Source organism: Ipomoea nil, unplaced genomic scaffold (genome assembly GCF_001879475.1).
Source record: "Ipomoea nil cultivar Tokyo-kokei standard unplaced genomic scaffold, Asagao_1.1 scaffold1421, whole genome shotgun sequence".
Classification (NCBI taxonomy): Eukaryota; Viridiplantae; Streptophyta; class Magnoliopsida; order Solanales; family Convolvulaceae; genus Ipomoea; species Ipomoea nil.
The window spans coordinates 1,491,371-1,555,448 of NW_017617849.1; the positions used below are offsets into that span (position 1 = coordinate 1,491,371).

The following is a 64,078-nucleotide window of genomic DNA, read 5'->3' on the forward strand; positions in this document are numbered from 1 at the left end:
TTCAAATGCTTCCATTAATAAATTCCATGTGAGCAATATTTTTTTAATTAAATTTCCATATCAACTTAATATGAACGGACAACTTGATGAAAAATAACTCTTATTTTAAACTATAATGAGTTAATTGAACACTTATGAGTAATAGATAGACTTATTTGACCTTCTGCATTCTAAATTTTATATATACTCAATCTCTTCTTCATTCTCTTGACATTTTATTAATGCATCCACACTTATACTTCCAAAATGTATTAGAGCATCTTCGTCACTTAGAGTTTTTTTTTTTTTCCCCCAATTTTCAAAATGTCAATTATGAAAGAGGTATAGGGAAAAAGAACACAAAAAGAAGAGCAATTGTGACTGTTGGATGCAAGAGGTGCGCCTAACGCGCACTTGCTGCAACTATTTTATTATTATTATTATTATTATTATTATTGATAGGTTTCACAAAACATCATTATTTGTTGAATGTGTTTTTCTCTTCTCTTTCCTTTCACCTATTTCCTCCACCTAGAAAACACCTTGTAAAAGCCACTCTTGAAGTTGCTTTTAGTCTCCATTCATACTATCATTTGTTGGAGCCATTCTGCAAAATTATAGAGAACAAGAAATCCACCACTAGTGTACTCAAGATAGATACATAAGTGCTTGCATAGGCTTAACTCACTTATTCAATAGGTAATATTTGGAAGAATATACTAAGATTCGAAACTCGATAGCGGTCTGTAGATTCAACTTTCTAGGAGAAAATAGATACATAAATTATATAGTATACATACATCCACATATATAAAAGAAATATAATCATATGAATTGACATCTATAAGAAATAATTAAATAAATAAGGAAAAATATCATACTATATAATATATACCTAATACTAAAAATCTATTAAACAACACTTTTTTAAGTATGTCTGCGTGAGAAATAATTTATTTACATGCATGAAAAGTGAAAGTCTATTTCAACAACAATATTGGGTGTTTGGTTGAATGAATTATTCGCGAAAAGAATTACAAATTTATGTGTAATGAATAATGTTGGAATATAGTAGAAATTTAATTCTTATTCTTTGGTTGGTGAAAATATAACTATTAGGAATTTTTATTATAACGTTTTGTTTACATAAAAATTCAAAATGAAATAAGTAGTATAAAGATTAAAATATCCATGAAATCATATATAATTTCTAGGAGAAGATGCATGATTATTAGAGAGGGGTCATTTAGTCCTCACTCCTCACACTCTAATTAATATCATGAAATTGCAAATCTTAAAGGGATGTGAGATTTGCAATTCCTCAAATTTGACAAATTGTAATTTTATAGAATTATTATAATTCATTTCCATTGAACTATAAAATTTGTCACTTCTAAGTGAGAAAGGAACTGTAATTCCTCTCTATCAAACATATTATAAGAGTGGAAATAAGTTTAGATAAACATTTATTTTAACCTACTTATTTATAATATAAATAAATTATAAGTTCTAAAAGAGTTAATGCATGCCACGTGAGGTTCTCCGAGTATAATAATTTTGTCACGTTTAGTCCTAAATTTTTAAATTGAGTACTGTGATCCTTCAACTTTCAAATTGTTACCATTCATGGTCCAAGTTAACCACTCATGGTTCTTCAACTTTCAAATTTTAACTAGTTGTGATTTTCCTGGAAGGACCATATGGAAAGTTAAAATTTGATAGTTGAAGGACTATGAATGGTAAACTTGGACCATAAATGATAATAATTTGAAAGTCGAATGATCACCAATTTAAAAGTTTAAGACTAAGCATATCAAAATCAGTATATTCGGAGGATCTCATATGACATTTGCTCGTTCTAAAACGATAGTGGCTGTGGAGTAGTTTTTTTAGTTTTTTTTTTTTTAAATGAAAATTGATTTTCAAAAAGAAATGTGTGAAAATATAATAATTGCAGTAAATAAAATCACGCAAAATTTGGGCATGGAGCATGAGTACATGAGATTTGTGTTAATTGTAGGACTGTAAAAAACATTATCAGTAGAGACGTGTGAATTGTGATTCTCATTCAATTCAAAACTATATTCAATTCAAATGAGGTATGTGTCAGACTCATTTCAATTCACCGTGTAACTGTTAACCGGGCATTCACTCACACCCAATCTCATCTCTTAGCTGCTATACTATACAGGCTTGCTTGTCTTCTTCCTCACAGCCCTACTGAAACCAGAAAAGATTCTACTTTTTCTTCAGTTTCAATATCTTCGTCCTTTTTCGTACTTCGGGCCTCTAAATCTTCTATCCATAACTCCATTTTTCTCTCATGCTTGATTCCACAGAATGATTATAAAATCATAGGTTAACAGAGAGTTGTTGAAGAATGAAGTCTCCTTGGTTTTGATGCTTCATGGTGGAAAGGAGAGGTAATGGGTGATGAGGTTTTGCAGGAAAGGTGTTTGAGGAAAAGCGGTAAAGTAAAGTAGTGTATCTTTTTGGAGGATAATGAAGGTCTGAAAGAAAGAAATAGTGTTATCTAGTGTTGTGTTGGTGAATGGGGGAGAAGAAGAATATGCCTGCAGTTTGGTTTTCTTTGAAGAGATCTCTGCATTGTAAGACAGAGCCATCAGAAGTGCATGAACCAAAGACCAAGAAACAGTTGGGCACAATTTTGACTAGGAAAGCAGCAGGGAGGAGGTCTGGGTGTTCAAGGTCAATAGCAAATCTCAGAGATGTGATCCATGGGAGCAAGAGACACTTGGAAAAGCCCCCAACTTGTAGCCCAAGATCCATAGGAAGCAGTGACTTTCTCAACCCAATTACCCATGAAGTCATTCTTAGCAATTCTACCTGTGAGCTCAAAATCACCAGCTTTGGTGGCCTCCACGACGGTCTTGGTGGCGGAGGAGACGGCGGTGGCTCATTCCTTGGTACACTCAGGCCTGGCACACCTGGGCCTGGTGGACACCCTACAATGCATTACTTTAACTCTTCCTATAGGAACCCAGTACCAGCAAGTCCTCCAAGGAGAACCTCTGCACTTCTGGGAGAAAAAGAGATGTCTGGATTTGCTTCAAAACCTTGTAGGGCAGATAGCAATGGGTGTTCAGTAGTCACATGTCACAAGTGTGGTGAGCAATTTGGGAAGTGGGAAGCTCTTGAAGCACACCATCTCTCCAAGCATGCAGGCAATGTTTGCTTTCCCATTTTCCATCTTCCGTTTATCTTTAATGCTTCCTTCTTTTTTTGCCAATCTGAATCTATTTGCTTTCTGCTTTTACTGCTCCACAATGTTTGCATCTAAGTTGTCTAGCTTTTACCTTTTTACATGAAAGAGAGTGCCTTTTGGTTCTGCACAGTAATATCATCATTTTTGCTCTTTTCTCTTTTATGTGGTTCTCATTTTCTCTAGGCTGCATTCCATAGTCTTGAGGTACTTCCTCATCATAGCTATTCATTTGATTTGAATCCTTCCTTAATCTTGCCCACCAAAGGCGAAATGTGCTTGGTGCCCACAAGCCGGGACTCGATCTTGTAGCCTTGCTCACAATCTGCTACTCAGGAACCAACTGAACTACCAGTGCAGACGAATCCTTCCTTAATCTTTTTCTTTAATATCCTGTATCAAGAGTTCTCTTCCTTTATCAATACCTATTCAAACTTAAGAAATGTGTAAAGAATTTTGGTGAATTGTGAGATACTTACATTGTTATCAAACCATTTACAGTGACTGAACTTTTGGAGGGCGACTCGTCGAGGAAAATTGTTGAGATAATCTGTAGGTCGAGCTGGGTAAAATCAGAGAGCCAATGCGGTCGAATTGAAAGAGTGTTGAAAGTTCACAATACACAGAAGACTCTTGCTAGGTTTGAAGAATACAGGGAGACGGTAAAGATGAAGGCCAGTAAACTCCCGAAGAAACACCCTCGGTGCCTCGCGGATGGCAATGAGCTACTGAGGTTCTATGGCACAACAGTGGCATGCTGTCTGGGCATGGATGGATGTTGCAGTCTGTGTGCATCGGATAAATGCTGTGTGTGTCGAATTATAAGAAGTGGATTCTCGACGAAGAAGGAACTCAAAGGTGGGATTGGGGTTTTCACAACTTCCACAAGTGGGAGAGCCTTTGAATGTATAGAGATGCATGGAGATGATCTGTCCCAAAGCCAAAGCCAAAGCCAAAGGAAAGCCATGATAGTGTGCAGAGTGATAGCAGGTCGAGTGCATAGGCCTCTGGAGAACATACAAGAAATGGCTGGCCAGACTGGTTTTGATTCACTGGCTGGGAAAGTAGGCCTCTATTCAAATATAGAGGAACTTTATTCGCTTAATCCTAGAGCCCTCCTTCCTTGTTTTGTGGTGATCTGCAAGTCTTGAAGAGAATTAGTCTCATAATGATGGAGATACCGGATGTAACATGCAAAAAAAACAAAGAACTTCTATTGCAATATTGAAATCTGGCAAGGTTGATATATGGTTTTTGCCTTGATCATTCATAAGCTTTAACTTACTCTTATATATATTGATTTTGCTGCCCATCTGTTTCTTGGAACTCCATTACAACATGTAATTCAAAAATTTCAGATATGGGATAGATTCTGTTATTTTTTAATTTTTAATTATTTATTTATCGTTTTCACTGAGTTGCATTTTCAAGGTGTATACTTTATTTGAATCATAAACATTCGCATGGTGCATTGAACTTGTATGAACAGTTAATATATCTAAGGCTCTGAGCCCTGTATTCGAACCTGTCAGGGAGGGCATTGTGTAATCTTCGTATATTGAAAAATGAAAAATAAAATAAAAAGTTAGAAAAATGGCACTTTTTCTCTTAAATTATATGTTTATAACTCACGATTTTCTTTCTTAAATTATATGTTTATAACTCACATTATCTCCTTAATTATTTTGAAAGAGACAATTTTCTCCTTTCTATGTTAGATGACCGTTTAGCCGGTTAAAACTAAGGACAAAATAGGTACTCCGTATTTCATTTATTTTTCTTCCCTAACAAATTATTTTTTATATGTGAGAACCAGAATACATGCGAGAAATAACAAAAATCATTTGTAAATATTATAATTATAAGTTAATGCTGGCAACAGAATTAAAACAAACACAAATAATTCATTATTGCTAAATTTGTGTTTAAGTCTTAATTATTTTACTAGCATATCTTAAAATCATAATTTTAGTATTTACAAATAATGTCTATTCTTTTTTACATTTATTCTAATTTCACGTACAAGCAATAATTTGTTGAATATTTAATTTTAGTGGAGGTCCTTTGTCTTTGATATCAATTCTAAATTTAATCTCAGACTATATATCGTTTTGTCTTTTTAACACCCTAGATTATCATATTTGGAACACTTTTGGTCCTTCTGATGAAATCCTATTTTAGATAAGGCTATTTTCGTCGATTCAATTTTTTTCCTAATGAGTTAATTCCAATAGAGGTTCCTTATTTTTTGTAGGAATTTCAAATTTAGTCCCAACAAATTAATTTTGCCATTTAACAACCCCTACTATCATATTTTGGAAATTTTTAGTTCACTTTCCATGTGAAACCCTATTTTAGACACATTTTTGTCTCTTCAATATTTTTTTAAAAATTTTCCAGTTTTATACGCAAATTTTATTTTTTTAAATTTTCGTCTCTTCAACCGTGGATTACACCATCTCCTTCATTAGGCTCTTGTCTTCATCTCCTTCAACCCGACACCAAATTGTCCTTCGTCAATGGCGAAACCGAGTACGTAAGGACCTCCGAGATTACCGAGAATCATTTTGCAACACAATTGAAAAGCTCAGGATGTCACCATCCGGTCGACATCAGTCTAACCAATATGGTTTTAGTCCATGATTTTGTGAATCATTTACTATAGTTGTAGAGCAAATAAAATAAAATAAATAAAATAAATAAATAAATAACTAAAAGAAGTCTCTTATACCAAAACTATGTGGTCTAATGGTATCCGAATTGGACTTACCTTTAGAAGGTTGTGAGTTCGAGCATCAGTGGAGACGTTATTGGTTCTTCTTTGTGTTTCAGTAGGTTGAGAATGTAATAGAGCCAGTAGCATTCAAAACAAAAAGTTTCTTCAGAAAATATTTTTTTTTAAAAAAACTGAAGAGACAAAAATACTCTTGCTTAAAATAGGGTTTCACCGAATGACCAAAAGTGTCCAAAATATGATAGTCTGGGGTGTTAAATGACATAAATGATAGTTTGGAACTAAATTTGAAATTGTTATCAAAGACAAGACCTCTGCTGGAATTAACTCTTTGTTGGAGAAGGAAAGTGATTTGAAAAACCTATTTTATCCTTATTGAGGAAAATAATGTGGATGCATGAATAATTAAAGAAAAAAATGACTATAAACATATAATTCAGATGAAAAGAGTGTCATTTTCCAATGAAAACTTTAAAACTAAATGTACTATTATATTTAAGTATAGTTAATATTTAATGTATGTTGTCTGGTTTATCAGTTTATGGCAAGGCATCATCTTGTCAGACTTGGTTCTCTTTCTGGCCACTAAAATTCCAAGGCAATAGTAATGCTAGGGTTCAAAGTTTGAACTTTGAAAGGTAGCTGTTCTGAAACCTTTGAATTTGAAACAGATTAGGTGTGGGGTTTGGACTGTTGGACCATGTGAAATCACAGAGTATCTCTTCTCAAAACCCATCTAGGAAGTGCTGAAAGTTCTTAGTACAAGTGATGGTGACAATTTTGACTCAGACAGTGAAGACATTTCACAGTGAGAGAATACGGTATATTTTTCAAACTACAAGATGTCCTGAGCAAATCCTAATTATAGGAGGTACATTTAAGCCCATACCATATTCAGACTAATCACGTTCACACTGAGCCGCCCCAATTAAAGGGCAAAGTGCTGCCCAAATTGATTTTTTCACATGAGAGGAGGTTCAAACTCCTGATCTATCTTAATGGACAAGAGTATACAGCCACGTGAACCAAGCTGGTTAGAGAATACAGTATATTGCACAAGGTAAGACTTACAGTCAATCAAGTATTTTGAACAGCGGTCAACTTCTACAGTGGAAAACCATAGCCTGAACCAAGATCAAACATGTTGAACAATGGTCAACTTCTACAGTGGAAAACCATAACCTGAACCAAGATCAAACATCAAAAGAAATCCCTAAACCATAACAAATTTTAAGTTTGCTTGACAAACTGGGAGGAACTATCAAGTTCCATTATGGCCTTATGGGTTTGAAGTCATGTAGCAGTTGTGAACTGCAGCCTGTTAAATGTTCCAACAAGATGCTGACAGAAGATTCCCTGAAATCTCACTGCCCAAATCGCTGACATCTTACATATTTTGATTCTTTCAGACACTGAGACACACACAAAGGCTGTTCTTTATAATACATCTTACATATTTTGATTCTTTCAGACACTGAGGCACACACAAAGGCTGTTCTTTAGTTGTTCATTATAATTCATCCTCGGACTGATTAATTGAAAGTAGAAAAACAACTTTTTTTATATCAGAAACGAAGCACTTCTTTTGTACTCTTCTCTTTTTTTTTGCATTTTCACCACCTATGCAAGCAGTCATCAGAGCTTTATTTAAATGAGCTGTCTAATTGTTTCTAGTATAATGCAAGAGGTAATACTTACTATTGAGTGTGAGATAAAAACCCTTGCTGTTTGCAGCTCTGAAGAGTGTCGTGTATTATGTCTTGGACACTATACTTGAAAGAATACCCCAGATCCCTTAATTTCTTTGATGAAATCACTGGGGGTTGTGAATCATGCTTTTCCATCATGAGGCTGAAACACGAGGGAAAATCAGTTGGTCACTAGTGAGTTGTTCCGAAAACAATGAACAAGGAAGAGATCGGAACCTGTGTGTAGTGGGAACTGGATATTCTTGGCTTAGTTGAGCAATCAGTTCAGATATTGAACAATTATGAGTGCAACACATATATCGTCCTTCTGCTCTAGCATTCTCCATGAGGAATATGTGGGCAGAGCATATGTCTTCTATGTGAACTAATGCAATTGATCCCATTCTTGAGTTCACGGCAGCTAGTATTGGTAACAGCTTCACATCCCCTAGATCAGTCCAAATATAATGTGAAAAACAGAAACCTTATTTGTGGTCACATAAACATGCAATCAAATGTGTTAGATTTAGAAAACATGGAGTACCTGTTATTAGGGATAAGAGCATTCGAATGCTTGATGGAACTGTGGGAGTGAGGAAGGGACCAGCCACTGTTGGCGTAATTATTGACACCAAATCAATACCATTTTCATTCGCAAACCTGATTGCAGCCTTTTCGGTGAATACCTTTGAGAGTGCATATACCTAAACAGAAGTGACTTGTTATCTCAGGTATGATACAACATTTGGAGGATATAAGTTTTACAAAAAGAGCATTACATACTACATAGTACATACCCAGCCACTTGGCTTAGTATGCCAGACATGTTCTGTTGGTATGTTGCAAGATTCATCCACTACAGGTCTCCATTTCCCTGAACTATCTTTGGCAGTCATTGTACTGATTGATGATGTGAAGATAACTCTTTTCACCGAGTTCGCTTTCAGGCAAGATTTAAGAACGTTTATCGTCCCTTTCGCTGCCGGATCTATCACATTCTCTTGCACATAACTATCTTCAAGATGAAACAAGTAAAAATTCACTTTAGCATATATCATTTGGTTTGCTTCTACATAATGGGAACTACTGCGGTACCAGTACATTGTGCATTGTGCTTATTCGCGTTATGCATCTCCATTTTCTAGAGGTGCTGTGGATTTGCAAGCAGACACAGTAGAATTTCCCACTACGTATGTAGTTGTTCATATGCATTAACAATTCAAACAAGTTACCAATATTGTGATTTGGTTCTACACCAAACTCCATTGAGGCAGCTACATGGAACACTCCATCACAGCTTCTTATTGCCTCGTCGAAGCTCCCCTCTTCCTGTAAATCAGCTTTAAACAGTTTCAACCGCTCCGATAATTTCAACAAATGCAATGCCTTCTCTGATCAAATTTGAGTGCAAAATAAGAAGCTGATAATTGATTAAGAACACCTAGACAGATAGACATCATACCTAGCTAAACGCACATTTAAGAGACAGAAATCAATTAATTACAGACATTCACACACTAAACATAGTTCGAAGCATCAATTTCATCTAATCATATGATCTAGAGTCCAATTGCTTCGGCAGATCAGAAATAAGGGCGGCAAATAGGCGATTTATGTCGTTCTCAAGGCGATAAAAAGAGGTTGAAGAAGAGAATCAAGTAAGAGAGAAGCACCGGGATGGCGAACGGTAGCATGCACGCCGTAGCCCCGGCGGAGGAGAGATTTAATCAGCCACGATCCTATGAAGCCTGAACCTCCCGTCACACAATATGTTTTACTATCACGCATCGCTGTTCCGTCGCCACCGCTGTCTTCCATTGCTGCAGACGATCCAACACCTGTAAGTAATAATACAGTAATACTTAATAAGCAAAGCAGAAAGCCAGGAAGGGATGAGGAAGAGAGATGGAGTAACAGTAACAGTAAACAAATGATAAGATAAAAATATACTCCGTATTATATTCAGTTAATTACAAGTGGCCACGTTATTATATACATAATTAATGCTCCATAGACCATAATAAGGATCAAATAGGCTATCCAACTTCACACTAATATGCAATTAGGTCATTCAATTCAAAAAAGTTACAATTAAGTTCAGGGACTACACAAATTCATGTAATTTTATCAAAAATAACTTTTATCTTGATACGCTGACGTGTCGGTTACCAAATTAAAAAATAATTTTTTAATTTTTATTTTAATAATTTTAAATAAAAATTTATTTAAAAAAAAAACAAAAAAAAAAACAATCCGCTGGAGACGAAGGGGGCCCTTCGTCTCCGGCCAACCATAGAGAACCCTTCGTCTCCTGGCTGGCCGGAGACGAAGGGGTCCCCTTCGTTTCCGTCCAGCCACGGAGACGAAGCGGACCCCTTCGTCTCCGGCCAGCCAGGAGACGAAGGGCCAGCTATGGAGACGAAGGGTTCTCCATAGCTGGCCGGAGACGAAGTGTCCCCTTCGTCTCCGGCGGATTTTTTTTTTTTAATTTTAAAATAATTTATTATTTAAATTAGGCCATTCAACTCAAAAAAGTTACAATTAAGTTTAGGGACAACACAAATTCATGTAATTTTATCAAAAATAACTTTTATCTGTTGATACGCTGACGTGTCGATTATCAAATTAAAAATAATTTTTTAATTTTTATTTTAATAATTTTAAATAAAAATTTATTTAAAAAAAAAAAAAAAACAATCCGCTGGAGACGAAGGGCCAGCCATGGAGACGAAGGGTTCTCCATAGCTGGCCGGAGACGAAGTGTCCCCTTCGTCTCCGGCGGATTTTTTTTTTTAATTTTAAAATAATTTATTATTTAAAATTATTAAAATAAAAATTTAAAAATTATTTTTAATTCTGAAACCGACACAACAGGTAAACAAGTCTTTTTGGTGAAATTGCATTAATTTGCGTAGTTCAGGGACCTAATTGTATTGTTTGAGTTCGATGGTCTAATTGCATTTTTTTGTGTAATTGTATGGCATATTTGACCGTTATTCCTATAATATATAATTATTGGGAGAAGAAGAATATATAATAAGAGTTAAATCTATTTTTTATTCTAGATTTATAGGTGGCAGTCCATTTTTATTAGAATATCATATTTTGGTCTTAGTATTATTGTGACATGACCAATTTTGGTCCTTTATCAAAAAATTGTTGAAATTTCGTTAAATTTAATGACATTATGTTCTTCAATTATGAATTTTTTCAAAAAAATAAACATAAAAAATATAACGGGGCAACGCACTTTGTATCAAAAAGATCAAAATGTTCATCTATTTAACGAAATTTCAATGTTTTTGTTGATAGAAAACTAAAATTGGTCATGTTACAGTAATACTATGACCAAAATAGGATGCTCTAATAAAAAGGGACTAAAAATGACTGTCACATATAAATCTAGGATAAAAATGGAATTAACTCATATAATAATTATTTATTATAAGTGACAGGGATTGTGTTTTGCTAATGTATTAAACTAATGAATAATATTATTTTCAATTCTTGATTTTATCACTTAATATTCACTTTATTAGTGTAATAATAATATTCATTTTATTTATTAGTGATCATAAATTGGTAAGAGTTACCGGCATGGGCAACTCAAGTGACCATATAGGTGAAATTTTGAAAGAATAAATTGACAGAGTTACTTAATATTTAAAAATAACACACACACACACACACACACACACACACACACACACACACACACACACACACACACACACACACACACACATATATATATATATCCCGTGCGGTGAATGCTTCCCGTGCGGATGTGCGGTGGATTAATGTGCGTGAGATTTGTACTCAATGTGCGTGAGTGTTGTGCTTAATGTGCCTGTGATTTGTACTTAATGTGCGTGAATGTGTAAAATGCAGCAGAAAATATTGATGTCAGCTTCTTCCCCATCCCAGTAGCCATTTGCCCCCTCCCTGATGATGATGATGCAGATGCGAGCTATGGTGGTTAAACATTCAACTGCACTGAAGGTAGCTGATAATCCAGAATCCATGGTCAAATTGAAGGAAGAAGTAACAAGAAGCTTGAGCGTTAATGTGCGTAAGTTTCTGTTCTGCTTCCTTCTGAGCTCGTAATTTTGAAATACACACGCACATTAAGCACAAATCTCACGCACATTAAACACAATACTCCGGCACATTAAGTACAAAACTCACGTATATTAACATGACACACATTAAGTACAAATCTCACGCACATTAAGTATAAACCTCACGCACATTAATTCACCGCACATCCGCACGGGAAGCAACAAATGCACCTGATCCCTTCCCTATATATATATATATATATATATATATATATATATATATATATAAACTCTTTTTTGTTTTTTGAAAAATAGAAAAGTAGAGAAAAAAAAAGGTTTATTGCACATCATTTGGTTTAAGTTTGAACATCAAACTTAAGCTCCCTCTGGCCCTATCCTAAGTTATGTGGGTAAAGGTTTGCCTCGGTGAGACAACGAGAGTCTGTTCGATAGAGCTTATTTAGGAGCTTATAACTTATTTTAAGCTATAAGTTATGTTCGGTAATGTTACCAAAATAAGCTCGTAGCTTAAAATAAGAGGCTTCTTAACTTTTTTTCCGCAACTTTCACCGCAATTATTATTATTATTATTATTATTATTATTATTATTATTATTATTATTATTATTATTATTATATTAAGGAGATTCGCAACAATATTGTTACTTCATTATAGGATGCTAGATCATGATTATGCTAATAATTTTATTTCAAAATATTTTTTTTAGACAAAATGTTTTTTTAATATGTAAACAAACTAATTTAAATTGTATGAATATGCCATTTTTTGTCTTTTTAAATTCATCAGCTTATCAAAAAACTAATTTTACCAAATACTTTCAAGCATAACAACTAGCTTAACAACTCTTCAGTTTTCAGCTCCTAGCTTGCTTTTCAACCCCTTTTAAGCTTTCAGTTACCTTTTCAGCTATGTTTGTCAAACATAGCCAATGATTTGTGTGTTGCGTTTTCCCAGGAGTCCTACCTCTTGCATGATTCAACCTTGGGTATATGCTTGGGCATTACACCACACCCAGACTTTCGACCATTGAGTTATCTCTGGAGGTTACATTCTTCCATTTGAAAACAAAATGTAAAGAATGGAAACTAGAAAAATAAAAATTTAGCAAATTTGGGTAGAAGTGATTTTATTTTTTTTATTATTATTATTATTATTATTTTTGTTGTTGTTTAAAAGATCTAACGGATATAGATATGACAATTTCTTACCTTTGATTGTCATTGCTTGCTCTTTGTTTATTATGATTCCATTTTAATTTAGAGATTATAATTATAAATTTATTTTATACTCCATCTCTCACATTTTATATGACCTACTTACTATTCATTGGTCAAACTGACTATTTTTTATTTACTTATTTCTATTAGCATTTTCTTATAATTTTGTAATTTGATTTTGTTACGTTTAATAGTACTTTTAATGTAGTTTATAATTATATAAAATTTACATACTAATTTTAAACTTAATATTATGAAAAATTAAATTGTAAATAACTTCAGTCAAGCATCACTAATCGAATCCAACACATAAAATGGGACGAAGGGAATAATATTTGTTTTTTTTTTTTTTTTGTATTTGATTACTGAATAAATTATTTGTAACTTAGGTGTCGTCAACTCATGTACAATTAATAAATACAAGAAATTTTATTGTCACATTTAGAGGTAAACATGTTGAGATAAATTTAAAAGATGGAAAAATGGTATTTAAAAAAATTTACATGTAATCATAAATGTTTTATTAAGATTTGAAAGTTTAAAGGGTTATTGGTTAACAAAAATTTGTGGTCCGAAAAGAGAATATTGAAGGATCAGGTTGGATTTGACAATCACGAGCAGTATATGCAGATATGCAATGCTGACAACCTTTCACAGGTAGTACATGTTTGTTTGGTAGCTATTTTAGTACATCACCTCAAATAATAATTATAATTAACGGTGATAGAATGATAAAATATGTGAATTCATCACCTTTCTCTCAAAGCACACATCAAATAAGTGAAAAATAAATTTTAGAGTAAATACTCAAAATGGTCCTTCGACTATAGCTAAATTCACAAATTGGTCATTGACTTTCAATTTCAACCAATTAAGTCCTTAACTTTGATATTTTAACACGATTTAGTCCTCCGTCTATTTAACCGTTTGTTGATCGTGATCTTTGAGAATATATATGTAATTTCATGGTCCATGGAGTCAGTCGAAAAATCTTCAATCCCAAATGGAAACTCTACATTCCAGACTTCAAACAAGCCTTCGAACACTTCTGCATCAACGCATGTGGCCGCGTCGTCATCGACAATTTCCATAAGAACCTGCAACTCTTTTCGGAGCACGTGGACTTGGCAGATTGTGGTTCGAAAACACGTCATCTTCTTCGGTCTGGTACGAACTTAACTACATTGAATCCAAAGGGAGGATGAAGAAAGGCGACATGATTTGGCATATTGCTTTCGGCAATGGATTCAAATGTAACAGTGCAGTATGGAAATATAACCGGAACCTTAAAAAATCGACGATGAACCATGAAATTACATATATATCTTCAGAGATCACGGTCAACAAACGGTCAAATAGACAGAGGATCAAATCGTGTTAAAATTACAAAGTTAAGGACTTAATTGGTTGAAATTAAAAGTCGAAGACCAATTTGTGAATTTAGCTATAGTTGAGGGACCATTTTGGATATTTACTCTAAATTTTAAGTTAAAAGTATTGGACACTAACTTTGTTTTATTTGTAAATTCATTTAAATACTCCTTAATGAACAAAAATAACTCTTATAAGCTAAAGGGGGTGTATTCAATCATGACTTTTGTAGACTTTTAAAATGATAGATTTTAATAAACTTTTGATTGACTTTCATAGAGTCGTTCAAAACTTTTTTAAAACTTTATAAGACTCTATAAAAGTCTACATAAAAAACATTCATAGACTTTTATCAACTTTTTATTTTAAAAAGTCTACAAAAGTCATTGAAATTCTAAATTGAATACATCCTTACAAACTTTCAATGATTTTGATGCTTATCATTTATATATAATTTTCTTACAAAACATTTATAATATATCATAAAATTTTCTTATTATATAGTTCTTCACCCACATCAACATTCTCAACATTATTATTTATCTCCATAGTATGTAGGTTGAGACTTATATGCTATTACATATACATATATATATATATATATATATATATATATATATATATATTATTAATAAACATAAAAAAAAATTATATATATATATTTGATCAATTCTTTTATTATAAATTTTATTATTCAATATTGTTATGAATTTCTAATTAAATAATTTTTTTTATGTTTATTAATAATATATATATATATATATATATATATATATAAAATTATACTTGATATATTGTTAGGCATCACGCAAAGAACTATTATTTGCAATAAGAGACTCCGAACAACAAGAAGGTGCTACTGTTTGCAACCCCAAATTGTTATTGCGAACAGTAGTTCGCTATTCGTAGTAACTTGTTAAAAATAGGAAAAATATATATTACGAATATAAACATATATATATATATATATATATATATATATAAGTATTTATATGAATATTATGAAACATATACTAAAATTTGATGATTAAAAATTTGCTTTGTTCATGTATTTGGGAAGAATTAAAGAAAGTTAGAGATAAAAAATTCTTTGAAAAAATAAAAATCAATATAAACAAGCAATAATGAAGTAAAAATAATATTATTTCGAATTTTTAGAGGAAGATTGTAACGTTTAGGAGAGAGAAAAAAAAAATTGGTAGAGTTTTAGGTATGAGTAAAATATGGGATAATGAAGAAAAAATTAATTTTATTAAATTTAGATAGGTTTATAAAGTTTAAATAGGGAGAAAAATAGAGTTTAACTAGAGATAGAAAACATTCAAAGTTGTTAGAAAGAAAATTTTGAAATCTTGGGGTTGATGGTTGGATTTCAACTATTTATATTTGAGAAGGAAAAGTCTACAAAAGTCTTAAAATTAAAAAGTCTACAAAAAGTTCATAACTTTTTCAATACCACATGACTTTTAAAGACTCTCTAAAAGTCTTAATCGAATACCACACGACTTTTAAAACTCTTTAAAAATCTTGATTGAATACCGCCTGACTTTTAAAGACTCTCTAAAAGTTTGAATTGAATACCACAGACTTTTAAAGTTCATAAAAGTCTTTAAAACTCTATAAAAGTCATGATTGAATACACCCCCCTAAATGTTTTCAAAATAATTAAGATAATCCAAGAAAAGACTAGTAATAAAGTGAAAAAAATGCAATACTTTTAAGTCAAATAAATTTTAATTCCCCTCAACCAAATGTGAATTTGACTCATATTTTGTATCAAGTATATAAAAAATTTGAATAGAAGCACAATTTTCGTTCATAAACTAATCCTTTATTATTGCACACTACATTATATGATTGCTAACATTTTAGCGGTTAATGATGATGTTTACAGCTTTGGTGTATAACCTGAGCGTAGATCTAAGCTCAAAGTTTGTCATCTTACAATGCATTGCATTTGATGGATACCCAACCCCAAATAACTACCCCTTATTACCCAATTTTGTACCCCATTATCCTCCAATTCATTACCATAATAAATCTCATAAAAAACCCATTCCCACCCTTTTGTTTCCTAAACAAATTTCAACCTCCATCTCATCAATTACCCATAAATGCCCCAATAAATTAACTATTATTTACCCATTATTAACCTATTAACTACTTGTCAATACCCACCCCACTCACCATCTACCATGCTTCTACTATAAAAGAGGCCAAGAAAAGAGAAGAAAGGGGGTGGACATTCACGAGATGGCTCCAGCATTGGAGAGAAAGAGAGACAGCTTCATTCTTATACAAAACATGGATGAGAGCTAATATAGTTGTCTATTGAATGAAATAATACAATGTACAGATTACAGGTATATATAAGAAGGAAGTCTTAGAGAGACTGGGATAGGAAATCATAATCAAACTCAAATACATAGAGTCCTAATACTCCCCCTCAAGTACAAAGTACACTAGTGACTTGTAGCTTGTCCCTAAGAAAGGAGAACCGAGGACCGGGTAGAGCCTTTGTAAAGATATCTGCCAACCGATCCTTGGTTGAAATAAAGCTAACATGTATATTACCATTTGCAACTCTGTCTCTAACAAAATGGTAGTCAAATTCTATATGATTGGTTCTAACATGAAAAATAGGGGTTGCACCAGTCGGTCGTCCGTCGTGTGCCAGGGCCCGAACACATGCTCTTTGGTCTGTCGGGGGATATGCAGGAACCTCCCGTCGCGTGGCGGCTTACCACTCAGCCCCAGTAGCGGTCGGTGCATGTTCGCCACGTGTTGGCCATGCGGGGCTGCCGGAATCTGTCCCCTGGACCACCTATAAATACGACATTTAATGCAGCTGGAGGGAGACTTTTGGCAGTTGATTGAACCGGAGCCTCCCGATCCACTATTGGGACCCCGAGCTTCAGTACTCAGCATATACTCGTATTTATTGTATCAATTATCAATAAATTAATTAAGAGAAATAATTTTATTAGTTATATTATCTTTATATTTCTCCAATGTAAAAATTCTTTACATTCAAATTCATCAATTGATTATATTCACTACATTGTCTATTATCTTTTTTTTGTGCACTATTTTTTTTAATTAAATATCAAAGTTATAATACAAAATAATGCTATATATTTATTTATCAAGTATTTTATTAATACAATGAAAAAAATTAAAAAAATATAATTAATAAAGCCAATCATATTAACTACTTGAGGGATACCAGGACTATATGGTCTAATAGTACCCGGGTTTGACTTCTATTTGGAAGGTTATAAGTTCGAGCCTTAGTTGATGCGTTATTGGTTCTTTGTGTTTCTACTTGAGGGTTGAGGATTTGTTGACAAAGAGAGTATTCAAATCACACAACAAATTATTATATCAATGATGGATAAAAGGCTTGGAGAAATTCAAACAAAAATAATATTTATATAGAGACATGTAAATACATAATAATAATAATAATAATAATAACGGATAATATTTATATAGAGACATGTAAATACATAATAATAATAATAATAACGGATAATATTTATATAGAGACATGTAAATACATAATAATAATAATAACGGAAGATGAAGACACTGACAATGCTACCTAAAAAAGAATTAAGAAGGCTGGGAGAAATTCAAACAAAAATAATATTTATATAGAGAATTAAGAAGGCTTGGAGAAATTCAAATAAAAATAATATTTTATATAGAGACACTGACAATGCTACCTAAAAAATAATTAAGAAGGCTTGGAGAAATTCAAACAAAAATAATATTTATATAGACTAAATATTGAGATTAGCGTTTTTACAAAGTTGCAAACATTTATTTTAGTAACAATTATAATCAATCTCTCTTATATTATTTCACATTTTTACTTATTTTAAAAATAAACATTAGAGATTATTTCATTCGCCCAATGCGCTTGAAAGACTAGTATGTTGAAATAAAGGATAAATAACAAATTAAAGGAACTTTTTTCTCTTACTTTCTCTGTTTACTTATATTATTTATAGTTTATATGGTGTTATCAATTGTATTCTAGATAAGAACTATATAATAATTCACACTAGGAAACATCTCAATTCACAACAAATATTTCTTAATCACCATATTAATGTGCAATTAATTATTCACTAATTAGGCATCATAATAACTTATATGGATGGGTTGTTACATATTTCCTTTTTGGCATATCATAATATTTCAAATTCATAAAATCTACATCTATAAAATGAAATATAAATAATAATTTTAATACGACACATATAGTATATGATTTAATATACCATATATAGTGTTGAGACTACTAAATTTTTACAATAATTTAGCATATATTGTTTCTATATAACTTGTGTTTTCCCTCCCAATATCTTAAGGTTGTTGTAGGATAGAGCAAGCGAGGTGATAGATGTGGCCGAATCATTTGATGGGTTCTCATCATCACCACCTTGTGTATTCAACAAACCCCCTTTCAATGGTAATTTATGGGAAGAGCACGCTATTGCGGCGGACACAACTAGGACACTCGGGTGTTATATATGGCCACTACGAACTTATATTTGTCGCTTTTGCAGGAGAGAGTTCATGTCCCCGCAAGCCCTCGGGGGACACACAAACGTGCACTGGAGGGACAAGGCTAGGTTGATGGAGTATGCTCTATCTAATGGTCGAGGTGGTGTTCATAATGGTAATAATCCCACTGCACCTATAGAGGCTCAAGGAAATAGAAGGACAATAGAAATAAATTTTCTATCTGGTTTGTTGTCAAACCCGAGTATTGAAATTCTCCCCAACCCTATAGAGGATTTGGATCTGGAGTTAAGGCTTGGTCCTCCAAAGGTTGAATAAGAAAATTTCATGTATTGTCCGCATGGGTAGCTCAACTGGTCACAATTATTGATCAGTTGAGTCACCATGGTTTACCTCGCCACAAACTGTCAGGGCGAGATGTGAGAGCACATGGGGTGGGCGATTCCACCTTTTTTCATAATAAAATTTAATGTCTCATTATTTACTTTAGTATGTTTGATTGTTTTCTCTCTTTTTCTTGAAAAATCATTTAAAAAGTTGTGAACCACCTCTAGCATTTTAGTTACCATTTTATCATGTTACATACATGTTTTTACTATAGACAATGCCTTTGAATTCATTGGTTGTTATTGTTCGAGACATGTTACAATACAATATAATCAATTATATTCGTGCTAAAACAAGAGTTTTGTTTAAACAATGCTGAGAGTTTTCTTAAAAATATTATATTTTAATCTAATTAATTTAAAAAAAACATTTAATTTAGTGATCGATACCTGATTTACAACTATATAAATAAATAAATAAATAAATAAATAAATAAATAAATAAATAAATATATATATATATATATATATATATATATATCCGATTATGCAAGTGCACCTATCATTTTTTTTTTTTTTAGTATAGAAGGTTAAGTAATGAGTTTCATATCTCATAGGGACTACTAGTAATAGTATTAGCCGTGGTTTTATTATATAGCCTAAATATTTGTTGATGACTCAATTAAAATGAAAAACTAATCAATGCCTAAGACATACGGATAAAACCAAGCAAAATTTATAAAAGACAACCAATAATTAAATAGTAGAATCTATAAATCCCCCTAGAGCGTCATTGGGGATAATGAATAACTGCCAACACCCTGTTGTGCATGCTCCCTTATTTCTCTACATTTTTCACTAATTCCACATCGGTGAGAAATGTAAAAAGGAACCTTAAGGCTCCTTATTTAAATAGTCTTGGCTCTTCCATCTATGCATCTGATGTGTGTCCCACACCGAATTGTTAATTGTGAGCATATAGCCATTAATGTGGAATCCAACTATCAGTTTAAGCTTTTAGTTGAGATAGAGCACATGTTTCAATTTGGTATCAGAGCCAGACCAAAGGTCAATCATAAGCAACGGTAACAACTGATCATCCATTTTTCAAACACTTCAGTATAAGGAAAGTCATTAATTTAATATATTACACTAACACAAATGTATTTTTATTATAACCCTATCATTATTCACTTTTAGTATATAGATATATAATTAATTAGATAAACATTCGGAAATCAAATGTCATTTTTCCTCTTAAAATAAATAACATCATATAATGTAGTGTGCAATAATAATGGATTAGTTTACCCAGGTTTGTGGTCCAATGACACCAAGTTGCTCTCTCATAGGAGAGGTTTTGGATTCAAGCCTATACTACATTATAATAAAGTTAGTTCAGGTCATTTTAGTCTCTCAATTATATCAGTCCCTTAATTATATATATGACCCCATTTATTTAGTATCTAATAAGTGAAAAATATATTAATTTTGTTTTCTTTGTAAGTTTATTTAAATACTCCTTAACCAACAAAAAAAATCTTATAGCTAAAATTTAAAATGATTAGGGGAAGCTAAAAAAAAGGCTAGTAATAAAGTAAAAAAAATGTAATACTTTTAAATTAAAAAAAAATGTAGGAGTATGTATTAGGTTAATTGATGATAACCGCACCGAATTAACCAAAATTTCTAAACTTTTAACCGTTAAATGGACCGAAATTTATATTACCGATTTAAATAAAGTATTTTTTTTTATTAATCGGTCGGTTAATCGATTAACCAAAATTTTTAATTAAATTTTGAAATTCTTAAAATTATAAATAAAAATTAACATCTCCTATTACATTAATATTATTAAATATTTAGGAATTAATAATATACATACATACATAAAACTTTGGTTAACCTACCGTTTCGAACCAAAATAACTAATAATCAAAATTATGTAAAATTCATAACCATGAATCGATCTAAATTATATCAATTAAAAAATAGTTAACCGAAGTTCTTCAATTTGATCAATTTGAGGAAATCAAACTTTACTTGACTTAAAAGTATTATATATATATATATATATATATATATATATATTTTGTGTTTACTTTATTACTAGTCTTTTATTGGCTTCCCTTAATCATTTTTAAAGCATTTAGTGAATTATTTTTGTTCGTTAAAAATAATTATTATTATTAAAATAAAAAATAAAAAAATAAAAGATAAAAGATAAAAGGGAGCCGCGGCTCCCCTCAATTCTACCACTTCTCCCACATCGGTGGGAGAAGTGGCAGGGGGAGCCTTGAGGCTCCTATAAAAGGGGCCTCAAGGCTCAAGAAAGTTGTCGCTCGGGTTGCTTGCCCAACGAGGGGTTAGCGATCAGCAAACAACGAGTCTCATTAATTGAGGTCTGTTCTTCTATAAGTAATTTTTTCATAGTTTGGGGGCATATATACTGGAACAACTTCTCCAAAGGTAAACGCTGTTCCTAGTAGTGTTTACAATTTCAACGGTCGCTCTTCACGTACACTTCCTTCTGCCATTCCCTACCGTCGATTCGCCGACGTCGCCTGCTGTGATTCTCGCCCGTAGCCTGCATCTTGACTCATACCTTTGACTTCGGGTTTCTTCACCTTCACTCCCCAATCCATAATCTTCCTGGTACTCTTTCATCCCTGTCTTTCAAATAACGTAGTCATATTTATGATTTGTAAATGAACAATTTTCTGTTTTCATATTCTGGGTCTGGTTGTGTTCCATCCATGGCCAAACAACTTGTAGACTTTACTCTAAATAGAATGTTCCATGTTTCTAAAAATCATAAAGAGTATTACATTGATGATAATTGGAATGAACGTGGGTTGTTTGTTGATTGTGCAATTGTTTTACTATATTCTATGTAATTTCAGAATCAAGATTTTCAGTTAAGGCTACAAGTGGAACAACTGTGTATGTTGTGGCTCCCAAGATTTTCAGCTAGGGCTGAAAAGAATTGGAAAATTGAGATGCTTTATGATGGCGCGTGCCCACTTTGTATGCGAGAGGTCTCTCTTTATACAATTCCCTTTTTTTTTCTTTTTTGTTATTATATGTTAATGTGTACTCTCTCTCCATGCCACCATTTTCAGGAGTAATACAAACAGTTTGCAACCCAAACTCTGAACTTAGTAGAAAGGAACAATATTGCTTTTTATCTCTCTTTTTATATTTTTAATAACGTATTTTCATTTTTTCTTTCATTTTAATCTTCTTTTGTTTTTTTTTTTTTTTTAAATTCTTTAGTTTCTTAAGTTTTATTATGCTTTTCATTTTTTTTTTCTCTTTTGGATAAATTTTTTTTTTTCATAGCTCATTGTTATGTTTTTTTGGTGTTCTTTTTTTACTTATTTTTAGTTTTGTTGTGTATTTTCAATGTTCATTTTACAATTTAGTACTTAAATTTCTTAATTAATTAATATTTTTTCTCATGTACTTTTAGTGTTTTCAAATGTTTTTTTGGCTTTAAATTTTTTTTTATGTTATTTTTTATTTCTACTTTTTCATATGGACAAGATACAGTCCTTTTCATCTTTTCAAAATTATAAAATACTTTCCTTTTTCTTTCAGTTTAATCTTATTATTATTTTTTTAAAATTCTCTTAGTTTCTTAAGTTCTTTTATGCTTTTCATTTTTTTTTCTTTTGGATAATTTTTTTTTTCATAGCTCAATATGTTTTTGTGTTCTTTCTACTTATTTTTAGTTTTGTTGTGTATTTTCAGTGTTTATTTTACAATTTAGTACTTATATTTCTTAATATATTTTCACAAGTATTTTTAGTGTTTTCAAGTGCTTTTTTGGTTTTGAAAATTATTTTTTATGTTTGTTTTTTCTACTTTTTCATATGGTTTTTCTTTCATTAATTTGGATTCTTTTATCTCCGTAATTTTTATGTTTTTTTTTTTTAATTTTTTTTATTCTTTGCGTTAATTTTCTTCTTTTTTAAAGTTTTTATTTAGCGTTAATTCCTTTTCAATTTTCTTTTCGTTTTTGTTTTTGAGTTAGTTTTTTTTTTCCAAGTGGCCATTTTAGTTTTTAAAATATTTTTTGCATTTTTAAGTGTTCTTTTTAGTTTTTAAATTGTTTTCATATTTTTGAAGTTAGAAAAGTATTTTCAACTTGTCTGTTCTGTTTTGGATATATTGGGGAATAATATGACTATACATGCAATACACAAACTTAGTGTGTTATCTAGTTACATTGCTGAGGATTAATAAGACCAAATCTTTTCCAATTAATTAAATTCCTGTTAATATTGCATTACTGACCAGCATATACAAGTGAGTGTATTTTGTAATGATTACTAAATATTCAGCAAAATCAATCTAAACATGAATTTGTGATTACTAATTGCTTTATATGTGTGTGTATGTTTTTTTTTTTTTTTTTTTTTTTTTTTTAAATCCCCCTCATGGCTGTGGTTCACTTCATTCTGAATTATTTTGCAGGCAATGTCTCAAGTGCGTTAGATTTTGTGATGGGTGAAACCGTGAAAGCACATTCCTGATAGATCCAACCGGTGGGGAAGATGGTGAACCAACTGGGATTTTCAAAGGTTTGCTTATAGTTTAAATGATTTTAAGAAATAAATGCCAAGATACTTCATGATCAGTGGTTAATATCTATGCGCAATTAATTTTATTGACTGTGTCTAGGAGTTGTTACGACTGCAGATGATGGAGGTTTTGCCATTTCATTGTTGCCAGGGCAGAGGAAACCCTACCAAATTATAATATTTAGGTATTATTTTTCACAATGTGGTGAATTTGCATGTGTGGCTTTGCCTAACATATTACTCTGTGTTTAATCGTTTGTATTTTTTGCATTAATTTCCTTCGTTTTTTAATTGTTCATTTCTTTTTTCATAATATATTTTCATAGTTCATTTTATAATTTATTTATATATTTGTAATAAATAATTTTAAGTTTTCTTTTTTGTTTTCGTTATTGAGTTATTTTTAGCCTTTTTTTTCAAGTTTCTTTTAGTTTTATTCGTTTGTCTTTTTATATTTTCTTTCAGTTTAATCTTCTTTTGTTTTTTTTTTTTTTAAAAAATAAATTCTTTTAGTTTCTTTTGTTTTTGTTTTTGTTTTTGTTTTTGTTTTTTTTTTTTTGCTTTTCATTTTTTTCCCACTTGAATATATATATATTTTTTCATATCATTATGGTTTTTGTTGTTCGTTTTACTTATTTTTAGTTTTGTTGTGTATTTTCAATTTTTATTTTACAGTTTTGTATTTATATTTCTTAAGTTACTTTTTCATGTATTTTTAGTGTTTTCAAGTGTTTTTTTAGTTTTAAAAATTATTTTTTATGTAATTTTTATTTCTAATTTTTAATATGGTTTTTCTTTCATTTTTTTTTTTGGTTCTTTTCTCTTTGTGATTTTTATGTTTTTTTTAATTGTTCATTTTGTTTTTATTTAGCATTTCCTTTTCAATTTTCTTATCGTTTTTGTTTTTGAGTTAGTTTTAGTGTTTTTTCAAGTGGCCATTTTAGTTTTTTAAAATGATTTTTTGCATTTTTAAGTGGTTCTTTTTAGTTTTTAAATTGTTTTGGGCTATGGCTCACCTTTAGCTATCATTGTTGCAACTATAGTTCTCCATGTTTTAACATTTGATATGAACTTAAAAAGTATCTTCTCTACTTTGCAGGAGCAAGTCCTGACTTTGCAATTTACTTGTAGGAGTGCTTTGCATACTCAAGATTATGTGACAGCATGCTCTGAGCCTACACATGCTGGGTCCAATAGGCCACACGTAATGCTTCCTCCTTCCTCTATTCCAACTGGTTTTGGGCTTTTCATTTCTGTGTTTAGATTACCTTTGTGTTTCCAGCACTGTTGCATTGCTTGTTTCTTTTCCTCATTTTGCATACAGGCACTACCTTCTAATTTAGTGAAAGATGTATATCAAGACCAGTGAATGTATTGAATATTGGTTGTAAAGTTGGTTATTTAAGTTAGTATGTACTTATATTTCTTAAATTACTTTTTTAGGTGCTTTTAATGTTTTTCAATTGTTTTTTTTTAGAGTTTTTATATGATTTTAAGTGGTTATTTGTTTTTATTTTCACTTTTTAATATGGTTTTTCCTTCACATTTTTGCATTAATTTTTTTAAACGCTTTTTTTTTTTTTTTTTTTTTTTTTGTGCATATTTTTACTTCCCATTACATATTTTCAAAAAGCTCATTTTATAATTTAATATTTTATATTTATTAACTGATTTTTAGTTTTCTTTCTGTTTTGTTTTTGAGTTATTGTTTTTGTGTTTTTTTCTTTTTGGTTTTAAAATTTATATTTTCAAAGTTCATTTTATAATTTAGTATTTTTTATAATTTTGATAACCGATTTTCAGTTGTTTTTTTAATTTAATTTTCTTTTTGGATTTGTTATGTTTTTTTTTTTCATTTTCATTTTTTTCTTGGATAATTTGTCTTTTTAGAGCTTATTATGTTTTTTTGGTGTTATTTGTTATGTTATTTCAAGTTCACTTTGTTTTTAAAGTTGTCTTTACTAAATATTTTGAAAGAACATTTTGGAATTTAGTACGTATGTTTTTTAATTGACTTTTACAACGATTTTTGTTTGGAATATATTTTGCACTTTCTTTCTATGTATTTTTAGTTTTCGCTGAAGTATTTTAAATGTTTGTAGTGGTATTTTTATTGATTTTTTTATTTCTCTAGGAGTAGCGATTGTAATTTAGTTTGTTATTCTTATTTTATTGGTGTATGTTTGTAGTTTTTGTGTGTGTTGGTTTATCTTTTCTTTACGATCCATTTTGTTTTATTTGATATTCTTTTTATGTTTTTAGTTTTCATTGTATATTTTTAAAGTTATAGTACAATTTTATTATTATTTATTATTATTATTTTCACTAGGCCACCCTTATTTTAATTTTTTTAAAAACTTTTTTATTTCTATGATTCCCTAAGTGATCCAAATTTGTTTTTAAAATAAAGGAGTTTAGGTTTTCCTATTTCTATTTTCTGCTTGTGTTTTAAAAGTATTTTTTAATGTTTTATAATGATTAACATTTCAAAAACAATTTTTCTTTCCATTTTTTTTTTTTTTTTTTTTTTGCTTTGGCTCTTTCTGCATTGTTATTCTTGTGCTTTTTGTTTTGTTTAGGGTTTAAATTTTCATGTGTTACTTTCCCTTTTGTTAAAAGTGTTCTTTATTGGAGCTTGGTGGTATGAATTTCTTGCTGGCAGTGGAGTTTTCTCTATCGGTTCCTCAATTATAATTGAAATGGATGTTTTCTACTCGACATGTGTGCCCTTAAATCTCAATTGCTGCGGTATTACGATTTGTGCAATATTCTTCTTCTTTCAAACTCTTCTTAGTGACATGTTCTTGTTGGAACCAGCCAACCAGGTAATGAGCTCCGGAGTTGTTGTCCGAACTCGGTCACCAAAACTTATTTTTTTCATTAGAAAGTTTTAGATACTAAAAGATGTTGACATTTTAAAGTTTGTGATTTGTTTGCTTATGTGATGTCTCACTTGCTTTATTTGGCTAAAATATTTTCTATAATTTTTTTATGGAGGCCTTCATTGACTTCTATTTCAGTTCTGGGAGGAAACTCGATCAAAATTTAAATGGAATAAACAATGTTGTGGCTTCTTATCTCATGTGTTTTTACTGTTTTGTGTCTCTTGAGTCTGACCTTTCCAGTTATCATCAAACATCTTATATTTTTTTGCAGAATTGCAGAATTTTTTTATTATTTTTTTTCTTCTCACAATTGTTGGAGTGCTAATATGTTATGTGCAAACAAGTTACATTAATATGTTCTCCCAGAACTCAAAAGGTATGCTTATCATTTCAATTGAAGATTGTGGGTAATTGATTGTTTTTACATGTCAAATATTTTGCAGTAACCTAGCGATTGTCCATTTTCATCAATTTCTTTATCTTTGTCCAAACAGTTAATTGTGTACTGATTAGTTGAGGAATAACTTTGGTTGTATCTACAGATTCAATAGAAATACCTGGTGTCATGTCATAATTATAGTACATTCTTATAATTTATAGTTTCAAATTCCAATTAATTTTTTTAAAATAAAATTGATAGCGTAAATACGATGTTATGTATTGTACTGCTAGGTTATGAGCTCTTGGTCGGGATAGAGGGATATGGGGTCGGCAATACTCTCCCTATCTCCAACTCTCCAAACGTCCCCCCTACCCGCATTTATTGCGGGTATTTATAGGGACAAAGCGACTGCTCCCGAACTCCCAGCATGTTTGACACGTGGCTCCCATGCAACTAAGAGCGTTCTACTCGAGGAAACCCTACACGCGTCGTTCTCTAACGAGGGTGAATCTACACGTGCTACAAGCGGTTAAACGCAACACGTGGCTGTGATCGGGACAGAGTATGGGGGTTCTAATCGACCGGTTGATATGAGCTCGGCACCGGTCGGGTCTTGGTACTGACACGTATGCAAGCTAGAACCAACTGCTAAACTTGGTATTCTACTTGAGGGGTATATGACTACCAAAAATAATAGGCGTCTGTGTTTAGTAGAGACACACTACTAAAATTAATTTTGTTAAAAGTGTTTTACTATTGTTATTTACTAAATGACTCAGTGCCTTTTCTTTTAAAATTGATTTGAATTTTTCATTGCAATTTTTAGTTTATTCTTTTCTCTCAATTTTGTTTCTTTTTTGGATTTTTTTATTTTTATTTTTATGCTTTTCATTTTTTTTCTCTTGATTAATCTTTTTACTACTTATTATGGTTATTGGTTGTCTTTCTATGTATTTTTAGTATTTGAGGTATGTTTTCAAAGTTTGATATTTTTCAAATTACTTTTTGAGATGTTTTTATTTGTATATCTAGCATTTTTGAAGTATTCTTTTTAGTTTTAATTTTTTTTTTAAATAATTATTTACCCTTTTAGCTTTATGCAAGTGTTCTTGCATGAGTAGGAGGAAGAGCAAACTATGCATAGGTAATAACTTCATGCAAAACATAGAAGTTGTAGGTCTACACAAACATTTTATCATTCGCTTGAAAAATACTTGAAGATTAAAATTTAACATAAAAAAATTTGGCTTGAACAACAAATATGGACTTGAGCAACTTGAATATTTGAAACTTGTGCACATAGACAACAGTTAAAAAACAATTATCTTTAAGTAAAAAATCTATTGTTGAAGTCAGTGTCATTGTAAGTCATGCTCAATGACCCAACGATTTTTTAGCGTTGTCGTATATATCAAAGATAACAGTTAAAAAACCCTTGTTTGAGTGTTGTTGTATGTTTCCCTCAAAGATAACTGTTTTTAACCGTTGACGTTATAAATAAAGACAACAGTTTTAAACACTGTCTATGAACGTGACTTACAACGATTGTTCTAAATCAGTTGTCTTCAAGCCATCATATGAAATTTTGGTCCTTGCATAACCAAAAAATGTGAACACTATTAGATTGTAAGAATCCCTGTAAATATACCTTCCATCAGATAATCACATGATCAACAATTAGTTCAACAATTTTTAGTTCAACAATCACATGATTAACATTTCCTATTACATCAATGTCTATAAAAATTAATATTATTAAATATTTAGGAATTAATAATATACATACATACATAAAATTTTGGTTAACTAACAATTTCGAAGCGAAATAACTGATAATCGAAATTATGTAAAATCTTTAACTATTAACCGAATCGAATTATATCAATTAAAAAATGGTTAGCCGAAGCTTGCAAACTCTTACACATTTGGTTGAGGTGATCACAATTTGCTTGACTTAAAAATATTGCTTTAAAAAAAAAAAACTTTATTATTACTAGTCTTTAGTTGACTTCCCTTAATCATTTTGAAAACATTTACAACATGTTCGGTTCACGGAATGAATTTTAAGGTAATAGAAATGTTATTTCCTAAGGAATTAAATAGACAAGGAATATATAATAGGAATGAAATATATTTTAAAAGACATAAATACCCTTATAATAATAATAATAATAATAATAATCTATGTAATCTAAATCTAAAAACATAATAAGTGTAAATGAAAGTTCTACCCCTCATTTATGTTTGTTTTTTTCCGTTAAGTTTTTTTTTTTTTTTTTTTTTTTTTTTTTTTGTTTTGTTTTGTTTTGTTTTGTTTTTTGTTTTTTTTTTGTTTTTTTTGTTTTTGTACATTATGCTATAAAGATTGTACATTAAAATATTTTGGACAAACATACCCCTACCGTTATAACTTCCGTTATCTTTTCCACTATTGTTACCATGCACATACATTCACCATATATTTTCTTATCTTCTTCATTAATAATAATATATACACATTATATATTTGAGTTATATGTTAATTATTACCTAAAATATAAATATCAAATTTATAAAAATGATTTACATTATTATTATTATTATTTAGAATAATTTAAATATCTAAAATCTAAATAAATTTAAAATTTTAATATAATGTATTAATATTGGGCACCTATTTTTTGCGCATCGCGCATAATTAAAAAAACTAGTAATAATCTACTATCTACTATCTACTATACTAATAAAAGCCCAAAAGAGTTAGGCCTATAATGAGTAGAAAAAATGACGGTCAAATTTTTTAATCAAATAAATGGCTCAGATTGATCAGATTTTAATTTTTCCTTAAGATTTCCTAATTTATCATTAATGAATATGATTATTCGTTAACTTTTCCGTTAAATATTATCTTTTCCGTTAATTTCTGTTAGTTCACCATTAACTTACTTATTGATTTTAATAAGAAAAGTTTTAGGTTCGAACCTCATCCCAATCAAAGTTGGCATAATTATTACTCTATTTTACTCTTATTAAATTAAATAATAATTTAGTAGCTACAACAAAAAATAATATATATGCATTCCTTTATTTTAGAATTATGTGTTTACAATGTCTTTATTCAAAAAAATAAATTATTCATTATTAATAAATTAAATAAGAGAAATAATTTTATTAGTTATATTGTCTTTATTTTTATCCAATATAAAAATTCTTTACATTCAAATTCATCAATTGATTATATTCACTACATTGTCCCTACAATGTCTTTATTAAAAAAAATATTCATTATCAATAAATTAATTAAGAGAAATAGTTTTATTAGTTATTTAAAAATTCTTTATATTCAAATTCATCAATTGATTATCTTCACTACATTGTCTATTATTTTTTTGTGCACTATTTTTTAATTAAAAATTAAAGTTATAATACAAAATAATGTTATACAATACCAAGCATATTGCATGTAATTTGCTCTGCCATATGTGTGGCCAGGTAGTTGATGTTGGTGATAATGAACCACAATCGATTTAATATCCGTAAAATAATATATATATATATATATACACACGAAATATATATAAAATATTATTGGATATATATATCCGAAATATATATATACACACAAATATATATAAGACGGACCCAACGGTTACATATAAATGTATATCTACGAAAAAGATATACCAATATATATCAACCAAAAGAAAATATAATCCTTAGATTATAATTCCAATTTAACAAGAAAGAACGGATTTTTGCTTAAAAGCATAATCCAAAACAAGAAAGAAGGAGAAGAAAGAAAGAAATGTACGAGTTAGGCAAAGTGCATGTCTTTCCTTAAAACCTTATTTGCCACCTCCCAAAAGTGCTAGGAGCGTTGTGGCCTAGGTTTCCCAGGATAAAACGTACAACGGTTCGACGTTTGAGCACCCAAACGAACGAACCCCGCAAACTAGAGCACGGGCAAAACACAGTAGCAAGAAAGGTGTAGGAGCAGAGTCTGGGAAAAACAGAATTTTCTGTGTTGTGTGTGTTGTTCTCCCGTGTAGAAACACTGCTGCTACCCTCCTTCTTATATAGGGACGTAGGACATCAAATAGCATTTAACTAGGCCATTAACACCAGCCTTGTAACATCTGAAACAGCTGGTCTTTAGTGCAGATTTAATTCAAAAATCAAATACATAAATTAATTCTGTAACGGATGAATTAAATCTCCAACTGTCCAGAGACGTATCTGTTGGTAGACCGAAGTTTCAACCTCGCGCTGCGCACGAGAGCAACTCGAGAGTTGCTCAACTGATACCGAAAGTTGGCATAACTTAGCCCGCAAGGCCAGCCAATTTTCGGACGACATTCGTGCCCGCAGGTGCCGGCGCACACGAGCTCGGGCTTGAATCAAGCCTTTTGATCTCGTTTCTAGTTGGAATTTGATTTGCACCCCCCCCCCTCCCCCGCGAGAGAGAGCCTCTATGCTATACAATTCTACAAGCTCTAAAAAAGCTCTTGTATAAAAGGGGACAAAGCTCACTTTTCCCTTCATTTTTCCAACTTAATGGGTCTACTTTGAGAATCAATATCTCATTCACCTATTATCCGTTTTGAGCGTACAATATATCAATCTCTTCGTCTCACTACGAAGAACCCGAATCCACTTTGACCCAATCCAAATTGAAAGTGGACCCCACTGATAATTGTACCACAAAATAGCCACTTAACATGTCATTTTATGTCATTTTAATGCTATTTTTCCAACAGTTGAGACGTACAGCACAACACTTGTTTACAGAATGTCCCTATGTTTTACCAGTATGGAGTTCCATGGGAATACCCGCATCATCTACAACCTATGATAGCCTACGTGAGTGGTTTTTTGCTTTATTATCTTACTCTTAATGAGGATTTGAAATGTATGTTTGTAATGACTTGCTGGGGCCTATGGGGCAGCCGTAATGACCGTGTGTGTAGGGGTGACCACGGTTCCGGTTCCGATTCTTAACCGGAACCGCCGGTTCCGGTTCAGAACCGGACGGTTCCGGTTCCAAACCGTGAAATTTAAAAAAAAAAAAAAAAAAAAAAACATTAAAAACTTGCCAAAGGCCAGTAGGCCACTGGCCTTGTGGCCTGGCCACGTGTAACATATATAACATAATTAAAAAAAAAAAAAAAAAAGAAAGATAGAAATTCCAGTTAGAACCGCCGGTTCTAACCGGAACCGGCGGTTTTTGAACCGGAACCGGAACCTTAATATAAGGTTCCGGTTCCGGTTTGACCATTTTCGGAACCGGAACCGGAACTGTGGTCATGCCTATGTGTGTGGAATGGTAAACTTTTTGACCGCTAGACAGTGGTACAATCTTCTATTAGTTTCTGGAAGGATTGGAAGGGGGTTCATGAAACTGACGCCGAGATGACGAATCATGGGGCTGCTGTCAATCGTTGGAAAGCACCCTCACTTGGTCGATTAAAATTGAATACAGATGCTGCTTTCGATGAAGGTAATAACTTGATGGGAATGGGTTGGGTTTTACGGAACCATGGTGGGTTGTTCTTGGCTGCGAGGAGTATAACCATACAGGGTAGATATGATGTTGAAGTGGCTGAAGCTGTTTGCATTCGGGAGGCCCTTAGTTGGTTAAAGGGTACGGGTATGGGAGATACAGATGTTGAAACAGATTCACAACTTGTGTATTATGCATTACGTTCTGACTCTTTTTTCTATTCATTTGGTTTTGTTATTGATGATGTAAAAGAAGTAACATCCACTATTGATGGTGTTGACTTCTGCTTTGTTAAGCGACCTGCGAATCGCACTACCCATATTGTTGCTCGAGAAGCCGTTTCTACGTCAGGTGGTGGGGAGTGGTTTGACAACCTTCTTGCTTTTCTTGTTGATTGTATTTGTTCTGATTTAATATAATGCAGTAAGTTATTATTTCAAAAAAAAATGTTATATATTTATTTACCAAGTATTTTATTAATACCATGAAAAAATTAAAGAAAAATATAATTAATAAAGCCAATCATATTAAGTAATTGAGAGATTTGTTAACAAATAGAGTATTCAAATCACACAACAAATTGAAGTGAGAACTACCGCCCCGCAATGTCCTTCTTTAACAATCAGGAGTTAGCAATTAGCGTTAGGATTATATTAGCGGATTTTACCAGCGAATTATATCAATGGTCGGTAAAAATATATTTGAAAAAATTAACTGTTTAGATTAACATGTGAAATGACATAAGGGTATAATAATAATAATAATAATAATAATAATAATAATAATAATAATAATAATAATAATAAAGCAAATCATATTAACTACTTGGGGAATTTATTGACAAAAAGAGTATTCAAATCACACAACAAAATAATATTAGTAAGATAATCATCCTACACTAACTTCTGTGCACATTGTGTGCAAGTTCTGTGCATGTCTTGTTAAACAACGAGAATGACATTCAATTTATATTGAAATATATGAATAAATTTATGATTCACAAGTGATCACATTATTTCCTAGCTTGATTTATTCTAGAGTTTACATTATATTGTCTAAGCATTTTTGGAGTTGAAATCAGAACAAATGTAAAAGAAAAAAAAAAATTAGTTTGCGCATGTTGAGAATGCGAGATTATATTTAAAGCTAGCTATTTAAATCTCCGATCCGCCGATTAGGGTTCACTACAAACCCTAATCGTCGATCTGCGTTGCTTCTCAATCTCCTTTCTCTCCTCGTTTCTCACTTCGCATCAGGCTTCGTTTCTTCCAATCAGGTAACATCTTCAACCAAATTTAGTTTTCTACTACATTTGTTTATTTGTTCAATGATTTTGTACTTGATTTGTTTGTTTGTTTGTTGTTTTTTTTGTTCCACTTTGTTGTTTGATGATTCGTTTAATTTTGGGTGTTACTTTGCTCCTTCAATCACTAATTTTGGAAATTAATCTATCTACTTCTACATTTGCCTATACTAAGATTTTATTCACAATTTATTTATTTTTATGCTAGACACGATTGGAAATTTAGGGTTTCTAGTCGGAAACACGTTTCCGGCCACTTTTAAGGCCGGTAAAATTGTTTCTCATTATCACCGATTGCCAGTTAATGTGATCGATGTTACCAATCACCTTTTTTCTTTTTCATCCCCGATCTTGTTTCTCGTTAATTATTTTTCTTTTTTAAATAGGAAAATTTTTAAAGATTTTTTATTGGGTGTCAAAAATTCCTACCACCGGCAAAAGTGGTAGGACATTACGTTTTTCCAAAGTTATGGATTTTTTCAACAATCTTTAATAAGTGGTCAGATCAAAATTCCAACAGTCTTTATCAGATGGTTGTAGATTCAAACTACACCAAGCTTTGCTTGACAAATTGAAAATTAAAATCCTAAATTTTCATTTACTTTTTTGGGTGGTCGAAAAATGACAAAATTTTCATAGTAAAGCTAAGTTTTGAGCGTTACTTTAATTTGAGTTATTAAAAAGAAAAAAAAAATCAAAGTTTTGAAATCTCTATTGATTGAAATTTGATACAAAGTTATGTAAACTATCTATAGAGTGTAATAGGAAATGAGTCGAAAGATTGTACTATTAAAAACTTAAATTCAATTAAATTCACATCCAATTCACTATTAATGCACGCATTTGATATTAATCAAATTTATCCATATAAATATTTAGTGTTTTTTTTTACATTGATTTATTTGGTTTGTATGTTATAATTTAATTTGTCAATCATGAAATTTTTTAATTTTTATTTATTTTTTTGTTTTGTGTTAACCCATCATGTCACAAATTGCCAAGGCTATCATTGAGACTCAATTGTATAGAGATTTTATAACTCTTTATGGCAGGTGAATATATTCAATGGAGCTTGGCAGTGGATCCAACACAATGGAGGTCCAGAACAATAAGAGAAAATCCAGAAGCAATGATAAATTGGAGTTTCTTGGATGGGGTTCAAAGCCATTGATAGAATATCTCGATTCAATTGGCAAAAAATCGAAGCAGTATTCTCAAGAAGATGTTGACGCCATAGTGAAGAAGTATGTGACTTCTAACGACCTTATGGATCCATGAAAGAAAAGAAAAATTCTCTGTGATGAAAAACTCGAGAAGCTATTTAAGAAGAAATCAGTTTCAAGGAGTGTTTATCATTTGCTGGAGGCGCACTTCAGAGAGAACCATGATGATGATGATGTTAATGAGGCTCAGGATATACCAAAAACCAGTTTTGCTGCCATTAGTGCAGAGAACATTAAGCTTATATTTTTGAGGTTGGGATTTGTTGAGGGCCTTTTGAAAGAAAACCCAGAAACCTTTGAAGATAACATGGTGGGTAGTATAGTTAGAATCTCTAAAATGAATTCTAAAACAAAGAAACGTTCATAGTATCTTCACCAAGTTACAGGTATTTCTGTCAAGTGTCTAAGTGTCTATATATCGTCCTGCAATTCCTTAAACCTCTTTCTGTTTCTTTCTGACAATAAGTTTGAATGTTCTTACAGGTGTAAGCCAATCTTCATCAGGAGAACCGTACCTTGGGGTCTCGAATGTGGAAGCAGAAGTTCCAATATCTAAGTTATCAGATAGATACTTCACAGAGGTAAAAAGGGTGCATTCCATTTTGGTTCGTTGTTAGGAATTGGTGTGATTCCGACGATGATTGTGTTGGCATATATTTGCAGGAAGAATTAAAGGAGTTTCATAAACAAATGAAAGCTGGGCGGCACAAAAGGCTTACTGTTGTAAGATTTCTTTCTTGAACTCATGCTGTTCTTTATTTGTTATTCTAGAAAGTTTAATTTTGGTTTTTCCATGGAAGATCGGCCAGCACCAATCGCAGTCTGTTCTTCTCCTTCGTTTGCTCAACACCTTGAATTTACTATAAGTAGTTATGTGCATATTGTGTGCAAGTTCTGTGTCTGGTTAAGAAACATGGAAAATATTTATTAATTTGTGCTAAAATATATGAATAAGGATGATTCATAGATGGAATGGTTATATTATTTCATTGACTTGGTTTATAGTTTACTTTATGTTGTTTAAGTGCTAATGACAATCGACTCTTCTCACTGCTACAAAAATAACATATAACGTTGAATATATCACCGACTTTAATAAAATTGACGTTGTTAATAATTACGAGATTTATTTTTAATTTTAAAAACGATACGACAATCAATTTTATAAGGATACGACATCGGTTTAAAAAACCGGCGACATCATATCTTAATTTTTTTTTGAATTTTTTTAATGAGGATACCACGTCGTATCTTTTTAAAAACAAATTAATTAAAGTTTTTAAAATTTATAATGAAGATACGACGTCAGTTTTTTAAAAAATTGACATCATATCTTTTTTTTTTTTTTTTAATCAAGATAGTCGTCCATTTTTTAAAAAACCGACCTCATGTCCTTTTTAAAAAATAAACTAATTAAAATTGTTAAAATTTTTAATGAATATATATTAAGATTTTTTTTTATTATTGAAGATACACATCTGTTATGTATATTATTAAATCTAGATCCGTCCATTTTTCTTCTTTCTTCATCTCCTTCTTTTCTTATCCTCCTCACTGCCACCTTCTTCATGGCATTGCATTGCACATTGCTGATTTACTTCATCGTGTAATAATTTGGATTTGGAAATCTGTTCAATTAATTGTTTAATATTTCATGAGTTTTATCAATACTCTTATCCAAATGTTAATTATATTTTAAATTGTAATTACTTTTCAATGGTAAAATGTTAATTGAGTGAAACATTATCGTTTATTAACTAAAACCACGATCTATTTAATATTTTTTTGAATGCTACTGACTATATTACAATGTAGTATCTGTTCATATACTTTCTCAACCTACTGAAACACAAAGAGCCAATAACGCATCCACTGACTCTATTACAATGTAGTATCTATTTAATATTTTTTTTGTGCACATTGTGTGCAAGTTATGACTATATTATCTTGTATTTGTAAACTTAAAATTACCTATTTAAATACATAAATTCAACATTCAATTATCTATGCATGAACAATTCTCATATAATATTGTCTTGATATCCTTTAAAGTACTTATTAAAAAAAAACATTGGGCATTATCATAATCGCGTAATGCACGTAAAAAACTAGTAATAATAATAATAATGGTACCCGGATTGGACTTCTATTTGGAAGATAGTGAGTTCAAGCCTCAGTGGAGGCGTTATTGGTTATTTGTGCTTCAGTAGGTTGAGAAAATATATGAACAGATACTGCATTGTAATAGAGCTAGTAGCATTAAAAAAAAACTAGTAATAATAATTATATATATATATATATATATATATATATATATTTATTAAAACAAAATATAATAAATATAAAATACCATATACATTCACCACGATAAATATCTTGTGAAGGCGGAAGAGTTTGAACCTAATTTAATTGAGGGGTAAAGTAAAAAAATACTAACTTTAGGTTATTCTTAAGGAAAAAATTTTACCAAACAAAAAAACAGGTCTATTACTGAGAATGCTATTCTATTCCGCGAACCAAACGTCCCATTAGTGTATAGAATTATTTTTGTTTATTAAGGAGTATTATTATTATTATTACTAGTATTTGCATGTCCTGTGCGATGCACGAAAAATATGTTATAAAAATATGAGGTTTATTCATATATAAAATTTTTGTTATTTAATAATTATTATGTGTGAATTCCTATGATAAAATTATAAACATAAATATATTTACAATTAAAATAATATTTAAGGTGGGTGATTACTACAAATCTTAAACTATATTAAAAATTTAGTACATAGTATTTAATATTACAAATTTTTAAGAACTTAGTAAACTACAATAGTAATTGAATTACAATTTTAGAGTCACCACGGATCAAAATTTTTAGACCTTTGAGATTTCTAACTCTAGATGTAGCAACATACAATTGACCTTTAAAGACCAAAATCACAATCTTAGTTCGAACATTGATTTTTTCTTCCAAATACTATCGAATTAAGTGTGTAATCAATAAAATATGAGAACTAATAATTCGATAATATAATCTTAATGTTACAAAGCCTACTTCACGTCAATTAAGTTGGAGAGTGTTGTTGAATAGTATCCGATGAATCCACGAATAACGCATCTTTGTCTCCGTAGTCCTCAATATGCACATCAACAATCTTAATTATTAAGCCGCCTAGCTATGCCATATATTAATTTCAAATTTATGAACTTTGGGGTTGCATGCAAGAAAAAGTATATTTTAAATATACTAAGGGTACATTATATATGTATGGAAGGTACTTTCAATATAAAAATAATGTATTTTTAATATATTAAAAATGTATTTGATATTCATGATCCATACAATTATGTGGAGCATCGTTCACACAATGATTTGCCAGTAGAAATTGAAATATAAATAAATAAATAAATAAATAAATAAATAAATAAATAAATATATATATATATATATATATATATATATATATATATATTATAAACAGTCAGTGGAAATTATTATCATTATTATTATTCTAATTATTACTATTATTGTTAATGTTATTGTTATTATAATTAATAATATTATTATGGTATTGTGAAAATTAAATGTTGATTATCATCATTTAATTTTCACAAGATCATATGGCTTTATTATATATAGGATTATATAATAAAAAAAAAAAAAAACATAAGGCCATAATTCTACCACTTCTCCCACATCGGTGGGAGAAGTGGCAGGGGGAGCCTTGAGGCTCCTATAAAAGGGGGCCTCAAGGCTCAGGAAAATTGTCGCTCGGGTTGCTTGCCCAACGAGGGGTAAGCGATCAGCAAACAACGAGTCTCATTAATTGAGGTCTGTTGTTCTTCTATGAGTAACTTTTTTCATAGTATGGTGCATTTTACTGAAAGAAGTCCCCAGAATGTAAACGCTGCTGTTAGTAGGGTTTACCATTTCAGCGATCGACAGTCCCGTCCATTGCTCTTTCACAAAACCTGCTGTCATTCCCTACAGTCGATTTGCCGCCTGGTGTGATGCACGGCGGTAGCCTGCATCTTGACTCATGCCTTTGACCTTGGGTTTCTTCACCTTCACTCCCCAATCCATAATTTTCCTGGTACTCTTTCATCCCTGTCATTCAAATAACGTAGTCATATTTATGATATTTGTAAATGAACAATTTTCTGTTTTCATATTCTGGGTCTGGTTGTGTTCTATCCATGGCCAAACAACTTGTATACTTTACTCTAAATATAATGTTCCATGTTTCTAAAATCATAAGGAGTATTACATTAATGATAATTGTAATGAACGTGGGTTGTTTGTTGATTGTGCCCTTGTTTTAGTATATTCTATGTAATTTCAGATTCAAAATTTTCAGTTAAAGGCTACAAGTGGAACAACTGTGGATGCTGTGGCTCCCAAGATTTTTAGCTAGGGCTTCAGAGAATTGGAAAATTGTGATGCTTTATGATGGTGCGTTCCCACTTTGTATGCGTGAGGTCTCTCTTTATACAATTCCCTTTTTGTTTGTTATTATATGTTAATGTGTACTCTGTCTTCATGCCACCATTTTTCAGGTGTAATACATACAGTTTGCAACCCAAACTCTGAACTTGGAGGAGAAAGGAACAATATTGCTTCTTTATCTCTCTTTCTCATAGAAGGTATCAAATTCCTGCATTAGCCCTTAAGATCAAATGAAAATTCTTTTCCTTCTCTCTTTTGTTGTTTCTTGGGCAAGATACAGGCATCAATGAAATTCAGTAATACTAATTGAATTCAATGGACTTGTTTTAAATTAGAAGTTTTTGAGTTGTGCCTTGGAATTTAATATTTACCAATATTTCTTGTAGAATGATAGTGTCTATAGGAAAATAGGGTCACTTTGGGATAAGTCCCAGAGTGACATTGGATAGTGTTGGGCATGTAAGGTAAAACTTATATTTGGATTTGAAGGCATGATATTGTAAATAACTGTATTTCTTTATACGTATGAGATTTATGAGTCATTATTGTGAGAGTGTTAATGTGTTGTGTGCAAACATGTTACTTTGTTACTTTGTTATGTTCTCTCAAAACTTGAAAGGTTAGGTGAATTTGCATGTGTGGCCCTGCCTAATATATTACTCTGTATTTATTCTACTTAAGGAAAAACTAAGATACATATAGTATAACTCTTTTTCTTGGGTTCTTTTTTTTTTTTTCTTTGTTATTTTTGATGCTTTTTCGTTTGTATTCTTTGCATTAATATCCTTTTTTAAATTGTTCATTTTGTTTTTATTTAATGTTCTTTTTAATAATATATTTTCATAGTTCATTTTATATTCAGTATTTTATATCTTCATAACTCATTTTCAATTTTCTTTTTATATTTTTAATAACGTAATTTTATTTTTCTTTCAGTTTAATCTTTTTTATTTTATTTTATTTTATTTTATTTTATTTTTTAATTCTTTTAGTTTCTTAAGTTTTTTTTTATGCTTTGAAAAACTAAGATCCATATAGCATTACTCTTTTTTTCCTTATTTTTTATGCTTTTTCGTTTGTATTCTTTGCATTAATTTCCTTCTTTTTTTAAAATTGTTCATTTTGTTTTTATTTAATGTTCTTTTTTTTTTATAATATATTTTCATAACTCATTTTCAATTTTCTTTTTGTTTTTCATTTTTTCAAGTTTTTTAAAATTTTAAAATGATTTTCAGCATTTTAAACTCTTATTAGTTTTTAAAAAGATTTTCATATTTTCTAAGTTCATTTTATAATTTTGTATTTTTATATTTTTAGTAACTTATTTTCATTTTCCTTTCAGTTTAATCTTTCTTTTGTTCATTTTTAATTTTTAAAAAAATTCTTTTAGTTTCTTAAGTTTTTTTTTATGCTTTTCATTTTTTTTTCCCTTTTGGATAATTTTTTTTTCATAGCTCATTATGTTTTTTGGTGTTCTTTCTACTTATTTTTAGTGTTGTGTTTTTTCGATGTTTATTGTACAATTTAGTACTTATATTTCTTAATATAATTTTTTCATGCATTTTTAGTGTTTTCAAGTGCTCTTTGGGTTTTAAAGATTATTATTTTTTATGTTATATTTTATATCTACTTTTTAATATGGTTTTTCTTTCTTTATTTTGGTTCTTTTATCTTCGTAATTTTTATGTTTTTTTTTTTATTTTTATTCTTTGAGTTAATTTTTTTTTTAAGTTGTTATTTAGCATTAATTCATTTTCTTTTTGTTTTTGGTTTTGAGTTAGTTTTAGTGTTTTTTCAAGTGGCCATTTTAGTTTTTAAAAGATTTTTTGCATTTTTAATTGTTCTTTTTTGTTTTTAAATTGTTTTCATATTTTTGAAGTTGAGTGTTAGAAAAGTATTTTCAACTTGTCTGTTCTGTTTTGTATATATTGGGGATTAATATGACTACATGGAATACGCAAGCTACTATGTTATCTAGTCACATTGCTGAGGATTAATAAGACCAATTCTTTTCCAATTAATTAAATTCCTGTTAATATTGCATTACTGACCAGCATATACAAGTGAATGGTTACTATTTGCTGTATATGTGTATTTTTTTTTTCCCCCCCCTCCCTTATGGATGTTGTTCGTTAAATTTTGCAGGCAATGTCTGAAGTGCGTTAAATTTTGTGATGAAGTGAAAGCACATTCCTGATAGATCCGGTGGGGAAAGTGGTGAACCAACAGGGCTTTTCAAAGATTTGCTTATAGTTTAAATGATTTTAAGAAAGAAATGCCAAGATACTTCATGATCAGTGGCTAATATCTATGCTCAATTAATTTTATTGACTGTGTCCAAGAGTTGTTACCATTGCAGATGATGGAGGTTTTGCCATTTCAGTGATGCCAGGGCAGCGGAAACCCTACCAAATTATAATATTTAGGTATTATTTTTCACAATGTGGTGAATTTGCATGTGTGGCTTTGCCTAACATATTACTCCGTGTTTATTCGTTTGTATTTTTTGCATTAATTTCCTTCGTTTTTTAATTGTTCATTTTGTTTTTATTTTACGTTCTTTTTTCATAATATATTTTCATAGTTCATTTTATAATTTATTTTTATGTTTGTAATAAATAATTTTAAGTTTTCTTTTTCTTTTCGTTATTGAGTTATTCTTAGTGTTTTTTTTCAAGTTTCTTTTAGTTTTTAAAATGAGTTTTCAGCATTTATTGCTTTACATTTTTGTCCCTTTTGGATAGTTTCTTTCTTTTTTTCATAGCTCATTATATTTTTTTTGGTGTTCTTTATACTTATTTTTTGTTTTGTTGTGTATTTTCAATGTTTATTTTATAATTTAGTACTTGTATTTCTTAACTTTTCATGTATTTTTAGTGTTTCAAGTGTTTATTTAGTTTTAAAAATTATTTTTATGCAATTTTTTATTTCTAATTTTTAATATGGTTTTTCTTTCACTTTTTTTCATAGCTCATTATATTTTTTTTGGTGTTCTTTATACTTATTTTTTGTTTTGTTGTGTATTTTCAATGTTTATTTTATAATTTAGTACTTGTATTTCTTAAGTTAACTTTTCATGTATTTTTAGTGTTTCAAGTGTTTATTTAGTTTTAAAAATTATTTTTATGCAATTTTTTATTTCTAATTTTTAATATGGTTTTTCTTTCATTTTTTGGGTTCATTTCTCTTTGTAGTTTTTATGTTTTAGTTTTAAAAATTATTTTTATGCAATTTTTTATTTCTAATTTTTAATATGGTTTTTCTTTCATTTTTTGGGTTCATTTCTCTTTGTAGTTTTTATGTTTTTTATTTTTTATTTATTTTTTATTATTCTTTGCATTATTTTTTTTAATTTGTTCATTTTGTTTTTATTTAGCATCAACTCATTTTCAATTTTTATTTTTGTTTTCGTTTTCGTTTTTGAGTTAGTTTTAGTGTTTTTTCAAGTGGCCATTTTATTTTTTTTTTAAATGATTTTTTTTTTTTTTGCATTTTTAAGTGTTCTTTTTAGTTTTTAAATTGTTTACTATTATCATAGTTGAAACTATAGTTCCCCATTACATTTGATATGAACTTAAAAGTATCTTCTCTACTTTGCAGGAGCAAGTCCAAAAGGCCACACGTAATGCTTCCTCCTTCCTATTCCAACTGGTTTTGGGCTTTCATTTCTGTGTTTATACTTTTGTGATTCCAGCACTGTTGCATTGCTTGTTTCTTTTCCTCATTTTGCATACAGGCACTACCTTCTAATGAGGTGAAAGGTTTATAGAATGTATTGAATATTATGGTAGTAAAGTTTGGTTTACATTATGATTTTAAGCGTTATTTGTTTTTAGTTTTACTTTTAATAATAATATGGTTTTTTCCTTCATATTTTTGGGTTCTCTTTATTTGTATGTTTTTTTTGTTTTTTATTACTTGACTTAATTTTTTTAATCGTTCAATTTTATATATTTTTGGTTTTAACTGTTTTTTTTTTTTTATACATATTTTTAGTTTTCATACATATTTTTCAAAGCTCATTTTATAATTTAATATTTTATATTTGTTAACCGATTTTTAGTTTTCCTTCTGTTTTGTTTTTTAGTTTTTTTTTCTTTTTTTTTTTGTTTTAAAATTTGTATTTTCAAAGTTCATTTTATAATTTAGTATTGTTTATTGTTTATAATTTTGATAACCTATTTTCAGTTTTTTTTTTTTTTGGTTTTGAGTTTAATTTTCTTTTTTTCTTTTGGATTTCTCTTTTTTCAGAGACCTTGTATGGTTTTTTAGTTTCACTAGGCCACCTTTATTTTAATTTTATAACTTTTTTATTTCTATGGTTCCCTATGTTATCCAAATAGTTATTACTATTGTAGTCTTTGTTCTGCTTGTGTTTTAAAATTATTTTTTTAAATTTTTTAAATTTTTTTCATTTAATGTTTTTAAATGATTTTCAACATTTTTTCAAGTTTTTTTTTTTTTTTTTTTTTTTTTGCTTGGGTTCTTTTTTATTTATTTATTTATTTATTTATTTATTTATTTATTGTTGTTCTTGTGCTTTTTGTTTTTGTTCTTTTTTTAATTTTTAATTTTTATTTTCATGTGTTACTTTCCCTTTTCTTTATTTGGTATGTTTTTAGCTTTTTAAAATTTTTGTAATACTTTCCATTTTTAGCATTTTTCAAGTGTTTTTTTTTTTTTTTTTTTAAACATCTGCTTCCTTCCTTCATGTTTTCTCTATCAAACTGTTCATTGATGACCACTAGACTGATTTCTTTGTAAAGTAGATCGACCTTGTGACAGTGAGGGCTAGTGGGATGGATGGATCATCAATTTCTTCTCCCATTTTTCACCCACATCAAGGTGTACAAAGTCAAGCCTGAACCAGCTGACAGGAGGAGTGGAACTTTAATCAGTTGCTTGCTTCATTGTTAATGGCTGCATCTTCTTTCCTTGCTCTGGTTGACTTCTTTTAGGACCAAGGTTTTGCTGGTGAAGTTGAGGCTTTCCTTCTTTTTTTTTTTTTTTTTTTTTTTTTTTTTTTTTTTTTTTTTTTAAATAAATAATTTCTAGAAGCAGCAGGGTTGAGAGATTTGAAGACTCCAGGCTACTCGCTTACGGATCTCGATCTCTTTTTCAAGTTTCCAAAGGCAACATCTTCTAGTCAAGTGAGTTGTAATCCTTTATGTCATTGTGGCCAGAGATTGAAGAATCCTTCATGAACGAACTAAAATCCCGGTGAGTGTTTAAACCAAACACCTATATCCCATAAAAAATTTCATTATTTACTTCATCTCCAATTCTAGTAGTGGATTTATGGGAACATTATCTTCTGTTATGTCCTTTACTCTTGGAGAGAGAGCAATGCAAAGTCACAAACTTCCTTGACAAATGCATTCTATCTTTAGTTAATTCACCACTGGACTTTTTTCTTAATTTCGTAGGTCTTCTAGACTTTGTAGTATATATCTAATGGTGGCAATGTGAGCTCTCTTTCAGTGGTTGGCCACTCCTCATGACCTACTAAAGGGTTGATAGAACCTACATGTCTAAAACAATGTCCAAATTGAGTAGCATTGTTCAACATAATCATATATATATATATATATATATACATTTCTATTCCAAAGCCATATTGCAGAATATAATGTTTGCATGCTATACTAGTGATCTCTCATCTCTTACAATTACAACTTTGTAGTATATATCTAATGGTGGCAATGTGAGCTCTCTTTCAGTGGTTGGCCACTCCTCATGACCTACTAAAGGGGTTGATAGAACCTACATGTCTAAAACAATGTCCAAATTGAGTAGCATTGTTCAACATAATCATATATATATATATATATATATATATATTTCTATTCCAAAGCCATATTGCAGAATATAATGTTTGCATGCTATACCAGTGATCTCTCATCTCTTACAATTACAAGTTCTAAATAAATAAATAAAGGCAAAAGTGTCAAATCGCACCACGAATTAATTGCAATTCTTCATCATGCACCTGCACTTTCATTACTGCCTATTCGATACACAAACCGTCTATTTTTTCCAATTTGTCTTTTTTACAGGTTTCCCTGTAAACTTGATGACATGGGGCAGGTCTTAATCCGACGTGGAGGCTAGGCTAATTTGTAGAATTTATGGTTCATTCTCGTCTTCTCCCTTTTGCACACGCACTGCTCATTGTTTTTTGACGGCATAATCAACCACAACTATCTCTTTCGACGAAGTAGTGGTGTCCGACGAAGATATCATCTTCCTCCAATTCATCACGAGTGAGAGTAAACATGGAGTACGAGCCTAGTGTTTATTGTACTTGTGGATTGAAAGCTCATATTTGCACAAGTAGAGAGTCTGAAAGCAATTCTTTGGGTGTCAAAGGTGGAAGGTACGTAGTTGTTGAGCCAATTTTGAATGAATTTTGGTTTTTTTTTTTTTTTTTTTTTTTTTTTTTTTTTTTTTTTTTTTTTTGTCGGAAAAGCAATTCTTAGGGGTCGTTTACCAAAATGGAAAAATGGAAAAGATTTTCCAGAAAAACAGAGAATTGGAGAGATAGAAGAATGGAAAATGAAAAACTTGTTTACTAAAATCATCTCTCCATTTGTCTAACTCCTCTCTATTTTTCAACTTCATGTACAATTTTGGAGAAAGGAGAATTGGACTTCTCCAAATGGAGGAGTGAAAAATTATACGGGTGAACAGTGCTGGGTGAGAGAGGTCTTTGTATCGAATCCTGCTGTGCGCCTCTAACTTGTTTTTATCCTTTTATTTGCTAAATTCGCTTGTACTTCTCCACGTCTGACATGTTCTTCTCATTTTCTTTGCTAAATTCGATTATTATTATTATTATCATTATTTTTGTTGTAGAAATGTACAAATTATATATGGGATGATTGTATTTAATAAAAATCAAAAAATTAGAGAAATGAAAAATTGGAGGAATAGAAAATAAAAATTAGAAAAAATAGAAAATTGGAGAAATGGAGATGGAAAATTGGAGAAATGGAGAATTAGAAATGGAAAAACAAAGAAATGAAGTAAACGGCCTTTTATAAGGTTTACGATTTTTTTGGTTTAAAATTTTCAGCTTTGAATTTATTATATTCTTGAAAAAATTTTCTTGGATACATGCTGAGAGCACTATATTCATGCTCCATTCCAAGAATATAATAATGATTCCACCTTTGGATTTATGGTAATTGGAATTTATTTTTTTTGACTTAAAATTTTTAGCTTTGGATTTATTAAAATTGTATTGTTTGTCTAAGATGGAAATGGTTATGGCTTCTTCCGTTGAAAGGATGACAGTGCAAGGAGGGGCGAAGGTGACCATGAACAACTAAAGAAGCTGGTGGTGTCTATGAGGGGTGAACTAGAAGGGTTGAGAGAACTAATTGTAAATGAATATAGTGCTCTGAAAAAAGAAAACGAATTGTTAAGGATAGTTCTCTTAGTTGTAATTGTTGTGCTTGTAGCAAGAATGTTAAGTTAACAAGTAATGGTTTAAGATTGTAATGAAAATTTGCCAGTTTCATTTTCCAGTAAGCATTTGTGTATGTTCAGTTTTCAGTGAAGTCAAAAGGCCTTAATTGTTTAAATTTGGCTAAGTATGGCTAAATTTGTTTACTGTCAAAAATGGCTAAGTATGGCTAAATTTGTTTATTTCCAAAAATGAGTAAGTAAATTGTCAAAATACATAAGTTTTCATTCACTGTAAAAAATATATAAGTTTTCATTCATGGCCAAAATACATAAGTTTTCAAAATGATGCTTAAAATGAGTAGCCAAAATACATTCATCAAAATATACCAAATCGACATTGGCAGTAGATAGTTAAATCAGTAGTCAAAATGCCTAAAATCAGTAGCTAAAATACATTCACCAAATATGCCTAAATGGACAATGCCAAACAACCTAGTCAAATATGCAACTCTTCACTGTTCTGTGCAATCTACAAATATAAACAAAAGATTAATATCATAATCAAATACTCATAGAACAAATATCAAATATACAAACACGGTTAGCTTAATGTAATTACCTGAGATTCCAAGACTGCTTTGTTGAGATAACAGTCCAACACCATCACTTTGAGCAGCCCTCCCTCTTTCTATTTCAGCAATAGTAGCCCTTCCTCTTCCTCTTTCAGCACTAGTAGCCCTTCCTCTTATTTTTACAGCACTAGAAGCCCTCCCTCTTCCTCTTTCAGCAATAGGAGCTCTTCATCTTTCTCTTTCAGCAATAGAAGCCCTCCGTCTTCCTCTTTTAGCAATAGTAGCCCTTCTTCTTCCTCTAACAGCCGTAGAGGTACCAACATCAGTTGCTCCTTGTTGGCTTGACAAACTAGGACAAAATCTTTTGTTGTGTCCTTTACCCTTGCATAGTTGACAGGTCATGATCTTTCATTTCCTTGACAACTTTCTAACCTCTGAACTTAATTTGTTTTTGTCCTTGTTCTTTTCATCATCTTCAACCTTTTTTTTTTGGGCCTGCCAGTCATCTTCCTTGGAACTAGAGCATGTATCTCATCTCCTTCAGTTCTTGGTCAGAATTGCTCTCCATTTATAGGCTGTATTACATGCTCATATGTCTTCAAGTAGACATCCTTAGTGTACCATTCATGGATGTACTGATCTGGTTGATGCCCCTTGTGAAATATGGCACAAATTGAATGAGGACATGACACCCCAGTCAACTGCCAAAGTCTACAGGAACAAGTCCTCAACTCCAAGTTTATCTTGAATTGAAATCTACCCCTTTTGACCTCATATCCATCAACTCCATTGAAGATGACTTCCCAATCTGCACTGCCAAGTATATTTTCATTCAACTTCTTGAGGACATTTGTGCCAAAATTCCCACTCCATCTCTCTGCAATTGCTTTCTTCTTAGCAATCATCTTCATCACTGCAACTCTTATATCTTCAAGCATTGGAATAATGTTCTTTGACCTTGCTGCCAACAATGTCCTGTTGTATGCCTCACTTAAATTGTTGTTAACCATGTCACATTTTACTTCTTCTTTGAAGTAAGCTTTGCACTAGTTATGCATTGGGTACTTGCTCATGTCATGAAGTGCCCTAGCATCTACCTTCTCTAGATCTTTTAACTTCTCAGCTAGTAGTGCTTTATTTGGAGTCTTTGCAATCTGTCAAAAATGAGTTTTTATGACCTTTCCCTTTGTGCTTCTTACTCCAATTGGCATGCACATGCCTAGCACAGTTTCTATGCTCAACCCTAGGGAATACTTCTTGTATGACATTAGATAAACCCTGCAAAATCATATTTAATGTTAGCAACAGATTAAGTCTTATTAACATATTTAAAGAAGTACAAAATTGAGTGATGGCTTGACCTTTTGTTGATCACTCGTCAATGTCCATTAAGTATTGTCCACTATTTTGAGGTCTGACTTGAGAAGATCCAGAAACCATGTCCAAGAAGAGCTGTTTTCAATCTCCACTACAGCCCAAGCTATTGGGTACATTTGATTATTCTCATCTCTACCAACAACTGTGAGGATTTCACCTTTCAATTTGTCTTTTAAAAAACAGCCATCTAGTCCAATAAACCTCCTACACCCCTCTAAAAACCCCTTCTTCATGACATTAAAACAGACATAGATCCTATGAAATACCATAGGTGAAGTAGGAACAGTCATGGTTGTTTGAATCTTCACTGTACTGCCTGGATTCGAATTCAAACACTCTCGAGCGTAGTCCCTAAGCTTTTTGAATTGACTCTCATAACCAATATCCAACTTCTTCAGAATCCCATTCACTGCCCTTCTACACATACGGACACTCACATTAATGTTCATCTTAGAGTTAATGTCTCTACTTAACTCAGAGTATCCAATTGTTGGATTTTGTCTCACATTTTCTTCAAATTTCCACTCTAGCCACTTTTGATTAACTATCCCTAATGTGAATTGATTGTTGCATTTATGCTCCAACATAATTGCTTTAACTTGAAAACACTTGGTTATTTCTTCCCACCCAGCACTTACATGAAATGCACAACCCTTTCCAAGACACTCAACCCTCACATACCTTAGCTGATTTTTTTCCCAAAATAAATCTCTTTTGGTGTGAACAGCATAACTTATCATAGCAAGCTTGAATTGGACATTATCATCAAAGTACATACCTAATTCAATAAAGGGAGGATCAGATTTAGGGTTGTACTTAGGGTAATTGTCATTGTACTTTGATTGAACCTCAACACCTTCCTCATTCTCCAAATCTGCCTCAACTGTTGGTGGATCTTGGGAATCATAGTACACATAATCTCCCTCTGCTTCTAAAGGATTTATAGGTGCTGGAACATACTGTGGTATAGGGTCAGGATCTACTCTAACTTTTCTCTTTCTCTTCACCCTTGTAGTCTGCTCACTAAAATTTGAGTCATGCCCACTGCCACTACTTAAATGCTCACTTCCATTGCTTATATTAGTGTCATAGTCAATGTAAAAGTCACTACCAAATCCAGAATCTTCACCCCCACCTTCCTCAACATCTAACTGTTGTTCTGCCTCAAATGTAGCCCCCCCTTCCTCACCTTCAGATGCAGCCCCACCCCTAACTCTGCCTCAAATGTAGCCCCCCCTTCCTCAGCTCCTAATTGAGCCTCAACTTCATATGCAGCCCCACCTCCTAACTCTGCCTCAGGTTGAACTCCAGGCCCAGGTAAACATAAACCAACCACATCAGGCTCATCTACCCCATGTTCCACATAAATCTCACACCTTTTATTTTCACAAGCAATCTTACCTAAGTGTATACTACTAGCATCATTATTTACTAGTTTTAAAACTGTAAAGGGTTCATTGGTCAACTTATAAGTCAGAGATGTTATTTTCCCATATCTTTGGTTTGTTATATACTTTACTAAGTGTGGATAGCATATAACATCAGGGTCCATAGTCACTACCTCTGTCTCCCCATTCAAATATTTCAACCTAGGCTTTTGCACGAAATTGCCACCATGATGAATAATTAATTCCACAGTTTCATTCATCCTGACAACACAAATGCAATGCACATCTAACATAAAAGCATTGCCACACTTTAAACAGACAAAAGCTTTGAACAAATGCAGTTTTCAACTGTGATAAGTAAGAGTAAACATATGCAGTCCTGCCAACAATGTCCTGCCACTTTATCAAAAAAAAGTAAACAAATGTAAGACAACACTTTAGCAAAGCATATACAAAAATGCAGTATACATGGACCCCACTACATCAAAATCAATAATGAATTAAAGCAAAAGCAACAACAACATGGACCACACCGCATTCAAATCATATTCAAAGCCAATCAAAGCAAATTCAAAGCATATTCAGAGCATATTCGCATAAGAAAACATTATAACAGTGTACATTGTTCTACATATACAGCTACTTCGAATTAGCTTAGTCTTCCTTCGCAAATATTGCCTTCGAATGCCAGACACTTTTCCTTCGTCGTCCAATGGTAGTTGCGATGTATGGGATGCCGTATTGGTGTCGCCAAGCTTAGGGATTTAGGGTTTGGGTGGTAGAACGGGTGATTGAATGGTTTCAGATCTCTCTTTGCGTCGTCGATTTCAATTTAGGGTTAGTGAATTAGGTTTCAATTTGGGTTAAATTTAGACAATTGCTGAATTGGCTGCAACCTCTACAACATAAAACACGTCAATAGCATAACACATCCACATCATCAACACATTACCTACAACTTGCATGCAACCTGTAAAAAAAAAAAAAACTAATTGGAAAAAAATAGACGGTTTGTGCATCAAATAGACAGTAATGAAAGTGCAGGGTGTGGGATGAAGAATCACAATTAGTTCGTGGTACGATTTGACACTTTTGCCATAAATAAATAAAATTCACCTTGTGTTGACCTTTATACATTCCCCTAATTTCAAAAATAATATCATCACTTTAATGCCCTATATACCCTCCAGCTTGCTTCTCAAGCACTATAGTTGGGTATATGGTTCCGTTCCACTTCGCCTACACTCATAAAGTCTAACCATTGTTTTTTTTTTTAATGATCTCCAAGCAATTAATCATTGCATTACTTAACTAGCATATCACAATGTGAATTGCAAAAAAAGGAAAAAAAAAAAAAAAAAAAAGATCTAGATCACTCTTGATAGGTGTTTATCAGCCAACCATGTAAATACATCCTTATCTATTTCTCTCAAATGTTGCATAGCTTTTATGAAAGTGTTATCTATGATAGTTCTAGTTGCTACCCAAAGTGCATCCTTTAAACTTTAAGCATTTTCCAATGTACCTAGCAATGTTATCATATAAATTCTTGACACAAAATCTATGTCTAACCCCAAGTATGATAGCCTGAAATGCAATAATCAAGGTGTTTTTTTTTTTTTGTTTTTTTTTTGGCTTTTCAGGCATACAAGTCAACTCATGATCTATCAATTTAGATATCTCTTTTCAGCTTTTATAAAACAAAAAATAAGAAATCTTTACTTTCAACATATGTTATAGGGAATATTCCATCCTAGATCAAATATGGACTTGAGCAACTTGAATATTTGAAACTTTTTTAGGTTAAAAATCTATTATTGAAGTCGATGTTATTGTAAGTTATGCTCAAAGACAACGATTTTTAACCGTTGTTTTATATATATCAAAGATAATGGTTAAAAAATTCTTGTCTATTGAGTATAGTTGAAGTTGGTGTTGTTGTAAGTTTCCTTAAAAAAAAATGGTTTTTAACCGTTGTTTTATATATCAAAGACAACTGTTAAAAATCGTTGTCTGACTGTTGTTGTAAGTCACGTTCAAAGACGATGATTTTTAACCGTCGTCTTTGATATATATATATATATATATATATATCAAAGACAACGGTTAAAAATCATTGTCTATCGATTATTATTAAAATCAATGTTGTTGTAAGTCACGCTCAATGACAACAGTTTTTAACTGTTGTATTATATTTCAAATACAACGTCACAACGGTTAAAAATTGTCGTATTTTGTCTCACATTCATAGACAACGGTTTAAATATGTTGTCTTTATTCATAACGTTAATGGTTTTGAACTGTTGTTGATTAGGTATTTATTATTATGACAACGATTTAAAATTAAACAATATTATGTTATAATCAATAACTTTGATATTTAATTAAAAAAAAAATATTGCACAAAAAAAGGTAATAGACAATGTGTGAATATAATCAATTGATGAATTTGAATGTAAAGAATTTTTACATTGGAGAAATATAAAGACAATATAACTAATAAAATTATTTCTCTTAATTAATTTATTAATAATGAATTATTTTTTTAATAAAGACATTGTAGGGACAATGTAGCAAATATAATCAATTGATGAATTTGAATATAAAGAATTTTTATATTGAAGAAAAATAAATACAATATAACTAATGAAATTATTTCTCTTATTTAATTTATTGATAATGGATATTTTTTTTGTGAATAAAGGCATTGTAGACACATAATTCTAAATTAAAAAATGATATGTATTATTTATTGTTGTAGCTACTAAATTATTATTTTTAATTAATAATAATTTAATAAGAGTAAAATAGAGTACTAATTATGCCAACTTTGGCTACCAGCTCTATTACAATGTAGTATCTGTTCATATACTTTCTCAACCTACTAAAACACAAAGAGCTAATAACGCCTCCACTGAGGCTCGAACTCATAACCTTCCAAATGGAAGTCCAACCCGGGTACCATTATTTCTCTTATTTAATTTATTGATAATGAATAATTTTTTTTGAATAAAGGTATTGTAGACACATAATTCTAAATTAAAAAATGATATGTATTATTTATTGTTGTAGCTACTAAATTATTATTTTTAATTATAACTAGTATTTTCACCCGTGCGATGCACGGAATGAAATTGTTGTAATATATTAAGAATATTTAAATCGATATATAATTATTTAAGAGTTAATTTCACCAGATGTCGCTTATCTTTCCTGACAATTCCAAATTTAATCCTAGATTATAGTTATTCATTGTTACGATTTATTCAATGTTATAATTCTTACGTTAACATTCTTACTATTATTATTAACACTTAATTACTTTTAGATATTATTATTACCACTTATATTGTTATTATTATTATTAATATTATTTGTTTCTTTTCAAGTTCTGTTAGTATATAATGGCCATGAGGCACAATAATAATATAACCATAATTAAATATTCTTGTATTGTATTCCGTGAGTCACAATAATAATATAACAATAATTAAATATTCTTCAATTCTATATTCTTCTAGGATTTCTATTATCATCCTTAATTATTCCCTAATTGACCATAATTAAATAATTTGACCAATTATAAAGAGAGATCATTAAATAATGCACTGGACAATTTTTTAATTAAAAATTTTAAAAATTCATTAATAAAACATAAGGTTCTCATAGTTTTTTCTTATAAACTATTTAATAAAGCATTTTTTTTAAGAATACGGTAGTTTGCGGTGGATAGATCTCGAAAAAACATACGCGATTTCAAAAAAAAAAAAAATTGTCCAAAACAGAAAACCGAGTCAAAAGTTATGCCTTTCTGAACTTTTGACACTTTACAACTTTAAAAAAAAAAAAAAAAAATTAATCGCCGGTTCAACCGGCGAGGTGGCCGCGGAGGAGGCCGATTTCGGCATTCCTCGCCGCCGTTAGCGGCGCGATTTTTGCAACACTGATATATAAAATATATATATAGATTAGAATAAGGATAGTATTACACAATTTTATAATATTATAATAGAATTTTAACGGTAGAAATCAATATATTTTATTAGGAAGAGAGATTTTTGGGAAATGGGAGGGAAGTTAAAAGTTCAAGATTTTGTTTTTATATATAATATAGATATAGATATAGATATAGATATAGATATAGATATAGATAGATATAGATTACAATATGAATTGTATTAAACTAATTTATAATATTATAATAGAATGTTAACCCAGAATTATTGTACGAATGAGAAAGTAGAAATCAATATATTTTATTAGGAAGAGAGATTTTTTTAGGAATTGGGCGGGAAGTTAAAAGTTTTTGAGAATTTGTTTTTATATATAATATAGATATAGATATAGATTACAATATGAATTGTATTACATTATTTTATAATATTATAATGGATTTTAATCCAGAAAGTAGAAATCAATATATTTTATTAGGAAGAGATATTTTTTAGGAATTGGGGGGGGGGGGGGGGGAGTTAAAAGTTCAGGATTTTGTTGTTTTTATATATAGTATAGAAGTATAGATTACAATAGGAATTGTATCACACTATTTTATAATATTATAATAAGAATTATTGTACGAATGGTAAAAGTAGAAATCAATATATTTTATTAGGAAGATAGATTTTTGGAAATTGGGTGGGAAGTTAAAAGTTTGAGAATTTGTTTTTATATATAATATAGATATAGATATAGATTACAATATGAATTGTATTACTCTATTTATAATATTATAATAGAATTTTAACCCAGAATTATTGTACGAATGAGAAAGTAGAAATCAATATATTTTATTAGGAAGAGAGATTTTTTTAGGAATTGGGCGGGAATTTAAAAGTTCAGGATTTTGTTTTTATATATAGTATAGATATAGATTACAATAGGAATTGTATTACATTATTTTATAATATTATATTATAATAGAATTTTAATCCAGAATTGTTGTACGAATGAGAAAGTAGAAATCAATATATTTTATTAGGAAGATAGATTTTTTAGGAATTGGGGGGAAGTTAAAAGTTCAGGATTTTGTTTTTATATATAGTATAGATTACAATAGGAATTGTATTACACTATTTTATAATTTTATAATAGAATTTTAACCCAAAATTATTGTACGAATGGTAAAAGTAGAAATCAATATATTTTATTAGGAATAGAGATTTTTTAGGAATTGGGCGGGAAGTTAAAATTTCAGGATTTTGTTTTTATATATAGTATAGATTTAATAGATTTAATAAGAGTAAAATAGAGTACTAATTATGCCAACTTTGATTGGGATGAGGTTCGAACCTAAGACCTTTAAATTCTTATTAAAATCAATGAGTAAGTTAACGGTGAACTAACAGAAATTAACGGAAAAGATAATATTTAACAGAAAAGTTAACGGAAAATCACATTCATTAAGGATAAATTAGGAAATCTTAAGAAAAAATTAAAATCTGATCAATCTGAGCCATTAATTTGATTAAAAAATTTGACCGTCATTTTTTCTACCCATTATAGGCCTAACTCTCTTGGGGTCTTATTAGTATATATATATATATATATATATATATATATATATATATATATATACCCATTATAGGCCTAACTCTCTTGGGCTCTTATTAGTATAGTAGATTAATAGTCTTTTATTGACTTTCATCATTTTGAAAATATTTAGTGTATATAATTATTTTTGTATGTTAAGGAGTATTATTATTATTATTAAAATTAAAATTATAAATTATAAAATAAATAAAAAATTTAAAAAACATAAGGGGAGCGCTCCCCTTAATTCTACCACTTCTCCCACATCGGTGGGAGAAGTGGCAGGGGGAGCCTTGAGGCTCCTATAAAAGGGGCCTCAAGGCTCAAAAAAGTTATCGCTCGGATTGCTTGGGTAAGCGATGAGCAAACAACGAGTCTCATTAGTAGAGATCTGTTGTTCTTCTATAAGTAATTTTTTCATAGTATGGGGCATGTTTACTGAAACAACTCTCCCAAACGTAAACTCCCCTCTTATTAGGGTTTACAATTTCAGCGTTTTGATTGTACGGATCTTAGTAGGGTTTACAATTTCGGTGATTTGATTAACAGGCCGTCCATCGTTCTTCACGTGCACTTCTTGCCAGCCATTCCCTACCGTCGAATTTGCGCCGTCGCCTGCTCTGATTCCCGGCCGTAGCCTGCATCTTGACTCATGCCTTTGACTTTGGGTTTCTTCACCTTCACTCCCCAATCTTCCTGGTACTCTTTCATCCCTGTCATTCTAATAACGTAGTCATATTTATGATTTGTAAATGAACAATTTTCTGTTTTCATATCCTGGGTGTGATTGTGTTCCATCCATGGCCAAACAACTTATAGACTTTACTCTAAATAGAATGTTCCATGTTTCTAAAAATCATAAAGAGTATTACATTGATGATAATTGTTGTGGGTTGTGGGTTGTGGGTTGTGGGTTGTGGGTTGTGGGTTGTCTGTTGATTGTGCAATTGTTTTACTATATTCCATGTAATTTTAGAATCAAGATTTTCAGTGAAGGCTACAAGTGGATCAACTGTGGATGCTGTGGCTCCCAAGATTTTCAGCTAGGGCTTCAAAGAATTGGAAAATTGAGATGCTTTATGATGGCGCGTTCCCACTTTGTATGCGTGAGGTCTCTCTTTACACAATTCCCTTTTTTTTTTTTTTTTTTTTTTTGTTATTATATGTTATTGTGTACTCTCTCTCCATGCCACCATTTTTCTGGTGTAATACAAACAGTTTGCAACCCAATACCCAAACTCTGAACTTGGAGTAGAAAGGAACAAAATTGCTTCTTTATCTCTCTTTTTGGTTTTTTAATAACGTAGTTTCATTTTTCTTTCAGTTTAATCTTTTTTATTTTTATTTTTTTAAAATTCTTTTAGTATCTCAAGTTTTTTTATGCTTTTCATTCTTTTTTTTTTTTTCTTTTGTATAATTTTTATTTCCATATCTCATTATTATGTTCTTTTGGTGTTCTTTCTACTTATTTTTAGTTTTGTTGTGTATTTTCAATGTTCATTTTACAATTTAGTATTTATATTTCTTAATATATTTTCTCCTGTATTTTTAGTGTTTTCAAGTGCTTTTTTGGCTTTAAAAATTATTTTTATGTTATTTTTTATTTCCACTTTTTCATATGGGCAAGATACTGTCTTTTTCATATTTTCAAAATTATAAAATACGTTCGTTTTCATATATTCAAAGTTCATTTTATAATTTTTAATAACGTATTTTCATTTTTCTTTCAATTTAATCCTCTTTTGTTCTTTTTATTATTATTTTTTATTCTTTTAGTTTCTTAAGTTTTTTTTTTATGCTTTTCATTTGTTTTTCTTTTGGTTAAATTTTTTTTTTTCATAGCTAATTATGTTTTTCTGTTCTTTCTACTTCTTTTTAGTTTTGTTGTGTATCTTCAATGTTTATTTTACAATTAAGTACTTATATTTCTTAATGTATTTTCTAATGTATTTTAAGTGTTTTCAAGTGCTTTTTTGGTTTTAAAAATTATTTTTTTATGTTATTATTAATTTCTACTTTTTCATAGGGGCAAGATACAGTCCTTTTCATATTTTCAAAATTTCAAAATTACAAAAATAAGTTCCTTTTCATATTTTCAACGTTCATTTTATAATTTTGTATTTTTATAATTTTAATAACATATTTTCATTTTTCTCTCAGTTTGATCTTTTTTTGTCCTTTTTTTTTTTTTTTAAATTCTTTTGGTTTCTTAAGTTTTTTTTTTTATGCTTTTCAGTTTTTTTTTTTTTTCTTTTGGATAATTTTTTTTCCATAGCTCATTATGTTTTTTTGGTGTGTATTTTAGTTTTGTTGTGTATTTTCAATGTTTATTTTACAAATAAGTACTTGTGTTTTCAAGTGCTTTTTTGGTTTTAAAAATTATTGTTTATGTTATTTTTTATCTCTACTTTTTCATTGTTTTTCTTTCATTATTTTGGGTTCTTTTATCTTCGTAATTGTTATGCTTTTATTTTTATTTTTATACTTTGCGTTAGTTTTCTTCTTTTTCTTTTTTAAAGTTTTTATTTAGCGTTAATTCCTTTTCAATTTTCTTTTTGTTTTTGTTTTTGAGTTGGTTTTAGTGGCCATTTTAGTTTTTAAATTGTTTTCATATTTTTGAAGTTGAGTGTTTTTCTTTTTGTTTTTGTTTTTGAGTTGGTTTTAGTGGCCATTTTAGTTTTTAAATTGTTTTCATATTTTTGAAGTTGAGTGTTAGAAAAGCATTTTCAACTTGTCTGTTCTGTTTTTGGATATATTGGGGAATAATATGACTATACATGCAATACACAAACTTAGTGTGTTATCTAGTCACATTGCTGAGGATTAATAAGACCAACTCTTTTCCATTTAATTAAATTCCTGTTAATATTGCATTACTGACCAGCATATACAAGTGAGTGTATTTTGTAATGGTTACTAAATCTTCAGCAAAATCAATCTAAACATGAATTAGTGATTACTAATTGCTTTATATGTGTAACCCCCCCCCCCCCACCCCCCACCCCACCCCTCATGGCTGTGGTTCACTTCATTCTGAATAGTTTTGTAGGCAATGTCTCAAGTGCGTTAGATTTTGTGAAAGCACATTCCTGATAGATCCAACAGGGATTTTCAAAGGTTTGCTTATAGTTTAAATGATTTTAAGAAAGAAGTGCCAAAATGCCAAGATACTTCATGATCAGTGGCTAATATCTAATGCTCAATTAATTTTATTGACTGTGTCCAGGAGTTACCACTGCAGATGATGGAGGTTTTGCCATTTCATTGTTGGCAGGGCAGAGGAAACCCTACCAAATTATAATATTTAGGTATTATTATTTTTCACAATGCGGTGAATTTGCATGTGTGGCTTTGCCTAACATATTACTCCGTATTTATTCGTTTGTATTTTTTGCATTAATTTCCTTCTCTTTTAAATTATTCTTTTTGTTTGTATTTAACGTTCGTTTTTCATAATATATTTTCATAGTTCATTTTATAATTTATTTTTATATTTGTAATATAAATAATTTTAAGTTTTCTTTTTGTTTTTGTTATTGAGTTATTTTTAACTTTTTTCAAGTTTCTTTTAGTTTTTAAAATGAGTTTCAGCATTTTGAAGTGTTTTTTTAGTTTCTAAAAAGATTTTCATATTTTCAAAGTTCATTTTATAGTTTTGTATTTTTATATTTTTAGTAATGTATTTTCAGTTTCCATTCAATTTAATCTTATTTTGTTTTTTTTGTTCTTTTTTTTTTAAAAAAAAATTCTTTTAGTTTCTTTAGTTTTTTTTTTTTTTTTTTTTTTTTTTGCTTTTTCTTTTTTTGTCCTTTTGGATAGTTTCTTTCTTTTTTTCACAGCTCATTATGTTTTGTTTGGTGTTCTTTTTACTTATTTTTAGTTTTGTTGTGTATTTTTAATGTTTATTTTACAATTTAGTACTTATATTTCTTAAAGTTACTTTTTAGTGGTTTCAAGTGTTTGTTTAGTTTTAAAAATTATTTTTTATGTAATTTTTTATTTCTGATTTTTAATATGGTTTTTCTTTCATTTTTTGGGTTCTTTTCTCTTTGTAATTTTTATGTTATTTATTTATTTATTTTAATCTTTGCATTTATTTTTTTTAATTGTTCATTTTGTTTTTATTTAGCATCAACTCATTTTCAATTTTATTTTTGTTTTCGTTTTTGAGTTAGTTTTAGTGTTTTTTCAAGTGGCCATTTTAGTTTTTTAAAATGATGATGATTTTTTGTATTTTTAAGTGTTCTTTTTAGTTTTTAAATTGTTTTCATATTTTTAAAGTTTGAGTGTTAAATTGATTGTTTGGGTTATCAGTGTTGCAACCAACTATAGTTCTCTATGTTTTTAAAATTGATATGAACTTAAAAATTATCTTCTCTACTTTGCGGGAGCAAGTCCTGACTTTGCTGTTTACTTGTAGGAATGCTTGCATACTAAAGATTATGTGATAGCTTACTCCATGCTGGGTCGAAAAGGCCACATGTAATGCTTCCTCCTTCCTATTCCAACTCGTTTTGGGCTTTCATTTATGTGTTTAGATTACCTTTGTGTTTCCAGCACTGTTGCATTGCTTGTTTCTTTTCCTCATTTTGCATACAGGCCTTAAGTGATCCAAATTGTTTTTAAAATAAAGGAGTTTAGGTTTTTCCTATTTCTTTGTTCTGCTTGTGTTTTATTAGGTTTTTTAATGTTTTTAAATGATTTTCAACATTTCACAAATAATTTATTTTCCTTTTTTTTTTTTTTTTTTTTTTTGCGTGGGTTGTTTTTGCATTGTTATTCTTGTGCTTTTTGTTTTTGTTTTTGTTTTTTTTTTTTTTTAATTTTCCTGTGTTACTGTCCCTTATTTTTTTATTTGGTATGTTTTTAGCTTTTTATAATTTTTGTATTACTTTTCATTTTTTAGCATTTTTCAAGTAGTGTTTTTTTATGTTTTTTAATAAACTTTTTGTCTGAGGGATGGAAGGCTAAGACACTCTCCCTTGCTGGAAGAAGGGTTCTAGCTCAGAGTGTCCTCTCATCTATCCCTTTCTATTCAATGCAATCAATATGGCTACCAGAAGAGGTCTGCAAGGAAATTGAGAAAGCGGTTAGATATGTTCTCTGGAATGGTGGTAAAGATGGCCGACATGTGCGTGCATCTTGTTAACTGGGAAACTGTCACTTCTAGTCTATAGTGTTGATAAAGGTGGCCTTGGAATTAAAAGAATTAAAGAAATGAACTTGGCGTTCATGGCCAAGATCGGTTGGAGACTTCATGGCCAAGTTTCCCTTTGGGCCTCGGTCACCTTAAAAAAAATACACAGCCCGAATCTCCAAGAAACAAGGATGCTCCAATCTTTGGAAAGGAATCGTCCGGAGTAGTGATATCCTCGTCCAAATCTCTCAAGACAATCAAAATAAGGATCCTAAGAAAACAGAGAATTTTTCTGTTTCTTTGGCCTACAACAAAGCGGTTGGGGAAGAAGACCAGGACAAAGATGAAATTTGGTCCAATATCTGGAAGCTCAAGGTCCCTAACGGAGTTTGTATGTTCATCTGGCTTCTAAATCATGGCAGAATTATGACCAATAATGAGAGACTGCTTCGGGGATTCACTACGCATGGAATCTGCTGTCTCTGGTGACAGTATTGAGGATAGGGAGCATGTCTTCAGGAAATGCAAAGCAGCTAAAGAAATCTGGGATAATCTCATTCCCAGAAGACAGGCAATGGTCGGACAATATGCCTTTTGAAAGGTGGTTGAAAATTAACCCTCATAGAAATCCCTGGGACAACCTCTAAAATTAGAGGTAAAGAAAAAAAAACAAGACGCAAATTTTTGTCATAGAAAAATGTGTACTTTTTGAGAATATCCTCTCTTCCGCTCATTATATACCTAGATTCACACTATAGCAATAAAGTACAATGCTTAATAGTTAATATTGAAACCAGTATGCGGTAAATTTCACTTGCCTTGCTAAAAGTAAAAATTTTCCAATCTGCAAAAGGTACATATGTAGCTATTGATGCCTGGACATGGAATGAGAGCCAATTAGCCAAAACTTTAGAGGCTGAGGCTGTCAAAATACATTGAAACAAGGAAATGTTTCACTCTTGTCTAACCATTTATCAGAATATACAGATCGAAAGAAAAATGAGAGCAAAATGTAAAGAGATATCATACAGACTACGAGGGGCCTAATTTCTGGATCCTATGAAGTTGTGAACCTATATTACAAATCAAAACTAGAAAAGAAAAGAAAAAGTTGAAGCGGGAAACGAACTGTAACCAAATTTAACAGGATTCGGTGGTGCTGTCCACAGATTCCACCCGCCGGTGTCCAGATATTGGGCTCCGATGATCTAGCTGGTCCACATTGATGCTAACCTCTTCCGGTGTGGCAGCCAATTGTTTGTGATGCTCTTTGCTGCGTCTGGATTCAAGTATCCTTGCTAGAACCTGCACAGCATCTCTCATGGAAGGCCTTTTCTTGGGTACGCGGTTGACACATTTGTATGCAAGCGATGCCACATCATTAAGTTCTTGCACATCATACTTCCAATTAAGACGGGAATCCACTATCTCCTCCCAGCCACCCTTCCCATCCGTTGTCATAGCAGCCTGCCATGATTTATAAAAAGTTCACCAAACAAAGGAAGTGTGATCAACAGAGAATCCCAGAAAAGAAGAAAAACAGAAGGGGTAATCAAAATTCTGGGACCTTACTAGTTCAACATACTCCAAAAGGCCCTGAAGAGGATTTCTTGCTGCAATAAGTTCAAAGAGTAATACACCAAAGCTGTAAACATCACTCTTCTTGGTGAATGTCCTTGTTGATATATACTCAGGATCAAGATATCCAAATGTTCCTCGTATGTTAGAAGCATGTTTGTCAACCATCTCTTCCCTTGAAAGCCCAAAGTCAGCAACCTGCTCATTGAAGTGCAGTTTTGTCAGTTGCGTGCAAGAATTGTTCCATCATCATTAACCGCTAAAATGTTAAGCTGCATTATTATGATATCACATGTATAATACAGGTTTTGGTACAAAATCCTTTGAATACTACAATGCACAAATGGAGTTCTGGTCCACCACACATTTATTTCCAAATGGTAAAAAAGACTGATTCAACAATTACATACCCTGGCACGCATTGACTGATCTAACAAAATATTGGAAGACTTGATATCTCGGTGTATCACAGGAGGGACTGCCTGAAGACTAAAAAAGTCATGAAGGACAAGGGAAATGAAAGGCATAGTTGTACATGCCCAAAGATAATTGAAAATGAAAGAAAAAATGGCGAAGCATATTACAAATGCAAATAAAAGAAAAGAAAAAAAACAATTATAATAAAAATTGCAAATAGGAATAAAGTTTTACCCCATCATGAAGATACTCCAAGCCCCTTGCAACATCAAGGGCAATTTGAACCCTCAAATTCCAGCTCAATGGCTCTAGTACCTCATCTGAAATAAAAAAGCAAAGAGAGCACAGGAAGTGGTTAACAAAACCATGCAAATGACAGGTGAGATATTCAGAACACAAAATAACTTCTCGGCTATGCTAAATTAAACCTACTAAATAATATTTCTTCATGAAAGTAGAATGCAACTTAAACCAATAGAATTATTTATTTATTAATGACTGTTAAAATTAGGATGCAACTTAAACCAACAGATTCACCTTATGGCCAACATGTTTTACAGCTTACCATACAAATGCGAAGCCAAGCTACCTCTACTCATGTAGACATAGATAAGCATGCATTGACCCTTCTCCGCACAATATCCAACTAAATTCACAAGGTTTCTGTGATGTAACCTTCCAAGTAGCATGACCTAGGATTAGACAAATGCAGAAGGTTAAAGCATTAACTTTTGAAGGTCAATTGGAGGAAATAGAAAGTTGAAAAAAAATATAGATTATGCATGGGAAAACATTTTTTAAGGGAGCTACAGTGTATTTTATTTTATTTTGCATCCGAAAAGAAATTATTTGCAAAGATATCTTGAATTTGTTCAAGAATAAAAGAGTCCATTCATATAATCATATGTGCATTCCTATTCTTGAACAGATTCAATGAAATCATTCTTGGTCAATAGCTCTAACCAATTCTAAGAGTTATACTAAAACATGCAATGTACAAACTTCTCTGGAAGTTGAGATGCATAAGAATCTGGACAAATTCTCTACGCATCATTAAGCTACGTCTAATTTCAACTCAACAAGGTACTACACAATGTTTACAGAACCAGGTTCCAACTTCCAATATTGAAAAATAAAATCACCACTGCAAGAGTGTAACTAATACCTCTGTGTGGAACTCTTTTTCTCCTTGTTTAGAATCTGTTCCAAGCACTT

At 30.7% G+C, this 64,078-nt stretch overlaps 3 protein-coding genes and 1 long non-coding RNA gene across 16 annotated transcripts in view; 2 read left to right on the forward strand and 2 right to left on the reverse strand.

The window, feature by feature from the left end:
• The first annotated feature begins 2,014 nt into the window (after positions 1-2,014).
• Positions 2,015-4,563, forward strand: LOC109188241. Of its 2 annotated transcripts, none has more exons than XM_019338830.1 (3): positions 2,015-2,473; positions 2,528-3,164; positions 3,704-4,563. In XM_019338830.1, the coding sequence occupies exons 2-3, from the start codon at positions 2,531-2,533 to the stop codon at positions 4,351-4,353; spliced, it is 1,284 nt and encodes a 427-aa protein (XP_019194375.1). In that variant the 5' UTR covers positions 2,015-2,473; positions 2,528-2,530; the 3' UTR covers positions 4,354-4,563. The 2 variants fall into 2 exon arrangements, with proteins under 2 accessions (XP_019194375.1, XP_019194374.1); XM_019338829.1 differs by having other exon boundaries at positions 2,015-2,448; positions 2,491-3,164.
• A 2,217-nt stretch (positions 4,564-6,780) lies between these two features.
• LOC109188243 (anthocyanidin reductase ((2S)-flavan-3-ol-forming)) lies at positions 6,781-9,546 on the reverse strand. 3 transcript variants are annotated; one of them, XM_019338833.1, is made up of 7 exons: positions 9,298-9,546; positions 8,847-9,015; positions 8,422-8,647; positions 8,169-8,328; positions 7,862-8,072; positions 7,635-7,787; positions 6,781-7,060 (listed from the first exon to the last, which is right to left on the reverse strand). In XM_019338833.1, coding segments are annotated over exons 1-7 (1,065 nt in total). In that variant the 5' UTR covers positions 9,443-9,546; the 3' UTR covers positions 6,781-7,059. The 3 variants fall into 3 exon arrangements, with proteins under 3 accessions (XP_019194378.1, XP_019194377.1, XP_019194376.1); XM_019338832.1 differs by having other exon boundaries at positions 6,972-7,118; XM_019338831.1 differs by lacking the exon at positions 6,781-7,060 and adding an exon at positions 7,417-7,577 and having other exon boundaries at positions 8,422-8,639; positions 8,857-9,015.
• Positions 9,547-22,107: 12,561 nt separating this feature from the next.
• Positions 22,108-60,388, forward strand: LOC109188406. Of its 4 annotated transcripts, XR_002055410.1 has the most exons (6): positions 22,108-22,191; positions 23,633-23,739; positions 23,840-23,924; positions 58,781-58,848; positions 58,958-59,039; positions 60,152-60,388. It is a non-coding gene; the product is annotated as an uncharacterized LOC109188406 (long non-coding RNA). The 4 variants fall into 4 exon arrangements; XR_002055412.1 differs by lacking the exons at positions 58,781-58,848; positions 58,958-59,039; positions 60,152-60,388 and adding an exon at positions 41,601-41,620; XR_002055409.1 differs by lacking the exons at positions 58,781-58,848; positions 58,958-59,039; positions 60,152-60,388 and adding an exon at positions 24,839-25,191.
• A 1,325-nt stretch (positions 60,389-61,713) lies between these two features.
• LOC109188405 (calcium/calmodulin-regulated receptor-like kinase 1) overlaps positions 61,714-64,078 on the reverse strand; it is a 4,947-nt gene continuing 2,582 nt past the window's right edge. For all 7 annotated transcript variants that reach the window (XM_019339065.1, XM_019339069.1, XM_019339066.1 and 4 more), the window contains 6 exons: positions 64,029-64,078; positions 63,429-63,555; positions 63,098-63,183; positions 62,857-62,928; positions 62,441-62,644; positions 61,714-62,335 (listed from right to left, as the gene is read on the reverse strand). The exon at positions 64,029-64,078 is cut by the window's right edge and continues 104 nt beyond it. In XM_019339065.1, coding sequence (XP_019194610.1) covers positions 62,009-62,335; positions 62,441-62,644; positions 62,857-62,928; positions 63,098-63,183; positions 63,429-63,555; positions 64,029-64,078 — 866 coding nt within the window. In that variant the 3' untranslated portion in view covers positions 61,714-62,008. The remainder of the gene's footprint in view (positions 62,336-62,440; positions 62,645-62,856; positions 62,929-63,097; positions 63,184-63,428; positions 63,556-64,028) is intronic.

What these genes read in the sequence shown, in the direction of transcription:
- LOC109188241 (XM_019338830.1), top strand. Translation starts at nt 2,531, where the DNA reads ATGGGGGAGAAGAAGAATATGCCTGCAGTTTGGTTTTCTTTGAAGAGA. An exon ending in CCATCTCTCCAAGCATGCAG is followed by an intron (nt 3,165 to 3,703) that starts GCAATGTTTGCT and finishes AACCATTTACAG; the next exon opens with TGACTGAACTTTTGGAGGGC.
- LOC109188243 (XM_019338831.1), bottom strand. Translation starts at nt 9,442, where the DNA reads ATGGAAGACAGCGGTGGCGACGGAACAGCGATGCGTGATAGTAAAACA. An exon ending in AGAACCAAATCACAATATTG is followed by an intron (nt 8,640 to 8,856) that starts GTAACTTGTTTG and finishes TTCATCTTGAAG; the next exon opens with ATAGTTATGTGCAAGAGAAT. An exon ending in GCTCTTATCCCTAATAACAG is followed by an intron (nt 8,073 to 8,168) that starts GTACTCCATGTT and finishes GGACTGATCTAG; the next exon opens with GGGATGTGAAGCTGTTACCA.